Consider the following 56,068-nt stretch of genomic DNA (forward strand, 5'->3'; position numbering starts at 1 on the left):
TTTTCTATTTCCGGCCTCCGCCTTGTTTCCACTTCTAAGAGGCTGCAGCGTTATCCAAGAAAGTGTATGTGTGTATCTGTCAATACCACATGAGAGCACCTGCATTGTAGCACATTACATGCGGTGGGGATTGAGGAGGGCTTGAGCAGGGTGTTAAAGGTACGCTGCATGTGATTTCACCGTTACAATGTGTATACTGGTAGTCTTACTATAAATAAAAAAATCTGGGGGTTACAGTGCACTGTATGTCTGTCTGCTTCTGAATGTTGGGCAGGAGTGACGGCATTTCAATGCCATGATTAATTGGCGAATGCAATATTATCATTAAAGGTGGTTTTGTGTGGCAACTGTGAAAAATGTGACTTACCCAAAGTGGCAGTTATCAAAAAAAAAAAAAATCAATAAGATGTTGAGAAGTCTTTTCAGCAATTATCCTTGTGTTAAATGACGGGGCTCAAAGTCAAAGCTGTATAAGCAGAATGGAAACGGCACACACACATGCTTCTGTGAAGCTTTTGTTGGTTTGTTGGTATCTTGACAATTCATTAATTTTAAATAAATGAACATTATAAACATCACAGTTTCCCTTTATCTTCATACCTCAGCACTTCTTGCTTTCACAGTATGCATGTGAGATTCCCCTATATGACATCAGATCTTTAGACATTTGCAGTGACATCACTGATAGTGCTTCCCCTTTGTAATAGCAAAGGCTCCCCTTTCTGCTTGATATGGAAGCACACAACCAACTGTTCCCAGGCTCAGTGTAGTGCCTTTCCCCAGTACACTGTCTGCCAATTTAATAATAATAATAGTAGTTTATCCTTTATTAATCCCTTGTGGGGAAAATTGTTCTCTGAAGTTAACCCATCATGGATGAACCATGCCAACTGTCAGATCAGCGCCAGGGGAGCAGTTAGGGGTTCAGTGTCTTGCTCGACAAAACTTCGACACACTGAGTCGGGAATTGCACTTTGGTTCCAGAGATGATTGCTGTGCCTCCTGCGCCACGCCACCCCAATATCATCTCATATTCGATGCTTTTTATCCATGGGGTGACTCTGCCTGCCACAAGTTATTTGGCCATAACTTTCATAGTTGTTTTTCAAGTCCATACGTGTCTGCAGTTTACTTGTACAAAGTTGCAAATTATTTATAATTATATAAATTATATTATATAATAATGATTATTTATAATTAAATTATTTATATTTTCTATATTTCTGGAGTTTATAACTTACAATGCAGCTTCTTAACCAAGTCTGGCATTGTATAAGGCTTCAGAGTATTCATTAGAATTTACAGAGACATTCACCCCATAATATATATCCACTGTTAGATGTGACTGACTGCTGTGTGACAGTAACCTTGGAGAAGTTGACTGTTTTCTCTTGTTTGTATGTCATTAGATCAGCCTCAGAGTTTGAAGACACTGCGTGTTTGGTCTGTCATTCGGAGATACAATCAAACAATGCATGAGACCTTTACAAAGGCTGACTTGAAAAAACCTGAAGCCCAGAACGGAAATGTCACTGTGGCAGATCTCTTACAATACCTCAATCAACCCATTGGTAATTAAATGAGATAAAATAGAACTCTGATATGCATAGTGTTTAAGTTCAAATTTTATTCTGTTAGATGGTTCTATAAACTTCAGTTTCAAGAAATACACAATTACTTTATTACTTGTTTATATTTTCTAATGGTTTAATCTGAGTCAGAGCAGTGGCCCCTTAAATAATAAACCCACGAAGCTGGCTTTCTGTGGCCCTCTACGTGCTGGCTTGTGATGGTGAGTCTGCCGAACCATGGTTCCGGCAGGTCTTCTGGGGGAGCCTCAAAGGAAACATTGATGTTCTGGGTTTTTTTGGAAATGATGTTCTCTGTTCCTTTTACTGTAAAACAGGGATTGTTCACCTGGGAGTGAGATAGAAAGTACCTTAGTTGGATAAATTACATAAAATACAATGAAGTGCACAAAGGTGAATTTAACTTAATTAAGACTTTAAAGGAACTTGAAACAGGAGTAAGAAAATGACAGTGCCCAAAACTATACTACATTACTGTTTCATAATGGATTAAAATTAGATTGTGTAAAGATATATATATATATAAAAAAAAAGATCATTTTAATGGCTTCTCTTTTGAATGTATTTGTTTCTCTTTGTATGGCTTTATTGTAGTTCCATTGGAATTCTTTACCTCCCAGCTCTCATATACTAGTTTAAAATCAAGTCATAAAACTTGCACCTGAGACTGCACCTGATAAGAGAAGGCTGTGGTTTCCTGGAACACATTCTTGAAGGGAATATTAATGTTAGAGCCAGCCCTGATGCTGAATGGTCCTTGGGCTTTGGGAGGGAGGCAGATTCCATGTAGTGGAAAGATATATTCACCCCCGATTCCCGAAGACAGACAGAGTTGGCCTCTCACTTCCCCGAGCTGATGAGGCTCAAAACACACTGGCACATTTACTGGTGACCCTGCCGGGTAACCTGGCAATGCTTTTACACTTTTATCTACAATGAAGTCCTTAGAATCAGTCTGCAAGAAGGATAAAATCAAGAGGTACATAAAAGCAAAAACATAGCTTCAGAAATATGTGATTACATTCAATTAGTACCTGAGCATAATATGTGAAAGGTTATATCTTTTTTTTTCAAGACTCATAAAGACCATGCACGGCCTGAAGTACATCCACCAATCCACCAGTGCAGAGGCAACAGCAGAACAAAGATTTCAAATACACAAACAAAAAAAGAATTTGAATATTTTCTTACTTTGCAAGAATACTCCGTTTTTGAGTGGGAGAAGTTGATAAACTTAGCAATGACAGTTTGGCTGCTGCCCAACGAAGTGGTGAAATTGACTGTTTCCTCTGGTACTGCTGGCAAAGCTTTGAGAAGCAGATTGTAGTGGAAGAAGCCCAGATCATTACTATAAAGACTCAACCGGGATGTAGACTCGCCTGCTCGAAGGGGTTGGTAATCAAAGCTCAGAGCACCCTAAAAAAGTTTATACAAAGGCACACAGATACACAACCATCTGCAGTGACTGTTTTGAAATGCAGCTGCCTGGCTTATTTTATAGTCTGTGATCTACCTTTGACTGTCCTGGAATAATGTGCTGAGTCGGAGCACTGATGTCAGGACATTTGCACTCGGTTGTGAGACAGGCAGCTGTTATCAAAGGGTTCTCCACCTGGACAGTGGCTGAGGTCTTCTGACGAACAACTGTCTCTAGTTTTATAGTAGACAAGACCCCTGCAGCTGTGGACCTGAAATTAACCAGGTAAAACAAGTACTCACCTGACACCTCATTACGAAATGTCACCTAAAGGGAAGGATTGAGAGTGAGATAAAGACAAAGTTCTAAGACTATGTATAGATCTGACTAAAAGCAGATTTTGCGTTATCAAACCTTGGTGTTGTACTGCCCCTCCTTGTAAGTAAAAAAGGACATGTGGTAGTCTGCCTTAGACAAAGCAGGGACATCAATGTACTCTGGACCCTTGAGGGAGAGCGTGGCATCTGGTTTGTCCGGTTTCAAGACCTCTATTATTACACGGAATCTAATCACACAAAAACACATTCATTATTCAACTACTGTATATATCTGTCTTAGAGAGGTTTGTACCTTTCTTCTTATCTTAGCCTATAAGTCAATAAGAATTAGAGTCAAGAATGTACAAACAACAGTATAGTGTCTATGTGCTCTACCGCTGTGGAATGGAAAGCCAGTTTGTCACAGGGAGCTGCTCCGTGTGTTGAGATTTTGCAGGGAGTTCTTGTACAATTGTGTCCTCTGCTATTGGAGGATCGGCGATTCCCTGCAGGTGGAAAAGCATGCCTGTCCCATCAGGGAATGAGAAAAAAAGTGATCCCTGGTGAAAAAGGAAAATATACAACAAGTTAGGGTGAATTTCATCTTAATTATTTTGCCTTGTACTATTTCTGACAGATTGATTCATAAAGGTTGATAAAGTTGATGAGGCATACAATGAAGTAATGAAGACTGAAGGCGGAGGTGAACATGTGAGCGGTGGTTTGGTTTTAGATGATGCAGTACTTGCTTTGAGAATGCTGATAGAGAAGTAGAGAGAAGGTCAGAGGGTGTGGCAGTGTGCCTTTACAGATATAGAAAAAGTACATGACAGGGTATCAAGAGAAGTGAGAGGAAGTCAGGAGCGGCAGAGAAGTATGTTAGAGTGGTGCAGTACATCTATGTGAGCTTTAATTGGTGAGTTGTGACAGAAGAGTTCAAGGTGGGGGTTGGACTGCATGTGGGATCAACTCTGAGCCCCTCCATGTTTGCAGTGGTGATGGACAGGCTGACAGATGATGTTTGCAGATACCTTTGAGATCTGTTGTGAGAGCAGTGTCCAGGTGGACAAAAATCTCAAGAAATGGAGGAATGCCCTAATAAGGTGAGAAATGAAGGTCATCCGCAGCAAGACAATTTGTTTGCAGATGAGAGGGAACTAAGTCAAACTGTGATGCTACAGGGATTAGAAATAAAGAGGGTGGAGAATTTTAAGTATCTAGGTTCAAGAGTCCAGAGCAATTGAGTGTGGAAGAGAAGTGAAGAAATTATTGCAAGCAGGTTGGAACATGTGGAGGAAAGTGTCGGGGGCAATGTTCAGTAAAATATATCAGCCAGAAAGATGTACAAGATGGTGGTACGCTCTGTCATGGTGTATGGTTAAGAGACAGTGGCACTGAGGAAAAGACAAGGGAAAATGAGCACAATCAGAGGTGGCAAGATGAAAATGTGAATCTGTCAGGGGCATGGCAAATATGAGATTTTTTGAAGATAAAGTCAGAGACCAGACAGATGTTTGGGCTTGTACAGAAGAGAGATAGTGAATATTTTGTTAAAAGGACGTTGAGGGTTGAACTTCCAGGCAAAAGGCCTAAAGGTTATGAATGGGCTGAAAAAGCGGAGGTGAAGTTAGTTGGTGTTAGAGATGAAGATACTGAGAATAGCGATCAATGGAGCCAAATGATTCACTGTAGCAAATCCTGTAGGGGCTAAGCAAAAGGAAGAAGATTCTACCTTCTACTGTTTGCAATACAATATTGCTCTCATTTGATTTTGTCATTTTTACATTAAATGCACTTAAGAAATACAGCAATGATTGTGGCAAAATGTTTGGTCTTCTTCCTACCTGGTGCTTCTTTCCATTAGATGTCATTGTTAGGGGTCTGTAGGTGATCTCATACATCTTGCTCTGGTAAGGCTCAAGCTTCACAGAAAGTGCACCTCTCCAAAACTTGCCCTCGATGACAGGTTGAATGTTGCAACACATGTCTGTGGGGTTGATCATGGGCATGGTCTGGGTGTGTGAGCCACGCACGGGGCAAAAAAAATTCACCAGCTAGGGACCGAAGACATCAGAAAGGAAAAATGATATATGTTGATGCTTCACTTCACTCACTTAGATAAAGAGCAATAGCATTACTACTTTGAGACATTTCAAATATATGCAAACTGAATGAGGCCAAAATTTATGAAATTTATGACTCAGTTATTACTACCCTCAACCAATTCCAGGATCTATCAAGTTTATCAAAACTTCTTATGTTGACTTCATGGAATCTAATACTGCTCTAGATGCAATAAAGATTTAGTACCCATCTTAAGTATAACATACATGTATTCAATACTGTGAAAAAACAATACAGCAGCAATATATACTGTCATTGTAATTTCCTATTTCACTAATAGAACTTTATGGTTTAAACAACAGCTCCAAAACATAAAAAAACTGCCTATTCTTGGCGATAAAAAAGAGAAAATGTATGGTATGCATATTTTTTTTACCAATTACTAACCATCTGTTATAAACAAAATAAATTCATAATTGGATAAGTCAAACCTCTTTGCCAGTCGTTGCATCAACACAGGTCCCAGTCACGGTCAGCATTAAAGGTGAGGCAGCGTTCTCCACCCAGCAGGAAAGATTTTCATATCGGATGTCATTACTCAGTGTCACAGGGGAAAAAGTGACCATGAAAGGCACCTCCTTGCCCGGAGGGATATAGCCTTTAGCTGGTGTGATGGATAAAGTATGAGGAAAATCCTCTGTCTTCCAGTGGAACCTGGGTTTGTTTTGTTAAGTTTGTTCAGAAGAGGAAGAAGAAATAGAAGAACAAGAAATATACAGCCATAAACAGAATTGGAGTTTACCAGTAAGTGGAAAGTCCTCTCTAATCTGTTAACCATAGTGTCCACACTATAGTATCCAAAAACATACAATGAATGTTAACTGTATTCTTTAAATAGACCTCTTGCAAAAATCAATTTTCTTTTCAGAAAATTAAAATTAAGGTATGTTATGCCAATAAGTCACAACAAAGCAACAATTTAAACAGAAGCTTCATTAATTCAACAGACATACACAACTTCAATCAAACAACCATATATGTAACTGTTCCTGTGTGTTTTGCAATGGGCTACCATAGGCACAGTTAACCAGGAACATACTATATTATATGGCATTATGCTATACAATATCTTTTCTTTACTTTGCTCCGATGCTTCCAGTATTCAGCATGACAATCTTCTTCTTTGCCTGCAAGTGCTGGACTATACCTCCAAAGGACAGGTGATTCCTGTCCAAGTGGACCTCCACACCCTGCCATTTTAAAGAAGAAGTTGTAAACACTAGTGTTTGCTCCATTTTGGACAGACGTGTGTTTGTGTGTAAAATTTGTGTGTAAAATCCATGATAGGATTTTGTGTTAAATTAGGATTATGGTTTGTCATATAAAAAAAAATTCTTCCCACTCCTACCTGGCAGCTACTTTGAATGGTCAACAGGGGGTGTAAAAAGCCCAAATATTGGGCTTTCAGCTCTGCTGTAAATGGAGATAAATGCTGATGTGGTGAAAACTGGATCGTCACATTACACACACCACCACTTCCTTTTAGGTTCAGTTCACTTGATGGACTCACTGACAGATCCTGTAGATTTGCAGGGTAAAGGTCAATATCTGGTCCAGCTGTATTTTAACGCGTCTTATAGTAAACTGTTGTTTCTACCTTGGAGTCTAGTGGTATGTTTGTGGTAAGCTGCAAGGTAAAGGAAAGATCCACAAGGCTGCGGTTGACCAGAGTCACCCCTCTCTTTACTTTCTGACCCAACAACAACGTTCCCAGTTTTAACCTTCGCTGCTTTGGATTTTCCACCTCCAGCTGCCATTGGATTGAGAACACAATCAATGTAAGGCAATCTTTCTCAAATGTGATTTATTGAAATTAAATTGGATATTGATTGCAGATTATTACAGTTTAGTGTCAAGTGTTTTAGAATCAACCCAATATGTTTTCTCACCTTCATTTCAACTCCTTGACCAAAAATTTCCACCTGTCTTGTAACACAGCTGTTTATGATGAAGGGAAGCTTTTCATGGTACTGTCGTAGCTCACGAGGATAGAATATGACTGGGACCTCCATCACAGCACCGGGAGACAAAACATCGTCTCTAAAGTCAATCTCCAGGAAAGAGGTGTTCTGGAACGGACTTTGGATACTGATCAAGGGAAGTGTACAGGTTTTAAGATCAGGCTCGATTTCTAACCGCCTAATTCAACACAGATAACAGAAACACAACTCACCTAATGTCCCTTTTGCCTTGGTTGCTCAGTACTAGAGTCTGGGAAGCTGGCGCCATGCCGGGAGAGTATAGAACACACTTGCCAAAGTTATGTTTTGAGAAGGAGAATTCAATGCTGGGTGCCACAGCCTTGCCTTTAATAAAAATGTTAAATGTTGCTCCATTCTTTACCTGAACAGAAGAGATGGAGCGCATGCTCAAGAACAAGAGGTAAAATAATGTTTAGATTAAAAAAATAAACAGTGGCTTAGGAACTGTTCAGTGTTAAAAGATTAGGTTCACATAATTTTCCAAAGGCACAGAATACTAAGCAACTTTAACATATCTAATAATTCTCAAAAAATTGTTGCTTTAACTGTATGTTTTTGTGCTTGCAAACCAAGTGACACATGATGTTATAGTCTTCTGCAGTCTTCTTTCGCAAGCTAAATAATTAAAGATTCTACATTGTCCTTGAAGGACAAAATCCTCAGAATTGAAGCTAACATTTTTTAGAAAATTACAAGAAGCTAAACTGCCCACATTTCAGTCAACTTCAACCTCTACAAAAGATTGGCCTTCTGATCAGTGACATACAAAGCCAATTATTTCTCCAGGTGTTTTTTGATTTTGATGTTTTTTTTTTGTTTTGTTTTTTCCCATTCCTATATCTCAATTTATTTCACTTCTACTCATAAAACTTGCAGGAAGAATGGGCTCTATATTATCGGTAATTCACCTTAATACACAGTCTGACATCTTGGAGCTTGCAAACTTCTTGAGGAGAAAAGATAAGTGAAGACTGCAGCTGCTTCCCAACATCAATAAGAGCATTCATGGGTTTTGTCTCTAGGTTTTGCAAAAGGTCACTGGGACCTGATAGGTCGAAGTCCACTTCCAGGTTGTATCTTGCCATGTTGGACACAAGTATATGAAAGGTCGCAAACTCTGCAATGCCCACCTAAGACACAGAGATTTTAACTAAATTTATCTTTATTGCTTTCAATGAATACTTACAACTTTATATCTGCCTGTATAAATCTCCCAGAGATTTGTACTGACCTTCCCAAAGTCCAAAGTATCTGGATGGTTAGGGTTTATCTCTCTGATTCCCCCATCTAGGTTTTCAACTTGAACAGAAGCAGTCATGGTAAAACAGTCTGCCTTGATGATGACTGTGAGTGGCTGAGATTTCCTCTTTATCTTCACCATTACTTTGAAACTCACAAAGCCTTCTTGGCAAGGTGTGAATGACACAGACAACGGTAACCTGAACCAAATGTACAGGATTTTCAACGGGTAATCGTGATTATTTTTAGCAGTGCATCATGGAAAGTCACTGCATTTTCTTGACTTTGGTAAATGTTTGAGCATAACTAACCTGTCTTTGGATGTCACTGTTCCAGTCATAGGCTGCAAAGTGAGTCTGGATTGTTGGTCATTACAGAGAAGCGATGACTGCAAGGCTGAAAAATGAAAGGGCTCGTTCTCTCCATTCACTAAATGGACTGTCCGAGTTACTTTGCATCCTGCAAACACACACACACACACACACACACACACACACACACACACACACACACACACACACACACACACACAAACACAAATTTGTATTGCTCTGTATTGCTTACAGAGGACCCTTGCTAAATCTTCCAAAAAACAACTTTAAATGATGATTCATTTGCTTTGAGTTACCGGTAGTTTATGTTTATAAGTCAAGCTAAAGCATGAACATATACTTTCAAATTAAATGAAACTTGAAGTATCAAGCTATTACATAAAGTACTGTTTGTCATACTGTTTCAAGTAGCACATCCCCAAAAGAAGAATAAAAGCATTTAAGAGATGCATAAAAGGAAATATTTCCATGTCACATTTAGAGTTTCTGAAAGAAATGTGTTATGTCACTGTATTTGTGTCCATGTATTTTGTGTACCAACAAGCTGTTCTCCCAAGTCAAGATGACATTCATCAAGATAGACCATTGGTTCTCTTGCCGAGCCCAGACAAAGGAAGGGAAAAGACAGGGATGGATTCTCAATCAAAAAGCTCCAGAATGACTCCACCTCATCCCTTTGTTCAGCTACATATTCAAAGCACATCTGTACACAAATATAAACACACCTGAGGATTAGAGACAGTAGAAATGCATTATATCACGATGATGATGATGATGAAATTGTTGTAGAGAAGTGAAGCGATACTGAGTAGGAAGAAATTCAAACGTTGAATGTTTGATGTGGAAATGTATTAAGTCAAATGAACCACACAGAAATGGGGAAAACATGTGCCACCATACCGCCACACACAAAATCTCAACTCTCAAAATAGTCATATGGCACACTTCCATTTAGAAGTGGGAGGACATTGACCAGGTAACTTTTGCTGATTTTAAACTACGGTACTAAAAATTAAAAAACACCCAAATATTATAGGACAACCAGTGCAGAATACATTTTGAATCAAACTACAAAATAGATAAGATACCATGGAAAAAAAAAAAAAAAACAATTAGACAGAAATATCTACACACTGTTAAAGGCATTAATTACCATACACATTCAATTCCGTTTCTGTGTTTGCCTGAAAAAAAAAAAAATCAAAACATGTGTATAAATGTGCAAGGGGATCTATTTCATAAATATTGATGTAAAAAAAGACACCCATCCATCAATCAATGTATCCAGCCATCTATTTGCGTTTGTCTGCTAAGTGATAGGAGCAAGCTGAGTAACTAAACCCGGGCAGCCCTGTCACAAGAGGCCAAGCAAGCCTAAAAGACATCCAAGGTGTTCCCAGGTCAGAGGAGATGTACAACATCATTCAAGGGTGTTCTGAGAACCTTCTCATCAAAGTTGCGAACCACACCAGCTAATTTCTTTCAACTCTGTGGAGTGAATACTCTACTATGAGCTTACTGTGGATGTCTGTGCTCCTGATCATATCTCTAAAGCTTAGAATAACTACTTTGTAAAAAGAAAAAAAAAATCAGAACAAATCCATCTGGGACTTCTTCACTTGGGAAAGCAATTCTACTTTATATCAAAAGAAGCGTTTGACCATGTTCCATAAGATAGCACTACATGGCATTCTAAAAGACGCTCAATGTAATATTAGCTTTAAGTGTTTTTATTAAGATGAAGATTGAATATTAATTGCTACTTAGCCACCTTTTAGTCAACCATCACTGATACTATTGCTTTGGACAGCAAAGATCTAATATCAATGAGGAATATGAGAATGTATTAAAAATTCCAGGTATAAAAGCAAAGGTCAAATTGTATCATTTTTCATCCAGATAATGTGTCTGTATATAGATCACATTTTGTTCCCGGGTGTAAATGGGGTTGAGAAGTCTAGGAGAGACTGACATTGAATACAAGCAGAAGATGAAAGATGGAGGACAGAAGTGAACTATTCGATGACTTACTGTGGTTTAAGGAAATGAAAGAGGGAAGAGACATTGGTATTTTGAAAGACAATTTAGACTGCTTCACCGCAGACCTACATCTTACCTGCACCTCCTTTCCCGGCAGGATGATGCCACACGGAGTATGGCAGGAAAAGGGACTGTCACCACTGTCCTCAGACCTCCATTTGAATGAATATATCTGATTAGTTGGATTCATTACACTGAAATATCTGTAAATCAAAAAGATGACACGTAAATGGCAAACATCAATCAGTATTTTTGAAGTCTTGGTTGAAAATTATTTCTTTCCATTACCTTGTAGTTGATGCAGACAAACCCACAGCACAGAACTCTATCACCTTTGTGTTGGGCTCAAGACGACTCCTGAACTCAGGTTTGCGGCGGTTTCCACTGATGTAGTCAGAGTCTTCTAGGTCAAAATGGCAGTGTGGCAGCAAACTTCTACCACTAACTGAGATACGGGGAACCTCATCACCATTCTGCAAATTGGGGATACTGAAACAATACCAGGAATAAGAAGCCTTTTTTGCAGTATTTGCAGCAAATATGTAGTTTAATATATATATATATATACTCACACTTCTGTGAAATCAAACTGTCTACTTAGGAAGCAACACTGATTCATTTTGATTTGTTTTAAGGACATTACATCAAAGTTGGTTCAATCTGTAGTGTGTTTTTCCGCTTTAATTTTGAGTGTAACTCCACATCCAGACCTCCATGGGTTAATAAATCTGATTTCCATTGATACTTTGTGTCAGTACTTTGTGTGATTTTGTTGTCACCACATTCAACAAATAGCAAAGTATCTAATAAGAATATTTCATTCATTCAGATCTAGGGTGTGTTATTTTTGTGTTCCCTTTATTTGTTGAGCAGTGTATATATATTTGTGTGTCTTTGTGTGTTTATGTTATGTGTTACGTATATGTTTATATATACCTATGCACACACATGCATGTATACATTCTGTATATTTATATAGAATATACATATATATTAAGTGTAAATATATGTATACATACATAAATAGATATTTAAAAGAATATGATTCATAATTTAATTTATTCTTGTATTGCATTATGATGCAAATCTTCTTCTCCTTTCGGCTTCTAATTATTGCTTCTAATTCTTCATGGGAAGCTCTTGTACTTGTAAGTTTGTAATGTGTCATGCTAGGCCTACCAGCAAAGCAGCTTGGCTTGGAAATGGGCCACTTTTAAAGGTAAAAAACAAATGCTGAAGTGCTGTGATGCACCAGGCACAATGACTCCAATATTGGGCTGAACGCTGAAGGGAGGAATTTCAGGGTTTCCCATCAAAGTGGCCGGACATGCTCCATTTGCAACATCTACTGCCTTGCATCCCTGCTCAGAGGTTGGGACACAGTCTGTTGACATGATAAACTATTATTAAAGTTATTCTAATTATGAAAAAACGCACGTGATTCACTTGTAGAGTCTAATATTTGGCGATGACAATATTCAGTTGTTCATTACATGCTGATTTTTTTTACTGTACCTTTGAGACATTGGTTAACGCTGGTGCTTGGGTCCATGAAGATTTGCCAGGAAAAGTCCAATTGCACACTGCCCTGATTAACAATCTGCACTCTGCAAACAATATAAATGCCAGAAAGTGTTATCTTGTTATGAGCAATTCATTCCAGAGAGAAGACTGTTTTAATAAGTTAATTTTGCTCTATTAAAACAAACCTATTCTCTCTTTTTCACAAAAGTCATCAGCATCTGATTCAATTATTTGATTATGATAGTTTTCACATGATCATTTCAGATGATTTAATGGAAAAAAAAAATGCATGAGTACATAACACAAGAGTCTGACTCACTGGTGTAGCCTCTTTTGGTAAAGCAATGTGTCTTCAAACTGGATGATCTTGGTGTCACAGCTAAAGTTTACAAAATAACAGACTGCACTAATCCGCAATTTCAACTCCAACTGTGAGTCTTCAACCACAGAGCAGTTGGGTTCTGGATCTGATTTTATTATCTATATGAAAAAACAAATAGTTTTGTCTTTGTAAATTATAATCCCTGTCTTCAAAACATGCTACCATGACTCTTTAGTATCACATATTCACCTTTTTCTTCACAAATTGTTGTGCCTGCCCCCCAGAAGGCAACCTTGAGGTAGTTAGCCACTGCACTGTCTTCTGTTGATCATCCCAGTCAGCCACCTCTTCCAGGGGCTGATGGAACTCCACTTGATAAATCTGACATTGCATTGGTTGGTTTGTTAAAGTCATTGGTTGATTGGAACAGAAGGTTACGGATATTTCCTTAGAACAACCAGCATGGAGATGTCCCACCTGTGGCAATACAATCAGTTTGGTTACAAAGAGCTACTTTTCGAACATAGTGGTGTTTTCTATCCATGTGGTGTTTTTTCTGTTTAATTGATCAGTCTTCCATCAAGTTTTTTACCTGTGGTGAAAAGACAAGATGCGGAACAGCAGTGGGCCACTCAAACTTCATCACTTGGCTCTTGCTATGGTTGGTCATTGTGAAACTCTCTTGGTAGGGAAGGTCTACATGGCAATCACCAAAATGTAGCAACTGATAGTTACCTAGAACAAACAACAATTCTGTAAATTCCAAGATAAGAATCAATTTTTAATAGGTAACAATGCTGTGCTCACTTAACCTATCAACTTTTCTTTGGCCATTCATTTTGAACCAGTGCAATGTAATTGCATCCATTTGTAATAATTAGTAATGGTCTACCTTATTGGACTTATTTCTGGCCGGTCAAAATTGTATTCCTTCTTTTTAATTCTGCCGAGTTGTTTTTTTTTTATACTTCTCTCCTGACTTTCCTTTTATCTTACCATTTTCATAAGTTTCCTGATCCATTTTCTGCCGTGACCTGCTGATGTTTTCCAGAGTAATGAGCTCTTGGTAAGCCTCTCCAGTCACTGGTATTATAATGTTATTATACTGATTGTCCTCCACCTTCAGTAATATATTGGTCTTGACACTCAGGAGTGTGTTCGAAGAGAAGGTGACCTCAAACTGCACCTTCTCATTGACGTTTAGCCTGAACTTGACTTTGTGCATCAAATGGATCTCTGTTAAACAGACAATAGCTGTTTAGTATAACCGTACAATTTCAAGTTGCAGAATGTTTTTAAAGGTCCTCAGTTGTCCAGATCATGGTAAACCATTGAAAATCTTATTATGGCAACTGGCCTTAGTTTAGAGCTTAGAGGCTTCTTCAGTTCCAACAGACTATGTGGAGTTTCAAGTAGACGGTAACAAGGACATTGTAATACCAGACATTGCTGGTGTTTCTAAAAATCTCAGAGGGGCTTTTTACAAAGAAGAAGAGAGGGAGAAATGTACTTTATGGATCCCAGCTATTGGATAGAAGCAGCATAACATACTAAGGCAAGCTTAAAAAAATAAATACATAAAATCCCAGTCCATGTCAAACCCCACAGCTATCTAAGGCAAAGACTAGTGGACCCCAGGGACAGAATACCCAGACACAAAGTTGAGAATGTGGTGTATGCTCTTAAAGTGCAAAGAGGATTGTGATAAGCTCTTCACTAGTGAGATGAAAACAACCTCAAACAAAAACTGATGGCTAACAACAGGAGCGCTACCACTTCAGGTCAGGACTCTGTGACATAACTTATACCTTAAGGCCTAGGGCCACTCCTTTAAAGACAGCAATGTCCACAGTCAGGGCAGAGAAGATGGACTGAAAGAGGAGTCAAAGCAGCCATCTTTGACAAACTGCTCAGACTTTCACCGAACATAGTGGGGGGGGGGGTCTTTGAAACAACCTATCATCTGCATAGAATGCTGTGCTGAGAACTCCACAGAGTCTGCCAGAACTTAAGAAACCTCTCAAATGGAAAGGGAAAGGTCTTGACAACAAAATTGCAAACACTAGTGAGGCAAAGTACTAAAATGAGGCAGATGTCTATGCATATCTAGAAACATATTATCTAATGAAGACTTGGTTGAAATATTTTGGTTTACCTGAGTCAATTGTGACCTCCAGTTTTTCGGAGTGGATGGATATAGAAGTGTTGCCAGGAGAGGCTTTCAGGGTGAAAACTCCATCTTTATCAAGCATGCTAATCTCAACCTACACGTCATATAAATCGCATAAATCACATAAAGAGCTGCCAGTGAAAAAGTTGTAAATTGAGTATAGAAAATTAATGTTGTTTGACACAAACAACAAATACAGTTGTGAATAAAACTGTGGTGGGACAAATTACGATTTAGTAAAGCAATACACTTGGGATTTGTCTCACCTGAGCAGGCACATTTCCATCATTTAGCAACACCAAAGGCATGGTATGTCTTCGCCCTACCAATATCCGTTTAAATTGCAGAATTGGGCTGTCACCACTGTCTCTCTGGCAAGGACAAACTACACGCACACTTGGCAGGGAGCCCTCACCCATTAAGTCAAATTCCAGGGCCTTGTTCTTGAATGTGGGTGTCATTCTATAATTCAAATGCCGCATAGAAGACAGCTTTAGAAACCAAAAGTTGATTTTATTTTCCTTCACAGGCTATCGCAAACAGCTATGAATTAAATCACCTGCTGATTCCTTCCCAAGTGACCTCAAATACAGCACTGTAGAGCTGCATGGCTAGTGGTTTGAAGATGATAGAAGCAAATGAGTGTGACTGGCTGGGAATGGAAAGTGCCGTGGCAGACAGTTCAAAAGCCTCCAAACTGCCAGACATCTATAGAAAAATTAAGCATTTTATAATTTGATAACATGAGTGTGTTCATCCATTCATATACTATACTGAATGTAAGTGCTACAGTATCCCTACCTTCGTCCCAACATATTTGATGGCCAAACCAAGCATGCAGGGCACCTTGCTGCTGTTTGTGAGTTTAAAGCGAGCCTGAGCAGTTCGGCCAACCAACACTCTGTTGAAGATAAACTTGTTTTCATCCATGATGTAAATTCCTTCTGCATTGCAAAACTGCTCGGAGGAGAGCTGACCACTGTTGTTACACAAGTAGTGTTCCTCAAAGATGGAGGACATGTCCAAGTCTATGCCTGGGAATCAAAAAGAGGGGAATATAGCTTAGCAACATGATAGATAAATGCTATCCCTTGTGAAATTTGAAAGTGAAGGAGAAATTACAATGAAAATGATTTAATGATGAAGGGATTCAAAACTTCATTTTCAATTAATTTGCCCTTGTAATCTTTAAAAGCAATAAAACAGGTAATACGGTACATTGAAACAGCATTGAAGTAGATTTTTTCTATATTGATCATTTTTGCACCAGAAATATAAAAAGGTGCTCCAACTGGTCAGTTTCATCTGCCAGATAACCTGAAACAACCTCAAATGTCCCTCACTTGGTTTACAAACTTCCGCCAAAAGTTTGTATGGAATGCCTTCAGGGTGGTCTGCGGGGTCACGGCCACTGATATCAATTAGGAAACACTGGTTGCAGGTTCCAAGTTGCTCAGCTACACAGTCAACGGTCACCACCTGCTGGCACCCTGGCTGGAGTGTCCCCGCACAAGGTGAAATTGAGAAAATCCCCAAGGTGAGACGATTCTAGATAAAAAAATGAACAATGAGATGAGAAAGATTGACGGGGGAAAACGGAAATAATTGATTGCTCCAATGTTTCACTTTAGTTTCACATTAAATGAAGCAAATTCAATTTTGATTCCCTAAAATGTAGAAGCCATATTTTCAAAATGAATGCCAATGTAGCTGTTAACAAATAGTTACCCATAAAACAATATCATTTTTTTTAGCTTTTTCAAGTAAAGCATGTTGTATGTACTTACAAATCAAAGATGACATCTTTGTAATTCATGTGAGTCAACCCTTCAATTTAATTCGAACATCACCGGCTGTAAAGTGACCCATCTTATATATGTACAGTCAGTTTGCACAATAAACTAAAACAAAAGGAGATTTGATTTTTTGCATTTATCATTTCTCACCTGTGAGGAGCCTGAGTCTTTCTGTGAGGGCTCTCCTTTCAATTTACCACTGACACCAGCATGCCTTGCAGAATTTATATCTCGAGGTATCTTCTTACCAGGACTTCTAAGACCAAGATAAGGACACAATTACCCAAGAGTAAATTAAGATGTATTTCACAAAAAAACTGGAAAGTATTTGCAGTATCAATTCCAGGCTAATATTTAAATAGTTTTTGTAATTTGAAAGTTGCAACTCTTTTTCAGTAGGTAGTAGTCTGTGTGTGTTTGTATTCAAGTTGTCAGGTGCTGTCCTTCGTGTGTGGCTGTCTCCTACCCTGTTTTTACTGGGAGAATAGTGTCGGCACTCATGCAGGTGATGGTGAAACTGGATTCAAAAACTCCAGTGTTCTCAATAGTGAAGCTCTGGCTTGTCTTGCAGCCACTGACCAGAGGACCAAAATTAATATCACATGCAGGTGTGATCATGTACCTGGAGGAAAATCAAACAAAATAAATATTTCTATCAAAGGTCAAAATACCCCAAATGATTATACCTTTTAAAGAACATAATAAGATGGTGACCATATGTTGTGATGTCAAATTATATTCATCATTATTCAGCATAATCAAAAATACTTCATTTTTATGACTACAAAAATATGATCTCCAATAGGGGGATCATACAATTTGGAAAGATGGAGTAATTCCTACCTTGAGAAGACAGACTGGACAGAGAGGGAGATATTTATATTGCCGATAGCTTCTCCTCTTTCGCCAATGCTTGGCTCAATCACCTGTAGCAGACAAGTTTGTCCATAATCTTCCCCATGCCTTTGTTAGCACCAACACGTTTAGTATTTCAGTAGGTTACTCTAATTTTCATATCTATATCATACTGAATAACTGTTGAATGTATAATGATATTTAGCACCCCCCCTTTAGAATGCATCTATCATTCTGACCTGGCAAGATAGGACAGGTTGCTCTGTAATTAGCAATTCCTTCTTAGGTTTACACAGAACTTGAACAGTTGTTGGCTTTTTGTGAGGTTGCAGCGTGCCACTTTCAGGGGACACAGTAAAAATGGATTTTAGCTTGGGTTGACGTTGTGCTGTCTGCCCAATTGTAAACCTTGAAGTGGAAAAGCACAGGGACAAAAAACAGACATGGCACATGAACGACAGGAAAAGTTCATAGTAAGACAGAGATCAGTTAGTATCAGTTGTTTGGTTTCCTGTGAAGCCAAGAGAAACTGTTTGAACTCACCTGTAGCCAATTTCATATTTTCCTTGGTTTTTCATCTTAAGAAAAAGCTCTGCCTCCTCAAATACTTTTATGGTTCCAAAATCAAGACATCCGTCTGCCAGAGAAACAAATTTGAAATTGAATACAGCATTATAAGCAAGTATGCCATGTCTTTTTATTATATTACTTCAACTTCAGCTTTTTCATCTTGTAGTGAAACTTGTCTCACAGTAAAAAGTTGCTTTGCACAAGATTGACAATTCAAGTACAGGTAGTCTGAACAGTTGTTAAGCTCAGTGTTAAGAATGTCAAATAAAAAAATTTCAATAATTTTTGTCTTTCATCCCTAAAGTAAGGAAAAGTCTTCTTTGTACAGTATTGAGCAAACTGCAACAATGCAGCAACTGGGTAAAAACACTTGAAGGACCAGCTCAATTGCTCCTTCAAATAAATTAAAAAAAAAAAAAGTTCCAAAATACACATACTTTGATAATGAAAACAGAGCATGTAGGAAGAGACAAAGACAGGAAAGGAAAGTGCAGAAATTGAACATTTTTTTATTTGTTCACCCGGTGTGATGTCTAGAGCTATATCATAGGCTTCTCCAGTGATCTGAATGTTTTCTGTTTGTACAATGCCCAGGATCTTTTCTACATCGGAAACCTGAAACAGAAAACAAAACACAAAACACCACAAAGACAGTGTGATCTCACAAATCTCCTTGCTTTACCACTTCGTTCATGTGAACAAGCACACTGGTTGCTCACCTCAAGACGTAGTATCTTCTTGACAAGGACTGGCCTCTTCGCCCTGAAGTGCAAACTTAGGGTGAATGTGGAGTTAGGTGAGATGATGCCCTGATCCTGAGGCAGGCTGAATTCATCACCCAACTCTTCCATGCCCTGCAGTTTCCAGGATACTGGCAGGGCTGTTTTGTTATGGAGCCTCACACTGCGGCTGTCCCAGCTTGAGCAGGAATTGGTGAGAATAATACAGACAGTTATGAATCAATAAGAATTTTTAAGAAATGATTTGATTGCATTCAACATGTGTCGATTTCTTTCATTACATTCCCATTTGCTGTCCAAAAATATAAAAAAAAAAAACACTGTCAAATCCATATTCAGTAGATACATCCTGACTATCCCTTATTCATAAATCTTTGTCCCAGAACATGTCTTAGCTATGAGTGTTTGATGCAAAGATCAATTTCTTTGACAATGCAGTAGCCCACCTTAATTTCTGGCAAGATATTCAAGCTGACAGACTGACTGACGTTTACATACAAGGTCAATAAATGAGCATGTACAGGAAAGGATAATGTTACCCAAATGTCAATAGACCTGCACCTTATCCTTCACCAAGTCTGTATTGTATCAGAATTATCATGGTACCTGTGCAGCAAAATTCTGTTAAAATGCAGATGCTTGCTCTCCAGCTCCAGCTCTGGTCGAACTCCAAAGCAAGAGAGTTGAATGGTGACGAGTTCTGGGTTGTCTTTGATACAGCACACTATGCTGTCTTTGATCTGTCCCGTTTTTGTAGGGTAAGCCCAAACAGTCAGCTCCTAGCAAGATGAGAGAATATTCTCATGAACCACTGTTATTATCTTCATATCTTGTCATTAGGGTTATAATGTTGACTGATACTGCATAGTATACCTGTTTCTGATCAGGTTTGAGAATCATTGTTGGGGGATCCAATATATATGTGCTGGCCTGGATATCATGCTGGAAACGGAAATGAACCTCAGCCTCCAGACATGAATTGTTTTTGATCAACAGTCTCTCTGTGTTCTCAGGGTATTTGTTTTCCTTGAACCTGCACAGAAAGCCATATGCATGCATAAGTAAAGGAACAGAAACTCCAACACACTATTTCTCCCCTTACCTGTCTCTGGTCTTACTGCATAGTAATGGGCCAAACTCATAGAATCCAGGCTTGACTACATATGTCTTTTGGAGGCCTTCTGTCACAAGTGGTTCTTTCTTACTGAAAGAAAACAGAGTCCTGTGGACATGGAATGATTATAGTTTATAAGTAAGGAACAGGATTTGCAAAATTTGTCAGTTACCTAGTTTAGATACAAATGAGGATGCAGTGTTCAGACAGAGGAGCCTGTTTTTTGCCTTTTCCTATTTTCCCATCTTGAACTATGTTTCATCATTTAAAATATTATGTTACATTGTACCTTAAATTTTTTTTCTTACAAAATGCATGAACGTGAAGTGTTAAGTGAACCATTGCATTCAGATATGAAACACTTACTGGTAATGTGGTTTTCTACACAGGTAACATATATCTGGTCAGTATAAGGTCATATAAAAACAAAAAGTAATGTAATCACATCCATTGTGGAAAATGAGAGTAAGTTTAACTGTTCCTCTAATTGATATTTCTGAGACGTTGATTTCAATACAAATGAAAGCTTCATCAAAAACAAAAAATGGTGACTGACTTGTAGTTTTTGCAGATAGACGGATATGTGCAGATTCCCCTACAGAGAAGCTGGTAGGGCCTATGGGTCCCAAGAAGTTCAAATGTGAAGATCTGCTCAAACTGCCCCGGAGTTTCTGAATAGAACCATAGCTTCCAAACCATTTCACCATTGGCTGGAATTACCCAGCGAAATGTTTTAAAGCTGGTTTCAAACAGAGACAGAAAACAGTTCAGTATAACAGTAACTCCAAAGCAGAGGCAAACAATAGAATTAGTCAGAGCTGATTATAAAATAACAGTCACAATGGTGTAAAATTCATATGCACAACACAAACAAAAAACAAATAAAGTGCCTCTGTATTGTCCTTGCCTTTGGCTACGTTTCAGTTCCAAGTTTGCTTGGTGTTGATCTAGTTCAGGGAAATCAGATGTTGAGGATACATGTGAGGGAGGTGAGCAAGGCTGATCAGAGCCTTTTGTCGTCTTGGCTGAAGTTCGTCTTGTGATTTTTTGACTTTCTTTGTCCTTTTTTTCTTTGTCATTTGAAATGACAGCATCTTTGACACTAGCCTTAGAGAGGCTTTTAGAAGTTTCTTCCTTTCGGATGCACAGACACATATAACAACAAGGCCAAGTTATCGTAAACAATCAAGCATCACAGTATGTTTCATGTTTTATGTTTGCCTATTTGCTTGCACAAAAAGACTGTCGGAAAGTTACCTTACCTTTTTAACTGTTGCTGTTTCTTTGCACTCACTCTTTTCACCAAAGTGTTCATCTGGTCCAGGAAGAGTAAGGAAGGTAAAATAGGGACTGGTTGGTTGACAATTGGATCGTTCCCTCTTTTGGGGATAAGGGACCACGGACAGGAGGATGGGAGGAGGGATTGTAGGGCTGGTTGGTCCCAAACCTGTTTCATGTAATACCTAAGGAAACGGAAAACAAAAAGGAAGTAATGAGGAACCTAACATCAGTCAATTAAGAAATTTGCCATGATTTGGCCTTACCTCCTCCAGTGGCGGTAGGATGCTGCTTTTAAGCAACTCATCTACACTTGGATAACTGTCTGTTCGTTTAAGGACAATTTGAGGGATTATATCTCCAACCTTTTCTGCTTCAGTTTGTGGCACCATCTGATTAGGCATTGGAGACAAGACTTTTGTGCTTGCTTTCTTGATCCTCTTTCCAACAAGCATCTAGACACAGGGATGAGTGACAATTATCTTTAACAAATCTCTGGTGCTCTCAATATTTAGCCTTTATTGTCTCTCAACTTCAAAATACAAGTAAGATACGTAGAAACAAATGTTATAAATACTTTGCAGTCTGGGCCAGTTATGCGACCTTTAGGTATCTGTTAAATGTTGATGAAGTCAACACTTTAAAGAGTTTTAGGAAAAATAGACAATCCATCCATCTTTAAAAAAAGGCAATTGAACTCTTTGTCAGCAAACCCACCTGTTTCTCTGTTAGGACATCCTCTGATCCTGGGGAGCAAAATTCACTTGGAAGTGCGACCAGTAATAAGCCCTGGACCCGGTCCCAGTGCTGGAGTATGTGCTCGACCTGAGTCTGGCTCTGCTCATATGCGATAAACTGACACTGCAGCTTATCCATCTGGGACGACAAAAATAGCCCCAGAGAGTTTTAGCACAGGTGGCAAAAGTTACCTAGCTTTTACAGCAAATTGATAAAAAGCTATAACAACAATATTTTTTACCTATCTTAATTGAATTTACTATTTACTGCTATGAAATCAAATCTAATTGTTTATTCTTGTAAGATTGTTTTTGCACAGAGAACCCACCATTTCCTTCTTTACTTCATCTGCAGGTAGATGAGATTCTGCCAATTGGTCTCCGCTGGTTTCTTTTGTCTTCATCATTGAATGCTCAGCATCTGGATGTGCTGCATCGATAGACAGTTACTGAAACAACTTACAACTTCTTCTTAATCTTCTCCTTAATCCTAATCCTATCAATCTTTTCTCAAAGTTCTCCTGAATAATAAACAAATACAGTCTCTTAAATATCCTTTTACCTTTTAAATTTTGTTCTTCATTAGCTTCTGCTAATGATTCCTTAGAGTTGTCACAGGAGGAGATTCCATGACTAACCAATGCAGCTGACTGTGGATGAAAAAATAAAAATAAAAAATGATATGTCTTCCCAATTTGTCAAGATGTATGTTTAGGCATTTGTATAAGAACATATTGTTCCAAGTATTTTGTTCACAAGTAAAGGACTGATTAACCTTTGTTATAGACCTTCTTTTCTCTCATATCTTGTTTCCTCAATGTCTTTCTACCTCTTGTATGATTTTCTTCAGTCTGTGCTGTCTATGCCCTTTGATCTCAGGATGCTAACAATGAGAAAAACAGCTTTTGGCCTCTACTTTGGTTTAAAGAGCCAGCAAGTTTGCCTCTGCAATTACTTTGATATGTGCAGACGAGGCTATATCCAGTGTTGATTGAAAATGTGTTGAAAGCTTAGGTGAAAGCTCAGACGCTAAAAGGAGCTAATGTTATGTAAATTAATGTAATGTGTTCTTACTACTGAGAACTTGATTTTTTATTACCATTATGGATATCTCCCTTGAACAACATGGTTTTGATTAGTATTGTTTGGACAAGTCCACTCACTATCAGTGTAACTGTTGATGTTGAAAAAGTTTAATAATCTTTTCAGATTACCCATCTATATGTAATTGCAGTTTGAAGAAAATGTACAAATTATATGTGTCAATAATTAAGAAAATAATAATAATAATTCTCTGGGCTTGGTTTGGTATTAATTTCAGCAGTCTAAAAGGAATTAATGTTATCTAATCATTTAGGACAAATGGGGACTTGAAAATTTATGACATAATATTTACACAAAATGCAAGGCATTTCACAACATTTGTTACATTTTGTGATTTTTTTGATATTCATGGAACACAAAAATTTACACACCGACTTTCCTTCCACCGTGCTCCGCTTCCTTGAAATTTCTTTCTTTCCATTTTTTTTTATTTTCTTCTTCAGCTCCTCATCCCTTAGCCTCTTCATGTCTTGTTGAGGTTTCTTTTGCTCCCGCTTCTTTACTATTTGCTCAAGCTCTCTTTGACACATGAACACCCATATGTATGAATTAAACAGATTTGAATTGGTAGACATTTTTCAGTAAATCAGTTGAATTTCTATCTACTTAGGGTCTGAAAGTTATAAGTGCTATTTGCGAAAAAAAAAAAATCAAATATGAACTGCAGACGAGGTAGCAAGTTATGTACACAGTATTAAAGTCAAATTTGGTACAATGGTATTGTAGGGATGAATATATTTTGGCTCAGGCATTTCACTTAAAGGGCTATAGAAAAAATTGATTAAAAATTGCACTTTCAAAATCTAATTACAAATGGTAATAATATTTGTGCCTTATTTTAATTTATCTTACAATAAAAGTTGGCAGAAATAAATTTATCTAGTTCGTATCCATTCAATATCCATAATAAAAAAAATGTAGGAAAAGGAAAACAGTCCAGGAGCTTTCCATCCATTATGTACTTTTGTTCTCCTAATGCCACTGATGCCTATGGTCCACTACAGCAGGAAATGCATCAATATTTTTATAATATAGCCATGTCAAATTGATTACATGTATAAATTAAAGAAAATCCATGCATCTTTTTCCCATTCTTGTCTAATCCACAATTGAACTACATATTTGGCCAGATATACCGAACAAATGAACTGATAATCTGTGAGCAATACTTTACAAAGCACCTGAGTTTCTGCTCTCTGTGACATTGGACAATGTGCTCCTTTTCCTTCTCTGGCAGAGCACTATACTCATCCTCATCTATATCCCTTAGACGCTGCTCTTCTCTGTCAGCCTCTTCCTTTTGTAGCAACTCTAAAATGGACATGGAAAACAGAGAGAGAGTTTTTTTATGATACCATTTATTTTTTAAAGATTTTGTTTATATTTCTGCTCTGCTAACCAAACCCTTTCTGTGAATTTTTATGATATGCATAACACTTGAAACACATTTTTGAGCCTTAACTGCATATTTTATGTATATAATATATATTTTTTCCATATTTTCACTGTCATTTATTTCATGTTTTTTTTCTGCCCATTGTTGTGTGTGGCCAATGCATTTTATTCAAACATCTTTGTTGGGAGATCTTTTCTGAATGTGCTTTTGATACGTTTCTACAAACAAAACCACTGAAAATCTTTCTCATAATAAAAACAAAATAAAAATCAATAAAATCCATACTACCTTATTAGCCACAGAATCCACAGTATACTTTTCACATACTGCACAAAAATATGTTCATAAATGGTTTGGGAATTGAGTGTGTGTGTGTGCGTAAGTACATGTTACCATCAACTTCTCCTTTTGCTCTTTCCCGTGCCTTCAGGCAAGTGTAGGAGTCTGACAAGTTGACAACATAGATGTATTTGCGATTATTAAGGGCCTTCAGAATAACTTGCAGCGTGCTTGCTGGAGACTGAGTGTACAAAGAGTCCAGGCCATCAAATATTGCTCCATAGCGACAGTCACTCGACTGTTATGATGACAGCATCCACAGCAATAAAAGAGACAACCATTATGGTATTGAGAGAAATAGGAATTAAACATTACATGTCAGGTGTATTTTAAAAGTAACATGGATTTGTCAAAAAGTTATATTACCAGCAATCTTTCTGCCAGAATATCCACAAGTATCTGTTCAGGAAAAATTTTGCTGAGCATGGCCTTGTCTAATTCCTGAAGAAAAAAAAGAAATAATTATTACATTTGTGATAATTCAGATGGATCTAGGTATCAACCCACCCCCAAAATGAAGAAAATGTAGATTTTGTTCTCCCACGTCCCATATCAGACAAACAAACAAAGGTTGATAATAGATAATTTACCGGCTGGATGGCAGTATGTGGGTTCTCTGTGTCCTGAATAGGACTGGAGTAATTTCTGCTGTAGCTAATATTGTCAAGATTTGTGAGAACATCGAGTGGAGCTGAGTTTGGAGGTGACTGTGTTGCTTCAACAGATGGACTAGTGGAGGCAGGCCTTAATGCTGTCATGACCTGAGCTAGAAGGGGACATTCATTTTGCTCTCTTAATTTCACAGAACACCATGCTTTATATGACAACAATGTGGCATTGCACTAAAATATAGATGATAACACTAACCTCTTAAATGGTATATTGACAATAAGACAAAATCACTGCCCATTTTTCTTTAATACAATTTTGAATCTCAATAATTTCCCAATATAAACCAATATGTATGATTACCTAAAAGACTGCATCACAGTATTTTAGCTTACCAGCTTGTTCCACTTTCTTCTGACTATGCTCAGCACCAGCGTGATTATATAGCTGCCTGGCATTCATGCTGGTGGGTGATTTGCCATTTATCAACACATCAGTAAGCACAGCATCAACACTTAGACAGGCTCCTCCATAATGATGTCCAAGAGCAGCAGCTATGGTGCTCTTACCTAGGGGGGAAACAAACCAATAATTTCATCTTACTACAGATGTTTCATGGGATATGAGCAGACAGTATATATTAATTATAATATATATTATAGTGTATATTGTAATAAAGATATATCATATATTACATATATATTATTACTTCGCCAGCCATCACAATTATATTAGTCATAGTATTGTCAGAATACCAAGTTAAATAATATTTTCTAATGTGTAGAATACATGGAAATTCTGTCACTTTTAATTGAAAAATTCTACAAATTATCCAGATGGTAATGCATATGATTTTCACCTGTCTGTGGGGCTCCGTACACAATAATAGCAATGCCTCTGCAGTTGCTATCAGTCAGACCCTCAGGAGACAAGTCAACACCCATGTGGCGTGCAATTGCTCTGGTGACTGGGGTCATGTCAAGGTCTCTTGGTCCACCATGAGCTTTCTTCTCAGATATTTCTGAAAGAACTGAATAAGTAAGTGTGAATACACTATAACCACTGTATTAAAGTCATTATTTGAGGGTGAATATTTAAGTGAAATTCAGACTTGTTGGCTTGATCCTAACTTGTCTCTTGGAGAGTTTCACAAGATGAAGATGCAAATATCTGCTTATAAAAGAGGTGTACTCACTTAATACTGCTTGATCAACTGTTGTAGAGGGTGTCTTATGCTTTTTAGTGCCTGGTAAGTAAGCCCTTTTTCTCGACATCTTTTTTTCCTCCTCAACATCTTTCTCATCCAAGTGTACTTTCATCTCTTGTGTGCAAAGTCATAAATGAAAATGTTTGCACAATAGAACCATGTTACAACTTGGTGCATGCATGCATATGCCTGCTAATGATTGATTAGGAAAGTACCTAAATCTTTCAGCTGGGAGCAGTATTCTTTATAGTAATCAATAAGCTCCAGAGGAAGACTCTCTCCAGGCATCCTGGGAGGCAGGAGCAGCAAATTGTTTTTGTCGTAACCTGGCATTAGACTCAAAATCTGCAGGAGTGGGGGCGGGGGCAAGACAAGAAGGAAAAATGAGACACAAAGAAAATAGACGTCAAAAGCTGACACATGGGGCCAAGTGATGAAAAAAATGCAACCTGGCAAGCATATGATATTTCTGTCACATATTTCAAATTCCTTCAGTATATCTCTTTCAGTCATATCATCAGTATCATTGCATTAAATTCCCTACAACCATTATTTCTATAGCCTTTCCAATACAGTACACTGTGAGTGAAGACAAGAGAAGTTACCATTACTGTTACAACTAAAAGAGATTCCACTTGTTTGCATGTTAGTGTTAGTGTTTGTGTGTGTGTTCAGTTAAAAAAATATGACAATTTCACCAATCTAAAATACATTATTGACAGAGAAAGAACGATACCTTTTCTTCCTCAAGATACTGTGTGTCAAAATCCAAACAGTAGAACTCAATGGGGAAAGAACAGGGATTTTTAATTTTGACCTCGGTTTCAGCCTCAGTACTGAAAGGAAGGCAAGGCCCCAAATCCTGATCTGACATACAGAACTCCAACTGAGGCTCTTCACCCTGCCCTTGGGCTGTAATGTACACCTGCTGGTTGCTTTCAGCAACACTGACCACCAACTTCCTGATGTAAGAACACTTCAAAGACAGCACACACATAAAAATCCATGCCTAACCTTTTGCCTTGAACAACTCTTTGTCAATAATCAATAATCAATATTACTCTTTACCCCTGCAGCAGGACTGAACCTGATCTGTACATTCATCCTTTCACTGGGGAAAAGCCATCCAGAGGATTGTACAACCTCAAACACCACTGGGGGAGGCTGCTGCCGTTGCAAGGCCTTTTGATGCTGGTAGAGAGGCAGGAATTTATCAACCTGTGTGAAAAAACGAGTCTTACTTCAGTATAATCACCATTTTATTTAATGCTTAATTTTTGCCTATGATCATTTGTATAAAGGATGGTGAAAAAGCACTTCTAGAATGGACCTTGTACATTTCAGACATTATTCCATTACCTTTTTGAGTGGCTTTACCTCCTCAGATAGTGTCCAGTTACATGGCACAGATTTGTTATTTATTAGCTGGATTGTCTTTATCTGAATGAATTAAAAAACAGAGATTCATCTTGAAACAAAATGAGGATGCGAGGTGAAAATTTTATGTTAAATTAGCTGCAAAAGAGCTCAGTTGCTCATGATGTGCAAACCACTTGAGAATGTCTGAAAACATAGCCATAGCAATTTCAAACATAGCAATCTAGGGAAATTAGTTTCATGCAACAGCAAATTAATAGGGCAATAAGCCGACAAAGGAAGGTTGAGCATTTGATGGCATGGCTATACTATGTGTGATAGATTTAAACTTCACAATACTAACAGACCAAACTAAGGAGAAACTGAAAGACTATAAAATCAGGGTTGGTTGTAGGGGAACCTCATAATTTTGAAAACTTAATTAGCAATGTTACGATAAACCAGAAACTGAAGATGACTTTTCAATATCACTTTTGAAAAGGCCTAAGAGTAGAACATTTCAGAAAACTGGTCACTCATCATTGTCCCTCATTTGTTAGCCATACACTCATGGGTGTCAACAACACTGAAGTGTAATAAAAAGTAGAGTAAACCAAATTGTAAATTTAATTTGACTTTCAATTTTAATTTGTGTAATCTATCCAGTAATCATTACATTACATTACATTACATTTGGCAGACGCTTTTATCCAAAGCAACTTACAATAGAGGACATAGGGACTGGAAATACACTTGCAAATACACGATCATCAAGTCAAGAGTAATCAACAAGAAACATGACTTAAAATGTCACAAGATTACCTGACACATGCCACACTGGATGGTATCAAACTGTAGAATGTCTGTGGAAACAGTAACAGCTGGCACTGTCACCGTTGCAGATAGCCGTAATTGTACCACTGGGCCACCTGTGATCTATTATACAAATTAAATTATTCTTATATATTAAAGAAATCAAATCAGACCAATATCCTACTCATATGATCTCAAACTTGTGTAAAACAATCACAGTATGTCAATTATAAAACAAGCAGTTTCATAGATAGAGAAGAAGTGGTTAAGAAAAATCAAGAGGATGTTAATGCGTGCTTCTACGTACCTGTATCGGCAGGACGACACATATGTCACCCTCATGCATTTTAGCTCCCAGGGGATCAAATTTTATAGCAAAATTCTGTGTCTCACCGCAGGGCTGATCGTTCACATGCTCAAAATCTAAACTGAAACCTGCAAAGGGGTAAACACACAATCACAACATAATTCTTGAAATTCGTCTAGTCTTAAACTAGTCTCAAAGGGATGTGGTATAAATTAAACTTAAATACTTAAATGCAGAGTAGCGTTTTGAAGAATAGAAAGTAAAATTAAACACAATACTAAAATCAAGACTTTTATAAAAGTGTCTGATTAATAATGCAATATTCACTTTGAGAAAGTTAACATACTTTACACTTCCCACAGTAATTCAGAACCAAGCTTGGTCATAATTGTGAGATTATAGCAGTGCAGAAGGAGGCAGAGTTTTAATAGAATTACACATGAGTCTAGGTAATGCCTTTGTAAAACATACATACCTGTGCCAACAAGAACTTTGCAGTTTGCATGGAAGGACACAGCCACTGATCCAGTATTTGTCACACTGAGAGTGTGACTTATGACTTTGCCTAGAATGACATACCCAAAATCCAAAATATACTCTGGGAGCAGCAACCTGAAGGGTAGATTGGAATATACAGACATGGTTAACAAGAGATTTGAAACGCAAGGTATTTTTAAGTTGAATTTTAAATTCATTAAAAAATATGTCTCTTAATATCACTCTGAATGCAGAAAGAATGAATCACTTATCTTTGTGGCATTAAAGAAATAAGAAAACACGAAGTCATGACTAGAATAAATCCTCAATCAGACATCACTCATTTATTCAGACTCCTGGAATTCCTCAAAAGAGTTTCACAGTTCTCACTTCAGTCCACTGAGTGGACCATCTGTCCATTGTGTGCGCGTGTGTACGTGCACGCACTTACTTGCTTAAATTATGGCATTTTCTGTAAGAACCTTGTAAGTCTCTGAGCCCTGGCAGGCTCTTTGTCACAGCTAGAGCATTTTCTTTGACGAGTATTCTGTCAATCTCCAAATGAAGAAGCTCTTCATACTGCAGAATAAATAGTGAATAAACACTTTTAATTTGCTGAAAACTATTTAAAAGTTAAAGAAAGCAATGACAAAATGGATAATGAAAGATCGATAATTAATACATTTATTTTTTTCTCTCACAATCTGTTCACAGTTTGTGAGAGAAATGTCTTTATCTTCAATAAAATGTGTACCTTTTCAATTTCAGAAAAGTAAAAGTATAAAAGCTAAAAAAGAAGCAAGCATCCCCACAATGCAAAAACAATGTCAAGTGGTTTAAGTCAGGGAGTAGGTTTAGGTTTTGTAAAATCATACTGTTTAGGTTCATGTAATCATCTATCCAGAGAGTAGTCCCCACCATCCAACATGTGATCACAGCCTCCAAATAAAAAAATGTTAAGTTTCCCCACTAATTGCAGTACATTACTTTTCTGATGCTTTCTAATGAAGAACTTCAATGAAAATGTCTGGTTGTCAACAGCACAATGATGAACACCATATTTTGATGGTCACAATATGTACATAATAACCCTAAAAACTGAATATTGTATGAGCACCAATATTAAGTATAAGGATTCTTGAGCAAGTGTATACAAAATATAATTTTTTGTGGATATACAAATATTTTCATTATATGTAAGTCACTGACTGTGAAGGCTCTGTCGGTCTCTGTTCCTTCTCCTCCACCAATTCCATTCATAAGCTTCCATCTGGGTTTATTGGCTTCTACCACTGCTGTGGCCTGATGCATCACATCTCTGTAGCACTCATCTGCTGTAAGGAGATAATAATATCAAATATGAATGTATGCCTGCGGTTGTGTTTTTCTGTTATAAATGTAATAAGTCATATTCAGGCATCTGTTTGTCTCAATAACTGGGTTCAGTTTCTAATTTTCCATTAATCAATAAACTACTCCCTTATGTGTTAAGCATTTTCTTCTATATCTGAGTCAGGCAGAAATTGCACTGTCTCAACAATTGCCAAAAAATATCTTGTATATAGGTACATAGTGCTAAAGCTGTCTATTTTAGTTGCAGTATATGATTTTTGTTCAAAGAAAAAAAAACACACTACTGTATCCTTAGGTTTAAAATTTGTCTCATATGTTGCATGAATGTGTAAAGATAAAATGTGTATGTTTGTATAATCGTGCATGTCTATATGTACATAGATCTCTTGGCAAATCCAGGCTGATTCTTGGGAACACCCCCTCTCCAACCACTGTGATTTCCTGTGGTGGTAGGTGAGCCACAACCAGTTGAAACTTTCTCTCATACACTTCAGGGATCCCTGGATGGTAGAGCACATGCAGGCATTGCTCCATGCCTGCATGAACATAGCCCTTACAAATAAAAATAAAATTGATTAAAAATCAGCACTCTTGTATAATGCCACCCTGCATCTGAAATGGTCTTGAAGTCAACTCACACTGTTGGGTATTACAGTAAACTGGCCGGGTTTGAGCTTGTGACCTTCTGCCACCATATGTTCGTCCAGCTCTTGCTCATTTTGAAGATGTTCAATGTTAAATTTAAAGCCCACCTTGCCAGTGTTCTTCAAGGTCAACTCAGAATCCCCTATGTGATTAAAATGCTGGAAAAAGAAGAAAGATACAAACTGAATCAAAGCACACTCAAAGCATTTGTTTTTAATACTCTTTTTATATTTGAGAATAATGCTGGATGTTAAAGGATAGTTTTGAACTATTCATTTTGGTGTGGTGTAAAATCTGCAACTGTAATCAAGTATTTAAGTCATAGCTCATGAGAGGGTGAAGAGTTTTTTTCAATGTGGGATTGGCTTTTCTGTCATTTTTAGTTTTATAACAGAACTAACATTACCAGACTGTCAGAAAACGGCAAATGCTAATCAGGCTCGCTGTCTTCCATTACCAGAAGATCCTAGTATAACTACAAATATAGATTATTAAACAAAACTTTCTAGCAATTTATATTCAATATGTCCCTGTCCTGAATTGAACTGGTCTGAATGGCTTCCTGGGAATTAGGAAGCCCAATTAAACTATATAATGACATTTAAAGTCAGAGCATTAAAATAACAGCAGATTAGTAAACTATTCATGTTCTAAATTATATATGTTGATATAAAAACATGATGAATATACATAAATCAAAACATTCAAAAAATAACTACCGGTACTACCAAAAAGGGTGTTATTCTAAAGGGATCGAATGAGTTTTGAAAAACATCTTCTGACACACTTGAAGGACAAGCTATATTTCAAAAAGGTCACCAAAGCCCATTGAGGGCAAAAATTTAACCAAGAGGTTACTTGTCACTTGTGCCTCAAGCCTTTCCTTAATTAATCATTAGCTAACCCCAACAGTGAACCTTATCCTTCTTTTATCCACATTTTTATTAGCTAAGTATGATCTTAATGTAAGGCTCAGTTAGCCCCACGTCTATCTGTGCAAACAGGTAGATCTATACCTGCAATCCGAAGTCAATAATAGTTGAATCCAGGTGATAACTAAGTTCCGATGCTTCTCCTTTGAGCATAATGTCATATGTTGGCCCACCCTCCACATGACACTGTGCTACCAATTCTTTACTGACATAGTGGTGACCATAGAAGTAGAATGCAACCAACTGCTGCTCCCCAGGTAACAGATGACCGCATCTTGGCAACACATCAAATACCTTCAAATCAAAAAAGACAAAAGGTTCAGTAAGACACACTGTAATTGTAACATATCATTAACCCTCTCAGGCTCAAATTAAGTTGTAGTTGCAGGAAAAATCTGATATTTGGCTGTCGCAAATCTGCAACATCTGCCTGGAGAAGGTTAACAAGATTACATAACTGTTTCAAACAATCATCTAATTGAGCAATGATTTCTCCAGCAGAACTTGTATGTCTAACCCCTTACTAAATATTCCCCACTGGTGATGAATACCGTATATCAAAAATGTTTACAGGGGAAAAACTTTTGATCACTGACACATTTGGAAAGGCTATTCTTATGGTGAGAGAGGGTCATATTCACATCACTTAGCATGGTGAAAGATTTGATTATAATATTTAAACAATGTACTTGCAACAGACAATAAAAATTTGTCTACTAGCACACAAAAAGATCTGCATTGTGTAGTATACACAAAAAATATGCATGTGTGGCATGTGTTGTCCAAAATGCAGCATGGAAATAGGGAAGGTTGTTTTTTTCCAACAGCCAGTTGACAAGTTGAGGTAAACCGGATTTGTTTACCTATGATCATTTGCCTACCTCCTCCACACATGCAGAGCACGGGGTATTATGTTCACCGGGCGTGTGATGGTGAATAGATAACAAGGGAGGAGCAGTTCTTCTAGGGAAACCCCTCTTGCTTTCGGTCTCAATTACTGGATTTTTCTGCTCCACTGCTTCTTTTAACAAGCAATTGGTCATCTCTGACTTACAAAAGCTGTGGATGACAAATAAGTATCTTCGTCATTATAGTTAACACAGGTAACATTTATGTCAAATGCAATGAATTTAGTCTCAATTTAAATCAGACAACAGAGGTAGGGGGAGAAAAAAACAGAAGATTGAGAATATGAAAGAAAATGTATTTTAGTCTGCTGAAATAAAACTGATCTATACAGAGATGTCCATATAATGATAAAGTAAAAGAATTGTAAAAAAGAATAATCAGCCAAATGATAATCCTGCGGCCTTATGCTGTTGGAATATACAGTATATCACTGTAGAAAGTAGAAGGTTTTAGCATGCACCCCTAAAAACTTTGACTCATCTTCTCTTTCTGTTTCACCCTCTCCTTCCCTGTGGGATCAGTCTGGGTACATCCATCAAGTTAATTAAACAGAGTGTTCTATAATTAAAAGGTATTTTAATAGGCAAGCAGCAGGAAACAGGTCAGGATAGATTGCAGTGAAACGCTGAATAAACATGGAAGAGAATGAAGAAGATTTATGAGTGAAGCCATCTCAAATGCCATCATCAACAATGACAATATTAATTCACAATCATTAGACAAATGTGCATGCATATGTGTGAGTGAGAAAGCTTGAGGCCATGTATACATGAAAAGGTTCATTCAACCCTGCTCTCTCAACCCTACATTCGTCTGAGTACCATGACTGCAGTACAACTTAGGTGCCAGCCTATAATGTGGTGGGCAGTAAGGCAGCCAGCAGGGGGCATTATTGTACGTTCAATCTATGACAATCCTTTTATGTGACCAGTTGGCTTTTGATAAGAGGCAAAAACTGTAGGTGAAGCACTGTAAGATGTGATATTATATGCATAATGTATTATGAGGATATTTTACAATAAAAAAAGAAAATCCACGAGTGGGGGCAGATGAATGAAAGCAGGTTCTTCTGCTGAAACTAGTCTCAAAGCGAATGGTGTAATTACTGACAAGGATGTAATTAGCGGAGCATGGCATGATAGCACAGGTTATATGAGCAAACACAGAGTGGTCCACAGAGGAGAGGCCACTTTTTGATTTGCAGGATTGCCCGAGATAGAATTACAAAGCAAGAGAGGGGTGATAAAGATTTGTAAGAAAGGAGACACACGGGTTAAAGAGTCAGGTGAGCAAGAGAGGACATAAAAAAGAAATGACAATAAAAAGATGGAAGGGAAACCCCTATTGTGAAGAGCAGGGGATGAGCAACAGGGGAGAATACCAAAAGATGAAAGTGGAAGGCAGTTGAGAGTGACAAATGTTGTATAGTTGTATCCGCTCAGTGGTTTTCACCTGCCGGAGAGTTCATATTTCAGTCTTAAGCAAACAGTCTGCTACATAGTGGCCTTGCTCAGGTCTTCAGCTCTACCTGCTGCTTGAAATACAAAGCAACGCATGGCAATGCCTCTCCTTGCAGGTGCTGAAGACACAAAATAGTAGCTCAGCGTTTTTTGCTTTACTTTTCTTGTTTGTCTGTTTTTTTTGTTTTGTTTTTTTCAGGCTGTGTCTGACCAGGGTTCAGGGGCCAAAGCGTGGCCACAAGGCACCCACCAGAAAGTTCCCAACAGTAGGATCCTTAGGGTACCTTTTGGCCCTTGGTGTCAATTGTTAATTCATTAGTGTGAATGTAGCATTATCACAGTCTACTTTCCCCTGGATTAAAATGTAAGATATGGCGGCGTCACAGTTTGACTTTTTTGAATCGGTGTCTGTTTGAATATACCTGAAAGCACATTCTTTCCAGTCCACTAGGCAATCCCAATGGAAGGAAACAGGCAGGGGAGAGCTATTTGTAATGGTAAGTTCTTTGCGAGTCTCTGAGCCATTGAGCACACAACCAAAATCCACTTCAGTGATGGAGAAATGGAGGTTGGGGAAGTGGACCTCAGCATGTAGCTCCACCAAGTCTTGTTGTGGGTGTCCATGGTAGCATATATGAAGGATCTATAAAGTTTGTCAAGGGAGTAAGCATTCTATAATGAATTTAAATCATAAATACAGGCATTATGGATACCAAAATGAATTAATTGCAGTGGATCTGAGCTTTTCTCCGCTTGCTTCTGCTTAAAATTGAACTTCGCTTACATCAGACCTGAGCTCCCAAGAGTTACATAATGACATGTAAGTTAAGAGAATTTTTTTTTTTTTTGAATAAAATAATCTAAACGTATTTATTAGTATCAGATTGATTTCCCAACATGCTGATGAGTACTGCTTCATGCACAACTTTGACATCTTCAAGAAGAAACTAAAGCTTGAGATTTAAAAAAAAAAATTTTTTTAAATGAAACATTTACCATTACCTCATCCACAACTTCTGAAACGGGATCTTGACAGTAAGCCGGATCAAAACATATCCACAATTCAGTTTGTTTCCTGTTACCTAAAACAACAACCTGGGAGAAAAATACAGCTGTTAGTTTGCTTTTTATTCCAGCCCAGATGGTGAAATTACTTTTTAAAAAAAAATTGCCTATTTTGATAAACGTATTCATATGAGAGGTCACACATTGGTTACCTTACTGTTCGCAGTGCTGGGCTCTCCCTGGGTCTCACATATAGAGAAAGGCGCTATAAGAGAGAGCTCTAATGATAGAGAGACAGGTGAGACATTCTTTAAAACTAACTTCTCATAGAGTGGAACAAGACTCTTTCCTGGGACCTGCAAGACACAAACAATTACTTAGCCATAGGACGACTTGTATGGGGCAGGAACAAGAGGTTTTAATTACAGCTACATTATAAAGATTTGTAAAAATGCACAACCACTTTGTTTTACATTTAATTTGATGACACTGTAATTAGAATTATGTTGCAATGACAAAACAGGGACATTGTTTATTTGCAATTCTGAAATGATACAGTGATAAAATTACACAGCATTGCTTGCAGTTCCTTAACCACCTTCTCCATGTAGAACTTCAGCTGCTTAGAAGAAATTTTCAGCATTGGATCCACAAAGCGACAGGTAACATCCACAGACATGATGTGCTCATAACTGCTCTGGCGTCCCACAATGCCAACGCATAGGAGACGCTCCTTTACAACCTATTAAAGAACAATGCATTGATATGGAGGGGTGTTTTATGTTACATAAAAGTTTAAAGTAAAAATTTCCATGGAATCATACCTATATGAATGAGAATAGATATTTTTGATCATGTCCAAAGCCAGTTTACCTTTGGGGAGCCTGAAGAGCCCTCTAGCACCAAGTCAACTGAGCTGCCAGGAAAAAGCTCCACACGAAAGGGACTGATTCTGAACACTGGCCTGACTGATACAGATGACACGGGAGATCCACAGGGGACAGCATTTTTATTCTTTGCATGAGTGATCGGGGGTAGGACGGTTTGACTTGGAAAGTTTTCGTCTATGCAGGTTTTTGCTGAGGTTAAGGAGTTATCAGTCCTCCAGTACAACCTTTGTGTGCGTTGGCCAAAGTTGGTCAGCTTAAAATGATACTGGCACAGCTCATGGCTTATGGAATATACAGAGAACATAAACTGTATTACCAGTAACACGTTTTCAGTATTACCATGTCATTCATTACTGTAATATATCCAATCTACCTGAAGTATGTGCCTAGGTCAAGAATTGGGGATACAGGCTTGTCACTGACAATCGTAGTTCCAATTCCTTTTGCCACCAAGGAGACAGTGTGCATTTCACCATCTTGGATGGACACATCAAGTTTGTCCTGGAAAAAGAGTGTGTCCTTCGGGTGTCCAACTACCTTGAGATCAAACTGGCTTTGTGCTGGCACTTCCCCTTCAATGGGCTCAACATGCCAAACGGACTGTTCTTGCCTCTGAGGAAACAAAACACAAACTTACCATCTAAGCTTTAGAAAAACATTGTTTGTTTCCAAATAATGCTTGTCTTTGGTTATTTCTGGTTGCCTATGTAAATGCCTTTTTCATTGACTTCAATCCCCATTCCATTTATATATATATATATAAATATATATGTGTGTGTGTGTGTGTGTATAGGAGTGCCCCTGGTCAATGACATGTACATATGACATGGAAAAAAATGATTAAAAATATTTGTGTAGTACTGTGTGTCAAGCAGACTGTACATGTTGATTGGGTAGAAACCTGGCTGTTAAGACAATGCTGTAATATTACAAGATGTCAATGGGCATCAAGTGAACAATATTTCTTCACATTCTTTGAAAATATAATAATCTCTGTCAAGAATAAACTACTTGGGATGTCTGTAATTAACCCTCTAATTGCAATGTTCACTCATATTCTCAGACACTGTACCTATAATAATAAAGACAAATAATATGCAATGCTAACCCACTTGTGTTAAAACAATTGTATGGGATGTATATGCAAGTGTGAACATTAAAATTAAGTCAAAGAAAATCATAACATAAAGATGAATCTAATGTTAATTTCATGTTTTTGTCTACTTTTATGGCACCGTTTTAAGATAACCGAAATAAATGATCAACCTAAGGTTAATCTTAAATTTATCTGCAGTCTTCCCAAACAGCCTTTCAGTCTAATCACAGTACTGTATTTGCATCTGACCAAGCAGAGGTTAAGATCAATGTTCTATACAGCCATTTTCTTGATGGATGCGGATGATAAACTTGTAATTGGCATTCTGAGACTACTCTTTGTACAAATGCAGAGAGAGCTTGAGCACCGTCACTTTCTATTCAACAATAGATTATTAAGTTATAGGGGAAAAAGGGATCTAACATAGTTCTTCACATTTGCATTGGCTCACTAAAATAGAAAATGCATTGAATGTATAATTGCAACAAATAAGCAAGAGATTCATTTAAAAATAAAGTTAAGAAAAAGAAAAGAAAACTCCCTGGAAAAGGCTGCACCTCAAGAAAAGGTCTTGCAGAAGTCAGAAATATCTAAGCATTGACTGATTTAGGTGCCAAAAAATGAGATATATAATCAGAAAAACATAGTAGGGGTTGTTTCTAGAAAAAGTGCTGGACTTAATAGTGGCTATTACAGACTCTGTAGAACTACAATGCCTTGATCAGCATTCATTGCATTTAAAATCAGCAAGTGTCAGAGGAGGTAAGAGGCCAAGTCTTTGCTTGTGGCCATCAACAGTAAATCAGCATGCTATATTCTGCACTACAGCTGCATTATTGGTTCTGCCAGTTTTTGTTCAGATAAAAAAAATATAATTCTTTTAAATTGAATCTTTAGTGGTTGAGGCTTCTGACTCAAGTAGGATTATTTTTATTCACAAAATAAGTGGAATATACCACAGTTTGGTATCTAGAATGTATATATTGCACTGCAGTTATTTGCATTATTGGTTTCACATTGCATTACTTTGGTCGACAACAGACTTATATAAGAGATAGGTGTTCTTAGAAAAGGGTTTAGCATATTAATTTGTCGATCAAGACTTCAGTGCTATGCAGCTTCTCTGCAGGGTTCTAAAATATAAATATCTACAGTGTACCTTTCACAGTGCTAGTTCATTTCCCACAGATGGCCAATTAGAAGGATACTTTCATCAAAATCTTTGTTCTTTAGTCATGTTGTCTGTTTGAGTGGTTCTCAGCCAGCCTATTAAGCAAGATGTAACATAAGTCTGAAATTTTGGATTGATTGACACTTTACAGCACAGAAGTGAAATTTCTTCCTTCAGCACTGTGTAAGAGGAAAGGACAGGGTCACACAACTGCAGTTATACTGCATTGCCTGTGTGTGCACAGTTGTCTATGCTGACAAAGGACTTGTGTTAATTCCCTTTCGATATCAGGCAACACTGATGAGGTGTTCACAGACCGGCTTTCGAGAGGCAAGCGAAATAGTGAATATGATTGAAATCTGGTCTCAATTTTCCATAGACCTCAGAGATGAATACAGCATACAATGAGTGCAATAAAAAGTAAAATGGTCGCCTAAAATTTTCCCATTATCTAGAGAGGGTGTGTTTTTTTAAACACATTAAATTAACAATGAATTTGGTAGAATGTGAATTGAGGAGCAAAGACAAAATGCTGCTGAACAAGGACATGGGCTCCTTTAAATGCAAATAAAAAAGAGAATTGGCATTTTTGTTTCACTGAAACATTACAAATGGCAAACACAAACAGCAGTTTGAGTTGAGCAGTGTTCCATTTTCCACGTGTCTCATTGATTTAATTCATTATGTCTCAAAATTACAAAATGTCAACCTCCAAGTGGTTGATAGTACAAAGCGCTCTAGACTGAAGAAAACCTGTCTGTTTCCCAGTGATAGAGGCAGAATTCGATCAAGGACTAATTAAATCAAGAACTAAAAGGGAGCTGAACTTATCAACTCATTAATTATATGTCCAAATGAATTGAAAATCCATTAGTCACATAGCAAAGGAAGACACTGAGTTTTGAACAAAAGTCTACCGGTGATGAGTAGATACCAAATACAAGTGGTCTTTACAAAATGCTGAAGCTCATCTCATTTTTGGTGAGCAAAATTACTTATATATTATTGTCATGTGCCATACTGCCAACGGAAGCAATGACTTAGAACTGATTCTTGGCTGGTGTGTGTTTGATACCATGCGAGCTGTAAATCGAGCCGATATTGGTGCCTTGTTAGATATGCTCAAGGTTCTAGTAGTGTCAGTCAAAACTGGGATTCTCCCAAAATCTAGGAGTCCACTTTGAATTTGAACCGCTGGACCTTTCCCATTGCATGACAAGTAAACCTCCTGAAACAGAAAAGAGAGGGATTAGTTCACTAAATCTACTGAATAAGACAAAACACTACGCTTGCCTTCAGAAAAAGAATAAAAAAATATCTCAACTGCATCAGTATGCAAGTACTCTTCGACCAACTATACATGAAATAAAGAGCCCATACTGACCAAGGGAGGGTTAACACTGCCAAACACAGCAACGTGCAGAATATGAAAAGATTTTCCGACAGTCTTGGCCCGCACAGTCAAATGAAGTTCAAATGAACTCTGTGGAAAAATTAAACCCCTGGGTGTCGAACTGCCAAAAATCAATGATGGACTCTCCTCATGTTCCTTAGAAGTTGGAAGAGACAAGACTTTATTTCAGCATCATTATGTACTATAGTAAATATATTCTGCAGGTATTATAGTTTAACTGGTTTGGTGCTCCTCAAACTTGTCATTGCTCTTAATGGGCTGCTGGGCTTGGATATCAGCTGCAGATTCCAAATACAAGTTGTCCTGCTGTCATCTCAGTCTTTCATGATTGTCCTCATGTATTCTGTTTAACTACTCAGTTCATACTTGTCACTGTTTTGATCATCAAGATCACTCAATGGTGGACCTTTGAGGTAATCCAAAGTAACTTTGGCCAGAACCAACAGTCTTTGACTGGTGGCCTTTCAAATAGTCATATTGTTTTTGCTTTCAAGACAAGCAAGGAACTAGTGGTTATTGTTTTTTTTTTTTTTTCCAAATACAAGCAAGTAAAAAATATATTCAGGTGTAAAAGCCAAATTATTTTGTTGTAATGACCTGCACAAAAGTAATTGTCTTACTATAAATACCATATGTATGAAGACGTCATAGCTATCATGTTTATATTGCTGTTTTATGACATTCCAACCCCTTATCCCCATCCCCTTATAGATGCCTTATTAACCTGTTCCAGCATGCCAAAGCATGCAGGCAGACTGCTGGTGTTGATCAGCCGCACAGTCTGCTCATAAGGATGATCAATGAAACAACTTTGCAAGTCCAATACTGGAGTCTCCACCACAATCTCAGGAACAATGCACCTACTCGTGGTGACAAGGATGGAGGAACAAAATGGAGAAGAAAATGTATGATGGTTATGGATGCATGAAAAGATTCAATATATTAATTGATGCCAAGGAAAATGTATTTGCACTATGCACACACACATGAATATATTTTTTTTTTTTGGGGGGGGGGGTTGACACAAATTTTGTTATTTTTAACTGTTTACCAAAAGATATTCAAGACGTGCGTTGCTACACAACAACTCACTCATAAGTGAAATTAGCGATAGGATTTAGGAATTCAGATATTTGATATGTAGCTGCTTTTTCCAGGTAGAAAAGTTTGTGGGATTCAAATGATTTAGTAGCTTTCCCTAAAATGGCCATCTAAAATGGTACCTTTGCACAATTAATTCCCTTTCCATTCTAATCATCTCCTCTCTTAGTGACCATCTGAGACACACTCATCTGGTGTAATTGATATTCCTATGTTCTTGCTGTACATTCTGGTTACGTGGCATAGTAAGTCAATTCTTTGCTGATTCTTGGCATGAAGATTGATGTTATCGACAGAGGATTTGATCAATGGTTGCTGTAATTCAGAATTGGTATCCATGGACATTTTGTGTGACGATCAGGCTTAGGGAGTTTCAATATTTATGCAGAAGAGCAGCAGGGAAAGTGCATTACACACTCTCTATGCACTACCTCCAAGCTGCGTGGCACAGGAGATAGAGCAATCATCTTTAGAACAAACATTTCTGGCTCCTTTCCCGGCTTCTCCTAGTGTGTTGAAAGTGTTGTCGAGCAAGACATTGAACCCCTAACCGCTCCCCTGGCGCTGGTCAATGGCAGCCACAAACAAATAGGACAAGACATGGTTTATCCATGATGGGTTAATTGCAGAGAATGAGTTTCCCCACGAGGATTAACAAAGGATAAATTATTAATACATTAATATATCCCACCTTCTACTGTAACTTGCCTGACTAGTTTTTAGGTGGACACCAATTTTTTTCTCCGCTTCTCGTGCCCTTATGATGTTGTACAGGTATAAGCATTCCATAATTCATGCATTTTCCTCACATATACATCATTATTTTTTCAAAATGTAAATTTAATGATATTACATTCATTTGTGTATGTATGTCTGACCTGGCATTGATAGGCAGAGTCATGATCTCCTCTCCAACACCCTCAACATCTACAACCAGAGCCACCCTGTAAGTTTTAACTGTGTTGGAGCACAAAGTCACCTGTTTATACAAAGCACAAAAGCAATATGAAAACACAGAATCACAGAGACAAAATAACTTTGGTCATGATTTTAGTATTAATAGAAGAAAATACAAAAGTTCATGATTTCCATTGCCTTAATTTGTAATTAAGTCAGCAAGCTATATACAAATACCTGTAATACATTACTAGAACAGTTGAAGTACTTCATGAGTTCACTTAACTGTAATGGTGACATCTGACATGGCACGCACAGACCCTGAAGCCGGACTAACAATGAACTCTACTGGCTTTTCACGGAGATCTCTAGCAACGCTGCCTTGCCAATTTTTAATGCTCAACTCAGAGACCTGCTTGGCACTAGACACACTGGTATCCCCTGTGCCATCACCCAAAACACGCAGGGCAAAGGTCAGAGGTACAAAGGAAGTGTTAAATAGCGTACAATTGGAAGATTGAGGGAAACCTGTGCAGAAAGAGAGATAAGTTAATGACGGGAAACAGAGATTAGACCAAAATTTATGACAGACATGAAAAGAAATAAATTTAAAAGGGAGGCGGCTGTGCTGGAGGGAAATTGTTCCGGCAAACAGTAGAGCTTTATTTCGTGCAGAAATTGTAGTGTAACAGTGATATTGATTCTCACCAAAAGCTACATTTCCAAAATTGAGCTCTGCAACATTGAAGTGGAATGTTGGACCAATGACGCAGCCCCTAAATAAAAACACACATGGACTGTCAGAAAAAAAGTTTAAAAAAGAAACAGAAAAAAAATCACACTCTGCTCTATTTTACACCAGGATCCGGTCATCAAATACAGATATACAAGTGTCATTTACTAATACATACTAGACCCTAGCTTGAAAACAGATAGACGGCTTCTTTCCCTTTTGACTGGTCCTTCAAGAGTCATCTCAGAAAATCAACATCCTTCATCTAACCCTACTCTCTGTATCCCCTTTTCTCACACCAACTAACTTCATGTCCTCTTGCAGTACATCCATTAATATTCTCTTTGGTCTTCCCCTAGACTTCAGACACACTGACAGAATATCTTTATTTTTCACAGATCATTTTAGAAAAATAAATTAACCAATCCTGTGTCGTGTGGCTCAAAATTCCAAAAGCTGTTTTCAGTTGAGTTTTGCGCATCTTGATTTTGCCCATTTTTCTTCTCTTTCAACCAACATTAGAAAAAGCACTGTTGATTTCTAGTATGACATCAAATTATTGTTGTTTAATCAGAGAACAGACCACAGGATTACAACAAATCAACTGTCAAATTATCTGACCAATGCAAAAGACTAAATGGATTTTGCAAACAAGTATATTTTTGCGAGTGTGGTCATCCTTGCATTACGTTTCCCAACCAAAAGCCTTTGCATTTCGTTCAGATCCGACAGATAATTTCACCTAAATGTCCCGTGATGGCAATTACAAAAAAAAACACAACAGCTTTTGTAATTGCTATTCCCTCAACTGGGGAAATCTTGCCATCAGATGTGTGATAGGTCTCCTAAATCAGTCTTAATGTAACTGAAGATGTAAATCTGTTGTATGAGCAATTTTCCCCCTAATCTTTTTGGATTTACATTTTGTTACTGTACCTTAATGTCATTATTTATTGAATATGCTTTGGGTATGCTGAAAAATGAAAAAAAGGAAAAACATTCCTCACGTATTCCTCTAAGAATAACACAATAATTTTACCAATATAGTCAAGTCCCACACCTTTAATGTTCTTAGGTAATGTACATAAATACATACATAAAAGTACAACTTGTTTTACTTTTTTTAACACGGAGTGAGTTAATTTGTCTCAATTTGCTTAGGTAAACCTGAATATAAAGCGCTATTCAATCTATGTTGAACATCACCTGAAGGTTATGATAAGTGGATGACTCTGCCCTTTGACAGTTAGCAGCAGGTTCTCAGAGAAGGTCCCCAATATGCAACTGTGAAAGGTGACTTTGACAGTCTGGCAAGCCCCAGAAGGGACAAGACCATCTTTAGGATAGAAGGAGAAACACCGACCAAATATGGTGTCGGGGCTTGACAGTGTGAATGGAGCATCAATCAGCCCAATATTCGATAACAGCACCTGAAAAAGTATACAGATTTAGTGATAAACAATACATTACTACTGTTATCTAACATATACAAATACAGACATACATACATACATATATATACACACAAACACACGCACATACACATACACACACACACACACACACATATAGATAGCTAGATAGCTAGATAGATAGATAGCTAGATAGATAGATAGATAGATAGATAGATAGATAGATAGATAGATAGATAGATAGATAGATAGATAGATAGATAGATAGATAGATAGATAGATAGATAGATAGATAGATAGATAGATAGATAGATAGATAGATATATAATGACGCTGCTTTAGTTTTTTTTACCTCATAACAGTCTATGTCCCCAATGAAAACATTTTTCATTTCCATTTGGTTATAGTTAACCTGAAGTTTAGGTCCCATCGCCTCACCCTTGATTGTCAAAGGAAGACGAGATGCCTGTCCTACATAAAAACACAGGCAACCTTGTGAGAATATTCTCAGCAGACAATAACAGAAAGATGGGTCGAAATGGCGTAAAACAACCCAGTTTGTTGTATAATCACTTATCAGTTACTTTCACTTAAGATAATTGTCAGAGATGTGCTGAATGCTATAGTTTTATGGTTTAAACTCTTGAATTCTAAAAACAATAATTAGATATACTAAAAAATAAGTTTTAAGCTAAAAAGAAATACGGTGTACAGTGGGTTCTAGTCTAGTTGTAATTGACTTGGACCTAACAGGTCATCACATGGAAATTCATGTAAAACAGGTTTCTATTTCCAGAGACACATTGCCACATGCACATTTCCAAAAAACAATTTACAAAATTTACAACTTAGAGGGGAAGAATATATTGGGGACTGCATTGTATGAAATAAAAAGTAACCTTATGCCAAACAATGATCGATACATAAGGAGGAACGTAACTGTAAAATTTCAGAAGTTCGAAAAAATGCCCTTCTTTCGTAACCCAACAGACAGCAAACAGTTTGCCACCCACACCACTGTGACCCACAGATAGATGTGGGTCATATATGATATATATAGTCAATCTTATCAGTGTAATGGAGGAATCCCCTGTCCGGTTCACTGAGGAATAAAACTAATGATGAGTGTTTTTGAATTATAAGGGAGAGTGGGGCCCTCTACTTTGCATTTGATCCTCTGTCAACATTACTAAAAAGAAAATCCAGTCCTTGTGTTTCAAAACGATATTCATGTATTATATAACAAGTCACGCAACTGAAAAAAAAAAATTGTCAGCCAGGAGGAAAAGAGGTGAAGCCCAAAGGAGAAATGGGGGTGGGATGAAGGAAGACATTCAGTTAGTGGATGTTACATAGAAGGATGCAAAGGAAAGGGTAAAATGGGAACAGATGATCCAATGTAGCAAAGCCCAAAGAAGAAGATGATGAAGGAGTACTGTTGAAATAGCATTCTGCTAACGCTTGCATGCAGGAAAAATTAAAAAGGTTTTAAACTTATAAATGGAACCAGTGACTGATTGCAATCTGAGTGATGTCCCTTAACATTTAACTTGGTACTATTGACAAATGTTTAAAAAATCCTATTCTTACAAGAAACTCACCTGTGATGTCGCAATATATGGTTTCTTGATATAATTTTGCCTCCTCAGGCTTGAAGACAATGGTGAATTCTGCAGTAGTGTTCGGCCAAATTTCACCCACCTAAATCATGTTAGAAAACAGATCAAAATATTATTGTACTGAAGACTCCAAGGCAGACATGCTCATTTTTATTCTATGCTCAAATACAAAAATAGTCTTTGTGGCAGTGGGCTTCACAGCATTTGTACATTTGTATGCTGTACCATGTTACTATTTTCTAAAAAAAGGGTGGTGTGACTACAAACAAGAGGCATGAAATGTAGCCAAAAGCACAAACCATTGGCTCGATTGATATGCAACTGTCTGAGAGGTTGAGCAAACGGTCCATTGCAGCCTGACCTCTGCATTCCTGGATTGCTCTGGAGAGCATTGGGACACAATGACTGGCTGTGTGGATTGATTCGCTCTGAGAACTAAACCGTTCCTTCTCCTCCTCCTTTTGTTGGAGTGCTAAGCAATCGCTGGAGACAGACAAGCGGAAATAAGAAATAAAACAAATCACGAAGGTCTAAAGAAAGCAAAGCGAGGGTAGAACAAAGAGCTGCCAATAGGAAGTAAATGACATGTGAGCTATTTCCGGCACCATATACCTTTGTGGAATGTAGAAAAGTGCAGGTGATCTTACATAGTACAAGTTCCAAGACACACTGATCTTACATCGTACAAGTACCCAGATACAGTGGCCTGATTAAACATCTTTGTGCATGTGTGTGCACATCCATGTGTAGTATTACTGAGCTAATTAAGTGTCCACATAAGCAGGTCAAAAAAGGCAAAATCAAACATGCTAATTAGTGCTGTCAGCATGGATACTGTATGTACCTTAATTTGCACTGGTCCTCTTCTTGTTGGCTTGACCATGCAGTCCAGTAATACTGAAGAGGGATTTCACTAATGTTTCTGAGGGACACCGTATGTGTGTTAGTGAAGGTGATGTAAGTGTTTTTGAGCAGGACAAGGTCAGGTTCAAAATGGATGTTTAGTTCCTCACAAGACCCGTAGAGGCTGATATATACATGTTCACCTGTGCAAAAGAACCAGAACAAATTGGACAATTAAAAATATACACATGGACTGAAGGAGTATTTTCTGAATTATGTTTACATGATGCTTTGGGACACAAGTTACAGGGCAAGAGTGACAGAAAAAAAAAGAGACCCAAAAGCTAAATAAGTGTGTTGTGTTTGAGTGGACTCCTCAAGCAATAATATCAGTGAGGAATACCAACACTAACATGTTCAGTGGTCTTTAGCTATCAACTGGTTTTGAATCCAAAGGCAATACAAATACCATGAAAACAGACATGAAATATAATACAATGACAACTGATCTCTTTTGAAGTACATCAGCTTGAAAAAGTGTAACCTTTGCTATAAGAAATGATTCATGGATTCAACAGAATAAATTAAACCAAGTGTAGCTTTCCAGAAAAATGTTCCAAAGATATTATATATCAGAAAAGACATGTCCTCTTACAGCAAAAAACAAACATTAAACAACATTAAATGAGTGTCTACAAAATAGGGTGTGCCATCACATAATTCTCTCTCAGGAGAAAATGGCTAAAGATAATAGTAGAAAAAAGATAGTTGTTTTGTATAAAACCACCAAAATCAAGGTCCAGTGTATGTGTCTGTTTTGTTTCCACTTAATTCAGAAGGACCTTTAGTGTCCAAATGATCCACAAAGTCATGTCAGACAGATGGCTTGATTTTTCTTTCATATAAGTTCCCTTTTCTACCACAGGTATGATCTACAAACCACACAATGAAAACCCATACGCAACTTTTTTTTTCATTTGGATTAATCAATATTTATAGATTTATCATAGTTCAAAAGTTGCCAGGATTGAAAGGCTTTGAAGTTTACCACTGGCTCTCTTCTCTTTTCAATTCCTCAGCTCAGGTGATCCTACTTGCTTATTGCAACCAGAGTACACATTACATCACATATAATACGTCATTAATATTAAAAATGAAACCTACACAAAAAGTGACATGAGGGAATGTATCATTTATGAGAAATCAAGCTCAATGAGCCCAGAGGGGAATTAATACAAATTTTAGTTTTGAGTACTTTGGGTAATTTTTTTCAGCCAAGACATATCAAAATGAAGTCCTTTACCATTTTTAATCTCCATTGGTTATTCAGTTCTAATGTGGGGTTATTCTAGTACTAAATTACTAGTAGGATTGATTGTTGCTCTGTTGGATAATAAGTAAAATCTTGAAGACTCACACTCAGGGGGATTGGGTGTGCTGCTCTTTAGGGGTATCCGGCAACATTTTGTGTAAGTTTTTTTTTGCTTTCTGGCACACAGCCCAAGGATATTCAATGAAGTTATAAGGGTCCTTAAAATCGCTGTATTGAAGAACAAATACACTAGTCAGAACATTTTAAATTGTAGCTTAAAATGTCACAGTAATCTGTATTTAAATATTAAATACCTATATTTTGGCTTTTAACAATGGTATGTTTTGCAAAACACACCTGATATGTCACTTATTGCTTGCCAATTCAGGACAGAAAAAAGGAGAAGACCTGACATTTTGCAGTTTGAACATTTTTTACAATGATCAGAGATGACCGGATTAGCGTTTTACAAAGACTAGGGTTTTGCATGACAACAAAAGCTAAAGACACCATAACAAATAACAAAACGAGTGCAGTACATACACAACACCAACATAACTATTCATTTTCTAATACACCTTTACAAGTCAAGAAGATGTCATAAAGAAGACATCTGTCAGAAAAATTTTGTCTGCACCCTCTGCTTAATTAGGTTAAGATCAAGGACTTCTTTAAACGTAGAACTAGCAAACAACATCAAACATTTGATAACAATGCCAAAGGAAAAAAATGGAAGAGAAGATACAATATAACTGGATGTCAAATCAAAAATACCTCTGCAATGATCATTTTATATAAAGTTCAAATATCTGCTAAATGCAATTGGATAGGAGTAAGAGTTTTCCCAGGAGTGACCAGAAGTGATTAATTGGGCCCGAGACACCTTATTTCTAAATAACATGAAGACCTGAAAACTCCTAATGTGACCTACTTAATTGATGAACATAATCCACAACATCAATAACCTGACTAAGTCCAGAGTGATGGCGGAAAAATAAAAACTATGAAGAATGTAGCTTGAAAAATATATACAATTACTATGTATTTCCTATCAAAATACCAATCACAATTTAAAAACTGTCCACAATTTCTTTCAATGGGTCAATTAGAGAGAGAAAGAGATTGGAAATTAAAAAAAGAAAGCCTGGCACAGCTTGGCAGCGTGACTAGTTCTTTACTTTGGCTCTCCTCAAGACACAGTCTACGTTGTGTCGCGATATCATCAGCTCCAGGGGACGACACAAAAGAGAACATAGATGATGATGGATGAGTGATAGAAGGAAATGAGGGGGAAAGAACTAAGAACTGGAAACTACAGCGGGAAAAGTAATTATCGCCCAGCATCCGGATGCTATGACAGCAGGTGACAGACAGGGTGAGTTGCAGCTTATTGCTAAGCTTTAATCATCACTGTACCCCCCCAAAGTTCTCAAGCCCCCAACATACTTTCTCTTCTCATAATTTCCCTATGTACACTGTGAGAACTTCTCAACCCCCTTAGCTGTCTTTGATTAAGGCTCAAACAGCAGGTCTGCTGTTTGTGTGTGAGTGTGTACATGAACATTTACTTGAATTTAAGCCTGAATGTTTATGTCCTGCTGCTTTGTGTTTATGTGCATGGTGCTTTTTTACAAAGCTCTACATTGAAGTACCCTTGGTTCTATAGCCTTGTCAAAGCAGATGGTTCAGCGCTTTCCTGGAGATGGCTATCTTTTCATGCAAATCAGTACTTGCATCTTGTATTTGCAAGTGTTATTTGCAGTCCCTATGTCCTCTATTGTAAGTCGCTTTGGATAAAAGCGTCTGCCAAATGTAATGCAATGTAATGTAATACTTGTGATGAAAAAGACAGGGGACATTGAGGAAGTACGTGTTTGTTAAAGGGGAATAATCAAAAGCGCTTGGCACACCTTTAACCTTTTTAAAGCTTAACTTCGTTTAAACTGAAATGGGGAAATAAAGATGTGGCTGCTACTTTTGTTGAGTGTTATGATGAACATGCAAAGTGACACCATCAACGCACTGGCTCATATGCAAATAAGCTACCTCAGTCAGCTTATACTTATTTCTCCGATGGGACCAAGTCAAGCTTTTTTCAGGCATGCTGACCTAAAACATACATGAGAGTGGAGGAGACAGGGAAAGGTGTTAAATTAAAAATGATCATTTCTTGATGGGTAGTAAGTGGTGTTCTGGAACTAGGCTGACCATCCCTTTATGAAAACTTAATGCTGCTGAATTCCAACAATTTTGTGACTTCCTCTGCAGACCTGCTGTTAAAGTAACCTCTCTGCTTCTTTAAATCACACAATGAGGGGCAAAATGAAATAAAATCCTTATACTATGCACTAAATAAGAAAAATAACAAAAACAAAAACACAGGAAAAATTATATATTTAAACAAAATAATCTCTGAAGATGCTAAACATAAATATCTTATAATGTCTCAGCCTTTGGAATAATGAGTGCCACAGTCTTATATGTCATTATTAAATAAAATTAAAAACATAAGATTTCACAAGATTAACACAAGTGATAAAAGAACAATGAGAGTGTCACCATTCTACTGGCCCCGAAAACACACACTATGAAAAATGGGCGAGATGCATACATAATGGGCAACCCAAATCTTTTTCTATGCATACTCATGCTGCATTCATTGAACATAGTCGGTCATTTCACTTAACATTCCTTTTAAAATATAATGTGTGACTACAGTAGCCATTATTGACTATTAAAACTAACTATAACCAAATAGGTAATATCCTTAACTAATAAACTTTTGTTAAACGAGTACAAACTACTATTGGTAATTGTACTGTGATACTAATAAGAATGCTGATTATGCAACACTATAAAAATCTGTGTTCTATCATTTGGCATTATCTAGTGTGTGTGAGTACATGTATATAGGGAACAAGACACAATGAGACTAGAATTTGTAAAGCTTCATATCAGAAAAGAATAATCAATGTTTTTATGGGACATTTTCCATTAAAGTGGTGTACCAACGAATACGGATAAGAGTAGAACACAGATTAAATAGTATGATTAAGATGTAGACACCTTTTAATGACAAGACAGATCTGATATTAAGAATGTTTTGAAGATGGAAGAAGGCAACTCTGGTAACCTCTTTACTATGAAGAAAAAAATGAAATTTTTATGTGTTTGATAATGGTGTAAAGGGCATTACATTTATGGTTTGATATCATGACAGAGTTTCACATGGTCATCAGCCCGAGTGAGAACGTGTATGACACAAAAATAGATGTATAATCCTGAAACAAATCATAACCTATCTTGAACCTTGATTGAGGCACAAAGTTGACAAAGAAACTATGTGAATGGTGTTAATTAACAGAAAATGGTACTACATTAATACTGTATGTTTCTTTTTTTTCCGATGAACACTAAATACCGGTAAGAGGGGTGTTCTAGGTAACCTGACATGAATCCTTAAATCTGATTATCCTACCGCTGTGGTACTGCAGCACCAAGTCCTGCTTGTGGTCTCCTGTGGTCAAGGGGTTGAAATACACAGTGAACTGCATGCTCTCACCAATATCAAGGGTCCCTGAACAAGGTGTAACTGAAAAAGGCCTGGAAGAGAATAGTGATGATTTTAGAGAATTAAAAAATAAGTATAAAAAATTTAACAATAGTATTACATCATCATGTGTCATGATTTCGACCTCCCTTTACCCAGGCACCCGAGTAAGTACAGTCACTTGTTGAGCTAGATAAGGATATGACAAAGATAAATAATCTCAGTGTTCATCACAAGAGGCAGATTTCTTAAAGCATAGAATAAAGCTACTGGCTATCACCACATTAACTTATAGTTGGCCATCATCACAGAAATGTTGTGCTATAGTACATGTGCATAGTACTGATACAGGTGCATTTATGCTATCAAAACAAGACTGTGGTGACTTGGTAAGTAACTCAAAAATCATTCCAGAGCTTTTATCAGATCCATTTATGTGCTTCATACATTTATCTGTAATGACACACACCCAGAAACTGTGGGTGTGTGAAACTTACAATGACTTTTTCAAAGTCTACTTCTCTGTATAATCTTCCTGTATTAATTGTGGGAGTGTAAAATGAATTGCCAGGAAAAGCAAGAAAAAAACTTCTCAACATTACCTTTTACATTTTAGTTAGAGGAAATTAAGAAGATAATATATGTGTGACATTTTTTATCATCACAGCCATGGCGTACCATTTTTTTTTGGATATTATCTTATGGAAATTTAGAAATTATTTTTATGAATTCTCATGGTATAAACCTATCAATTCTCATCACCAACAACTGGATGTATACATAACAGCAAACAAACTTACTTTATGATGTTGAAATTTGATAAATGACCACAAGCAAACCTTAAGTATATGTTATCTGTATATTCCCTGTTTCTGCCAAGAATAATGAATAAAAAAATAAAGATACATATGATTGCTGATAAATAAACAAATAGTCATCTCATAAATAGGTACGCACAATATCAAAATTATTAAATTAAAATGTTTTTGCCTTTCTCGGTTTTGTGAACTTTTCCCAATCAGCTCTTCCCAATTAGCCTATCATTTTTCAGACTCACCTTTTTGTCTGTAACTTGAACATTGATCTGCTGTTTCCTGTATTGCGGACAAGTTGAGTCCTCCGTGTGGAGGCTTTCACTTGACAGACAGGTAAATGGAGCTCATCGTGAAAGTCAAGAATGGCCCTTGGCCCAATAGCATGTATCGGAACCTCGAACTTCTCCCTCTCAGTCACAAAAAACAGTCTATGGTGATGGTCCTTCATAGATATGTAGAAGAAAAAGAAGAAGCGATGGGAGATAAACTCCCAATGCAAGGAAATATATATTCAGTCATTGCCTTTACAAGAACAACATAAACATGCTCATGATTTTGACAATCACATCTGACACTGACTTTGCTAACCCTCAAAATTATTATAACTTACAGCATCAGGCAGAGGAAATTACAGAATATATAGCAGAACACTAGATAAGGATATTTGTAAATGTCATGTTATTGGACAGTATAGAAAGATATGATTTCAACTTGCAATCTGTTTTTGATTACATTTCCTACAGACCTTTCTGTGTGTTGCTTTAAGGTGTAGTTATTACTTGAATGGCTCCTTACAGAATGCCCTACTTTATCGTCCCTTGGTTCCAACAGCCGAAATTACAGAATCATTTATTCATTTAATTGAATTGTATACTATGTGAGTGCAGGTAAGCAGTTTGTAGCACCTTGTTCTCCAGTGGAGTGAAGAGGACAGTGAAGTTGGCAGACAGCCCTGGCGCAACTTTGTTCCTTGCATCCTCTGAATATACAACAGAGAAGTATTCTGACTCCTGCTGCTCCAGTTTCACCTGCCGGGAAACCTTGATAAAGATAAAGCATCTGGCATTATTTTAAAAATCCATACATTACATAGGATAAAGTCAGAGCAAAGTAGATGCTTACAATGAACTTCCGGATTGTTTAAACTGAAAATTGAATGATTTATTTTTATATTAAAACATTCTTCCACATTTCAATTACATTTGCAAATGACAAAAGTATGTACCCCTAACCAATCCATATTGCACATGCAGTAAATGTGTCTGTCTCTGTATTGGTTTGTTTGTCAGTTTCATAGATACATTAGCATAGCACATTTGAGTATAATAATTCAGCCAGTGACACACCTTGTCATTGTTGAAGAGGACTAGGGGTAAATGATAGGTCTGTCCAGGAGTGAAGTTTTGGAAAACCAGCTTGGATGGGAATGGTTGAAAAAGTGTTTTGTTCACATCCAACATGGATGCCTGATGGCACACAAATAGCAGACAAACGCTTAGTCAAGCACATCTCATACTTACAGATTCCTTAGCAAAAACACCCATGATTTACCTGAATGGTCAAGGGATTTAATAGACAATCTAAGCAACCACCTGTAAAGTTGAAGAACTTACATATCAAGAGGTATAATTTGTGTTTTTAGTTACTAGTGTGTGTTATTAACTGTCTGCCAAGCAATTAAATGGCCATTACAATTACAAGTAATCTCACCAAGCAGAATAGGTGGGCCGCTATTTAAGGAATGCCTTATACATATTTTACTTACTGAAGTATTACATAAAGAGAATGATAATTTGAATATTCTTTGTCGATCATTTAATTGTTTTGATGGGTATATCTCAATAAAAGGGATTGTCGCAAGACGCAATGTCAAAAATGTTGACTGAAGAGTACAAAGACTTGAAAAGTATTTGCCGGTCATTCATCTACCTTCTTCCCCTGCAGGGAAGAAGTCTGGTGATATTAACATATTTGACCAGTCAACAAAAATGTGGACAGACTGAGATACAAAAATAGACTGTCCTGATTAGGACATGAGGGCAGGCACTACACCTCTCCAATTTAAATTCATAGGCATTTCCTCCCCTTTTGATGGCATTTTCTGCTTCAGGCCTGCTGTTACATTCAGACTCTGAAAGTACAAAGCATTCAGTCACATTGGCTGTCCTCTGCCCATCAATTAAGGCCTGCTGACTACAGAAAATAGCTTTGGTGCAATGTGAATGACCTCAGCTGATTGCTCATGTATGAAATGAATGATGAAATAATAAAGTATTTGTTTTTATACTTTCTAGTGGTAGGTTTAGTTCCATTCGGCTTGTGATATACCCTTCTTTCATCCTTTATATTATATCTAATTCTACTAAAAGGGCATTGCATGCAAACCATGTACGAGTTTCTAAGTTATCAAAGGATAAGAAACTGTTTCATTAAATCATATATCTTAGTGGTATGAGGGTTCTTTGTACTGAGGAGACAGCATGTCACATTTAAATGCTGGCCTTATTTATTTTTATAAGTATAAAATGCTATGGTGGATTCCCTGGGGTTTCATTCTTATTAAGATGAAAGTTGTCAGGGGAGAAATTTCAGCAGACAGCAGTGATAATGGCCAACTTCTTTCTCACTTTCTTTTTTTTGCTCTTCTGTTGTTCAGTGTCACTGTCACTACTCTCAGTGGTAGAGCTGTACCAGTTCCTGAACTTCACATTCATATGGATTGTAACACAGTAAATTGTCACAGTAAAATCTCCCAAAACTTTTTTAAATTTTGTTGACAAGGAAAGGATGTCACTAAGCAACAAAAGTAGTGTGACAGTATTGTGGCCTTTACTTTTTGATGTGTAGTCAGGCTCATGTCATATAGCTCCAGGATGCTGGGTGGGTGCATTTCAGTCGTATTAGCCAGGCGCTCCAATGTAGTTTGCAACATCTCATGGGTGTAAACAGATGGAGTCCTCTGTAATAAAACACCAATAGTGTGTTACAATATCAAATATGACATCTTATTTCCTTCTTGGTAATTAAATATCACATTTCTTGGTGAGTAATTAGGAAAGCATAACTGACAGTATGAGAAATATCAATGGCAGCTTACTGCTCATGGTTCATCCATGATCAGTTAATTACAGAGAACAAATTTCCCCACAGGGATTAA

At 37.4% G+C, this 56,068-nt stretch overlaps 1 protein-coding gene across 1 annotated transcript; it reads right to left on the reverse strand.

Annotated features, from left to right (window-relative positions):
- Positions 1-1,639: 1,639 nt before the first annotated feature.
- Positions 1,640-55,843, reverse strand: LOC147224961 (axonemal central pair apparatus protein HYDIN-like). Its single transcript, XM_086163675.1, has 90 exons — positions 55,745-55,843; positions 54,258-54,377; positions 53,817-53,951; positions 53,154-53,353; positions 52,025-52,149; positions 47,236-47,437; positions 46,691-46,874; positions 46,374-46,473; positions 45,125-45,243; positions 44,567-44,790; positions 43,336-43,403; positions 42,914-43,155; positions 42,609-42,709; positions 41,354-41,489; positions 40,600-40,764; positions 40,291-40,443; positions 37,322-37,560; positions 36,932-37,229; positions 36,657-36,800; positions 36,271-36,414; positions 36,056-36,148; positions 35,476-35,696; positions 33,566-33,743; positions 32,769-32,978; positions 31,746-31,910; positions 31,485-31,659; positions 31,048-31,088; positions 30,206-30,369; positions 29,759-29,889; positions 29,278-29,405; positions 28,980-29,093; positions 28,161-28,241; positions 27,870-28,019; positions 27,538-27,777; positions 27,017-27,146; positions 26,790-26,915; positions 26,454-26,624; positions 25,990-26,163; positions 25,576-25,751; positions 25,352-25,426; positions 25,040-25,223; positions 24,432-24,561; positions 23,622-23,769; positions 22,709-22,796; positions 22,476-22,576; positions 22,127-22,285; positions 21,676-21,864; positions 21,394-21,594; positions 21,039-21,265; positions 20,688-20,870; positions 20,120-20,239; positions 19,891-20,050; positions 19,624-19,796; positions 18,997-19,195; positions 18,799-18,892; positions 18,251-18,344; positions 17,947-18,115; positions 17,696-17,778; positions 17,319-17,474; positions 17,003-17,108; positions 16,400-16,604; positions 15,858-16,090; positions 15,616-15,764; positions 15,323-15,518; positions 15,042-15,150; positions 13,883-14,122; positions 13,479-13,621; positions 13,136-13,363; positions 12,884-13,044; positions 12,556-12,647; positions 12,220-12,424; positions 11,329-11,529; positions 11,117-11,243; positions 9,538-9,703; positions 8,980-9,127; positions 8,661-8,868; positions 8,338-8,559; positions 7,621-7,790; positions 7,337-7,535; positions 7,045-7,197; positions 6,796-6,966; positions 6,528-6,637; positions 5,879-6,101; positions 5,168-5,377; positions 3,720-3,883; positions 3,421-3,571; positions 3,103-3,333; positions 2,781-3,005; positions 2,263-2,544; positions 1,640-1,917 (listed from the first exon to the last, which is right to left on the reverse strand). The coding sequence occupies exons 1-90, from the start codon at positions 55,841-55,843 to the stop codon at positions 1,708-1,710; spliced, it is 14,637 nt and encodes a 4,878-aa protein (XP_086019801.1). The 3' UTR covers positions 1,640-1,707.
- Between the last annotated feature and the right edge of the window lie 225 nt (positions 55,844-56,068).

The sequence above is a fragment of the Fistularia commersonii genome, chromosome 17, assembly GCF_037954325.1.
Source record: "Fistularia commersonii isolate RoL2024-O1a breed Wild chromosome 17, RoL_Fcom_v1.0, whole genome shotgun sequence".
Taxonomy (NCBI): Eukaryota; Metazoa; Chordata; class Actinopteri; order Syngnathiformes; family Fistulariidae; genus Fistularia; species Fistularia commersonii.

What these genes read in the sequence shown, in the direction of transcription:
- LOC147224961 (XM_086163675.1), bottom strand. Translation starts at nt 55,843, where the DNA reads ATGTTGCAAACTACATTGGAGCGCCTGGCTAATACGACTGAAATGCAC. An exon ending in CTCGATTTACAGCTCGCATG is followed by an intron (nt 37,561 to 40,290) that starts GTATCAAACACA and finishes TTGTTTCCTCAG; the next exon opens with AGGCAAGAACAGTCCGTTTG. An exon ending in AACAGAATTTTGCTGCACAG is followed by an intron (nt 19,196 to 19,623) that starts GTACCATGATAA and finishes TTCCTGCTCAAG; the next exon opens with CTGGGACAGCCGCAGTGTGA.